The 72,089-nt window shown below is 28.7% G+C and overlaps 5 protein-coding genes across 6 annotated transcripts in view; 3 read left to right on the top strand and 2 right to left on the bottom strand.

The window, feature by feature from the left end:
• LOC100212938 (cilia- and flagella-associated protein 299) overlaps nt 1–13,940 on the top strand; it is a 22,864-nt gene extending 8,924 nt beyond the window's left edge. For both annotated transcript variants that reach the window (XM_065796147.1, XM_065796146.1), the window contains 5 exons: nt 6,811–6,849; nt 6,922–6,986; nt 7,103–7,157; nt 9,990–10,064; nt 10,176–13,940. In XM_065796147.1, coding sequence (XP_065652219.1) covers nt 6,811–6,849; nt 6,922–6,986; nt 7,103–7,157; nt 9,990–10,064; nt 10,176–10,274 — 333 coding nt within the window. In that variant the 3' untranslated portion in view covers nt 10,275–13,940. The remainder of the gene's footprint in view (nt 1–6,810; nt 6,850–6,921; nt 6,987–7,102; nt 7,158–9,989; nt 10,065–10,175) is intronic.
• An 8,941-nt stretch (nt 13,941–22,881) lies between these two features.
• LOC136079772 (uncharacterized) lies at nt 22,882–27,167 on the bottom strand. The gene is made up of 5 exons (XM_065796148.1): nt 26,933–27,167; nt 24,876–26,382; nt 24,623–24,754; nt 24,339–24,537; nt 22,882–24,234 (listed from the first exon to the last, which is right to left on the bottom strand). Exons 2-5 carry the CDS (start codon nt 25,466–25,468, stop codon nt 23,332–23,334), a joined length of 1,827 nt encoding a protein of 608 aa, XP_065652220.1. The 5' UTR covers nt 25,469–26,382; nt 26,933–27,167; the 3' UTR covers nt 22,882–23,331.
• A 2,278-nt stretch (nt 27,168–29,445) lies between these two features.
• On the top strand, nt 29,446–32,028 carry LOC136079367 (uncharacterized). The gene is made up of 6 exons (XM_065795103.1): nt 29,446–29,460; nt 29,551–29,724; nt 30,430–30,633; nt 30,768–31,128; nt 31,361–31,575; nt 31,639–32,028. The coding sequence occupies exons 1-6, from the start codon at nt 29,446–29,448 to the stop codon at nt 32,026–32,028; spliced, it is 1,359 nt and encodes a 452-aa protein (XP_065651175.1).
• Nucleotides 32,029–61,734: 29,706 nt separating this feature from the next.
• LOC100209474 (methionine aminopeptidase 1) overlaps nt 61,735–72,089 on the bottom strand; it is a 63,434-nt gene continuing 53,079 nt past the window's right edge. Inside the window, exons 12-14 of the mRNA XM_065796149.1 lie at nt 63,871–63,936; nt 61,941–61,990; nt 61,735–61,865 (exon numbers count right to left, since the gene is read on the bottom strand). Of these exons, the coding sequence (XP_065652221.1) occupies nt 61,740–61,865; nt 61,941–61,990; nt 63,871–63,936 (242 nt within the window). The 3' untranslated portion in view covers nt 61,735–61,739. The remainder of the gene's footprint in view (nt 61,866–61,940; nt 61,991–63,870; nt 63,937–72,089) is intronic.
• LOC105845112 (beta-2 adrenergic receptor) lies at nt 62,240–63,696 on the top strand. Its single transcript, XM_065796150.1, has one exon. The coding sequence runs from the start codon at nt 62,385–62,387 to the stop codon at nt 63,555–63,557; it is 1,173 nt and encodes a 390-aa protein (XP_065652222.1). The 5' UTR covers nt 62,240–62,384; the 3' UTR covers nt 63,558–63,696.

The raw sequence follows: 72,089 nt of genomic DNA on the forward strand, positions 1-72,089 counted from the left end.
TTTAAAAGCTTTCAAAACATTTTTATTTCAATTGATAGATTGTCTGCTTAGACCAAAACCTTCAGTCAATATAGCAGCATTCCTCGCATGTTCTACCTATTTGTCAGTTGATGTAGCAACACTGCTCGCATGTTCTATCTATTTGTCAGTTGATGTACTAACACTCCTTGAATGTTCAACTTATTTCGGTGTATTTAAATAATAAAACTACCTATTTGTCAGTCGATGTATGTATAAAATAAAAAAATATATTCAAAATGTTTTTATTTTAACTAAAAATATAAAAACATTCTCAATTTTTTTCAAAAACAATCCATTCTATTATTATTCGCTTTTGTGGTTTGTGAAAAAATGGTAAATTTAATTGAGAATTGTCTTCTTTAAACACCTTACCATATGCACCATACCAATGTGCACTTATAAAGTTGAACAGTGTATACAGGGTTTTGGTATTTTTTTGGTAATTTCATTTGGGTTCAAGGCAATAGAATTGATGCAATAGAAATGGTCTTTGGTCAACTTAATATTGTAACAAAACTTGTTGCTTTCTCATGTGAATGTGTAACCCAGTTAATACATTGCTGGGCTAAAAACCAGAAAATTGCAACTTCAAATCCACGAATAATCCACAAATAAGCAAGTTGCTCAAAAATTGTTAAATTTAAATAATTTCTTATGCAAGTATTACAAATAGATATTATTATAGAATAAAAATATCTATTTAAAAAACAAGTTCTTTTACTGAATATATTATTGAATATATTGTAGAGGATTTTTTTATGTGTCATTAATTATAATTCTTAATTTTGTACACATGCTATCAAATTTATATTGATTTTTTTTTTCAAAAAGACTTGTGAGAAGATGAGTCGAAATAGATAACAAGAACACAATATTCAATTGAGCTACATGCAAAAATTCAAATTTTGTCTGAAAAGTTTAATGTCACAATTTGAGGTGGTTTTTGTGGAGGAAAAGTTGACAATTTAGTTCAAGTCAAACTAACTATGTACAAAAAAGTCTACCATAGTATTTTGATTCATCGTGTTGTGCCATCTGGTATTGGTAATATTGGTAAAGTGTTTGTCTTTCAACAAAAAAATGACCCCAAGCACACTTCTAGATTATGTTCAAATTATTGGAAGACAAAAGATAAGCAGAAGGTGCTTAAAATCATGACTTGACCTCCAACAATTTTAAAAAATAATTTGGCCTCCACAATCACCTGATATAAACTCCATAGAGAAACTATGGGATGAGCTGGGCAGAAAGGTACTCATGTGCCCAACTAATACAAATAGTCTCTGGGAGAGTCTCCAAGATGCCTGGAAAAATTAAGTTGTGAATTATTTGAAATGTTACTCTCTTGAATACCAAATCTCTGTAAGGCTGTCAGTTGTTCTATAATGTTATAAGTTCATCACAAGTTTTTTATTTGCTTATTGTTTAAATCTATATATTTTTTCTTTGGTTTTTTATTTTTTTGTTTTGTATGTTTGCTTACATATAGTCGTGTGACATTTGGTTATGGCCACCTATGAATTTTGATCATTTTGAAACTTAATCTCATTTTTTTTATATGAAGAATGAAAAATCATTATTGTAAGTTATTCTTTTGTTTAAAATAAAGTTTTAACTCATTAAATCAGTGGGTTTTTTTTGCTACAGAGCGATTCCATGTGAAATGTCCAATTTTTTTATAAAATGCAAACATAAGTTTTAGATTTTGCTGATTTTTACACCACTCAAAGATTTTAAGTTATGAGTATTCCCAAAATTTTATCACTTAATTCCAAATGGTTTCAAAGATATAACTATTCAAATTTTGCCTTTAACCAACAGAAATTTGCCATTTTAAAAAATGGAATTGGACTTTGTTTCTGTTCTGTATGCAATGGAAAGCTGAATATGTGTACACATACATATTTTGAGGCAAGAAGTCCAATAAAACAACTTAAAATATTTAAAAATAAACATAACACCTGTAATTTTGACCTTTATCGTAATTTAACTAGAGGCAGTTTAATTAAGAAAACGCAGATGCAGCTCGATTTTTTTTTTTCAAGATGTCCTGAATAGTTTAGTTAGAGTTGTTACAAAGAATTGGAGAGTGGTCTTTTCTTGAACAAAAATAAAAAAACATGACTAAACTTACTTAAATTAAAAAATAGGAATTATGAAAAATCTAAGAAAAAAATAGGTGATACTTACCAAGGTGATACTAAACAAAAAATGGTGATACTTGGTGATACCAAAAACTTGGTGATACCAAAAAGTGGTGATACAGGTGATACTTACCAAAAAATAGGTGATAGTTACCAAGAAAACAGAAAAAGTAAGCCAACAACAACTAAAGAAAAAATTCGATATGGTCAAAGCTGCTTCAGTTTCATTACTGTCAAGTTACTCTTAGGTGCTTAACACAATGTGGGGTGGAAATATAAGAATGGAATTTTATCCAAATGTAATAAATGTGGGGGAGATTGAAAAAGAAGGAGGCGGGGGGGGGAGAGGAAGGTAGTTTTAACAAACAAGTGAGTGGGATTTTTTTTTCTTACTACAAGTGAGTTTGTATTTTCTAATTTTTAAGACCTAAACGGGTCTGTATTTTTTAATTTTTAAGACCTAAACCAGTCTCAAAAATTAGAAAATAATAACTAAAAATTTTTTTAAGATTTGAGATTTCTGTGACAGTTCTTTGTTCATAACAAGTAAAATTTAATAAATAGGGAGAGGGAGTCTTAATAAGCTCAAGGTGGGTGGGAAAATTTTCCAAAAATTATTAAACATCAACTCAAATAATATCAAATAATACAATCTGTGTATTAAGCACTCAAGAGTATCACCTGTTATTTTTTTTTTTTTTTTTTTTTGATTTTTGATAATACCTGTTTTTTAAGTAACAAAATTAAGTAAATTTGACCATGTTTTTTCGTTTTGTTTAAGAGAAAACCACTCTCTAATTCTTTATAACAACTCTAACTAAACTATTTAGGATAACATCTAAAAAAAGACAAGCTACATCGTCATTTTTGTAATTAAATTTGCCCCAGTAAAATTCTGATGAAGGTTCAAATTACAGGTGTTATGCTTATCTTTTAATATTTTAAGTTGTTTTAGTTATATTATTATTAGTATATATTATTATTATAGTATATTATTATATTGTTATTATTTTTTTATATTGAATATTTTTTGTTGTCATAGTTACTTATAATATTAGTTCGTGGTTTTTCAAAGTTTAATTTATTTTGAATGTTTAATTTTATAACTGTTAGCTTTTAATCACTTTTAGCTATTAATCATATAAACTGTTAGTTATTAATCACTTTTTTCTATCATTTTTCTTATTTCTTTATATTGTTATGAAATTTATGGACTTTGTGCCAATCACTCCACAACTCACGCACTCATTGAAATGACTGAATTGATTAGAAAAGCAATTGATGAAAAAAATTTTGCATGTGGTGCATTTGTTGATTTACAGAAAGCATCTGATACAGTAGATCATACAATTTTGTTGAAAAAATTAGAATACTATGGGATCAGAGGCATACCCCTTAAATAGTTTACTACATATATAAACGAAAGAACACAATTTGTTTCTATCAATGACTCAAAATCTACCCTTGTAAAATGCTCTAATGGTGTTCCTTAAGGTTCAGTATTGGGATCACTGCTTTTCTTTCTTTATATTAATGATCTTCATATATTCATTAAGTTTGCTATTGTTTACCACTTTGCTGATGATACTAACCTAATGCTATTTAATAAATCCCTTTAAAAAAATTAGCAAACACATTGAACATGATCAGTCTAGTTCAGTGGCTTCAATCCAACAAACTTTTTCTAAACTCCAGTAAAACTGAACTCGTTATCTTTAAATCAAATAAAACAAAAATCTATAAACATATGAACTTTAGATTAAGTGGCAAGAAAATTGAACCTGTTAACTCAATTAAATATCTTGGTATAAAAGTAGATTCAAATCTTTTCTTTTTATCCCACTGTAAAGACTTAGCAATGAAACTAAGTAGATCTAATGGCATGTTAGCCAAAATTTGCCATTATGTTATTATTTTGAAATCTACGCCATTATCTTGAAACACTATTGAACATATACCATGCTATTTTTGGCTAAACTTATTAAAATCTTTGAGTGGTGTAAAAATCAGCAAAATATAGGGTTGCATTTTATAAAAAAATTGGATGTTTTTACATGGAGTCTTTTACATCAGCAATACTCTCAATTTTGGAAATAATTTTCTATAATGACATCTTAGTTAACTTTTTTGCCCTGCACTTGTTGAGTTTAATTACCAGAGTTTTGAATTCATTATCTTCAAAATGTTTATTTAAATTAATAAAAATATTGTTTCTTAAATATTTTCTTTATTTTAAAGTAAAAATAATTGTATTTGATGTGATATTTTTAAAGTTATGTGTACTTAAGCAGATTCTTAACTGTGGTACTGAAATGTGATATTTTGTTTTAGTTTTGGGGGGAAAAAAAAGGACTTGTTACCACAAAAAATTTCCGAATTCAGGGCACTTTTAATACTAATCTTTTCTCAAAGAGATATTGCCAGAAAATGTGGTATTTTGCGTGTTTCTGTACAAAATATACACAAAAAATGGTTAATATGGAAAACTTGACACCAAAGTTGGTAAATGTGGTAAGAAGAGAATCCTAAGAATACCAAGATTGTTCTAGAAAATAGGCAGGCCACCAACAATGAAATAAATGAAAAGCTGGACTAATCTGGTGTTAAAATGTCAAAGAGAACAGTTTACTTCACCTGCACGATCTTGGTTACATTTCACGACGTCCACCTATGAAGCCTAATAAATAATAAATGAGTTGCAATATAAAACAGTTCTGAAACAAAAATTGTTGCCACAATTGGCAGAATGGTTTGGTTTGGGTGAAAAAAAAAACCTTCATGCAGGACAGGGTCACCATATCATACAGCTAAATCAATTTAAAAATATTTATCAGAACAGAATCTTCTATCACTTGATTGGCCAGGAAAATCTTCTGACCTAAATCCTATAGAAAATGTTTGGAGACTCCTAAAAAAAGGAAATATCTAAAGAAAATATTACAAATAAAGTGTATTTAATGAAAAAAAATGATTCACCACTGGGACCATAATCAAAGATGTGATGTTAAAGGCTGAAAAATGAATCAAAAGTATATCAAAAAGGGTTTTTACTATTATAAAGGCGAAAGTGGGAATCACCAAATATTGATCTTGAATATATTTGAAGTAATTTTTAAATAATAAAACTTGTTACCAAATTATTAAATGCATTTTATTTGTCAAAAAAATACCCATTTCTGCAATAAAAATTACTTTTAATTACATAAATCACAAATAAATATTAAAATAATAAACTTAAAAATTTGAGTATGTAAAAAATTGTGGGTGGCCATACTAAATTGTCACATGGCTGTAAGCTTTGCATATGTTTACATATGGGCATATTTTATGCACGCATTTATGTTAGTTTATAATATTGTTTATCTCTCAAATCACATTTTTCATAATTGATTTCTTTCACATCAAAATAGTAGTTTAAAAACTTATTTTGGTCGCCAGATTTACCTTATACATTACTTTCAAATAAGTCTTTTCCCTTCTAGCTTTTAAACATGCTAAGAACTTAAGCTCCCTATTTATCCCTGAGTACTTTTCTATATCTTAGTGTTTTTAAATAAACTTACTTATTATCAAAACCTACTTTTTAATGGCATATGCTTTACCTTTGTATGTAACATTGATTCTACTTTTAGACATTTTTAATACTTTTAAGTCAGGCACCTTATGTTTTTTCTAATGATTAACCAAGGTTCTATATTTTTTTGATTTAGATGAGTTTCTATTTACACATTTTCATTTCAATTTTTTTAATTTAAAAGTAAGAGTTGAAGCAACCATATAAGTAAAGTTAAAATATATTACATCCTGATTTCAGTTTTAATATTTTAGAATTTTTATATCAATTTCTAAATCTGATTATTTAGTAAAACTTATTTTGAAATGAATAATAAAAAAATTTGCTTCTTTGTCTTCATTCTTTGTCTTCTTTAATTTTTGTTTAGTATATCTTTTAAATTTCATTGTCAATTTCTTCTTTTTGTGAGAATATTGGAGTAAAGATAATGTAATCCTGATTTTAAGATAGTTCTGCACCATTTACATACTTTTATTGGTTTGGGCATATTCACTTTTACCACCTTAATTTATCTCATATTTTTAGATGATAATCCTGAAATTTCAAGCAATATCATGAATGCAGAATGATTGATTTCTGGTCATAATGTTAAGCTTGAATTATATAGTTTATTATTATGATTTGTTTGTATTATTTTGATTTGTTAAAAATTCTCTCAAAAAAAGAAAATTTTGAGCATTTTTTTTTTCTTCTCTGAGTTAGCAATTGGAAAGTTTTTACTTAACTAGTGCAATAGTGAGGACAAAAAAATTATAATAAACACATTTTCGATAAAACTAAAAAAAGAAACATTTTTACTAGCGTTATAAATCGTTTCAGATTTATAATGTCAGTCAAATTTTAAAGAGAATGGTTTACATTATCAAAAACTTCCTTTATAAAACTTAAAAAAGCCTTATATATCTTATAAGCCTATTTATATCATCAAAATTATGTAGCAACAAACCCCTGTCATAATTATCTAATTAATAAATAAAACATTTTCATTGAATGTAAAGTTAACATAACTGCGTAACAGTACAGGTAGAAAATATTGAACAGTATTTAATTATAGCTGTTGTAAATTTACAGGAGATCTCCGGCTACATAGATTACTCAGAAAGATTGAAGGTTTGTTATTATCTATTTCATGTTTTTTATTAATTAATTTCTTGTTTTTATCAAAGTTCGCTTTTTAAGCAGAATGAAGATTTTGAAATATATTTTTCTGAAAAAAAGCGGTTGCTACCACGTCCATCTGATTTAAGGTTAGGTGAAGAGTTATAAATTTATGAGACAGTAGATATTTTGAATATTTGAAAGTTTTTAGTACAAATTTATAGATTTAAGGAGGTGTTTGTTAGTTTAAATTTGCATTGTTTAGCTTTTATAATTGGGATACTCATGTATGTACTTCTCGATCATCAGCAAATTATCAGGTGTTTTACAGTTTATTAATTTATTTGTAATAATTTTTTTTGTTTGCAGTTTTTAATAAATAAATAAAAATGCTTATTTGTTTTATGGAAATGAAGTTATTTGTTTTTAGTATTTAAAATGATTTTATTTTTCCACATTTTTTGCATTTTTGTGAGCAACACTCGATGCATAGCGTTTTCTACTACTGGCCTATTCATTGTGCAACCAGATTTTTTGGTGGAGGCCTACTTTTTTACGACAAAAAAGAATCATTTCTGCACTTTCAGACCAGATAAAATGTCATTTATGATATATATTTAAATAATGGAATATAATACAATGTTAATATACCTATATAATTTAAACATGGAGTTTCAGATTTAATTTAAAGCGAATAATATATTTATAAAATTTAGATTAAATCATCATGTCAAATAAATGTTGTGTGTATGCTTGTCACACTAACTATCAAAGTGAAAAAAACATATTTCAGTTATGGGATCAAAAAAAACTGGAGATAAACTTTATACGCCTGAAATTGTTATATGCTCTTTTGTATATCTTTCAACACCAAGGGCATTATATAATCGCTTAAGAAATGATTATCAACTTCCGTCTATTTCAACACCCACTTGAATTACTTCAAAAATTTCCAATATTAATGAAAACAAATTTATTTATTTAATTTTTAACTCTCTTCCGGATAAGCAGAATTGATGTATCATACTACATGATGAAATATATGCTAAAAAAAGTTTGCTTTACCATGGTGGAACTATTTTTGGTAGATCAGAGGATAACCCAGTGGAATTGTCCAAAATATTGTTAGGGATTATGGCTGTTTGTTTAACCAGGGGTCTAAAAGTGTTAATTAAAATGATACCAATATCAAAATTACAATCTGATTTTTTGTTTGTACGGATTAATTTAACCAATTAAATAATTGATTCAGTCAGTGCAAATGTAAAATTTATTATATGTGATGGGAATTGTGTCAATCAGGCTTTTTTCTTAACGTACACATTCGTTCCGGGAATACCATGGTTAACAGTTGATGGAAAGTATTTACTTTACGATTTTATACACCTCATAAAAAATATTCGTAATCTTTGGTTAATTAAAAAAACTTAGGAATTAATATTTGATGATAACGGAGTAACCAGGATTACAAATTGGATTCTTTTTAAGCAGCTTTCTAAAGCCAGAATCCAGAAGCTTTCTAAAGTTATCTGACCTGAATGAAACTTGAAGACAGTGTGTCTCGACGGTTTTAAGAGTATTTTATTTGCTCTTATGCAACATCCGGCATGATTCATAGTAATTTTAATGACACTGCTATTTTATCAATAAAGATATTATTTGGTGAAAAATTTTAAATGTCAAAGCCATTGGTGCTGATACAAGGCATAATGATCCTTGGCTGTTATCAATAATCCTGATGACAACCGTTTAAATTTACTACAATTTGGTGATATGCCACTTAAAATGGCAGGTCCCAAAGGTAAACGTATTAAACAACTTTCTAAAGATACTGCAACTTGTATACATTAAACTTGTTATGGACTAGTAGATATTTACTTAACACTACGCAAAACTGTGTACTTCTTGGTCAATTTACATCAGATCAAAAAGAATATAGTATACTTCGTCAAGGTTCTGGTGGTACATATTTTCTTAGTGTTCAACAATTTATTGAAAAAATTACGTATCAAACATGCATCTCTACTTTTGAAATTGAATGTAGATATTGACGACTTAAATGTGAAGTCTGGTCATCAATGTGCATTATGCCAATACAAATTGTCTGAAGACTGCTGCGAAATTCTTGATAACTTGCAAGATCTGGAATCATCTATTGCTGATGATGTCAAAATGTCCCTTATTCACATTGCTGCTTATGTTACACGAAATGATAAAGAACGAACTGATTATGAACTTTTAGATCAAACAACATCTATTATCAGAAATATGGTCAGTTTTCTAAACTTTTAGATCGTGGTGGATTAAAATTCCAACAGATAATACCTGCCAATAGACATTTTTTTGTTTTGTAATTTTTCAAATAATTCAAAATCATGTTTGCAGAAAATCTTTAAGTAGTATTTTTATGATTATATCAGACTATTATCTATTGGATATGGAAGAACATCATCGTGTAATATTGAGCAACATTTAAAAAAAAAATTTATGTACAGTGGTACATCAATTCAAGATCTGGCAAAGATTCTGCACTAAAAGTATTTAAAATCTTTTAGAAGTCTGCTTAATTGTCTACTATTTATAATATATATAGTATACTATTTTATAAAAGTATCATATAATATTATTTTTCATATAGTATTATTTTTAAAAGTAATCATATAGTATTATTTTTATTTTTTTCCAGATTTTGTTAACAATTTTAAACAAAATTTATCTAATATTCTTTGTTTGGTTTAATAACATTTCTACTCATTATAAGAAAATATCAATTTTGTATGTTTAATGTTAAAGCCAAAACTAAATGTAAAATATATAATTATGTAAATGTGTGAAATTTTGAATTAGAAAAAATTTCTTTTCGTTTTATTTACATTGTTTATTACTTGAGATTTTTTTTTTTCTTTTTCTTTTTTTATCAAAAAAAAAATCTGGCTATACAAAGAATTAAAAATACTTTTTAGTTTTAAAATTACGTTTTAACGAATTTATTATCTTTTTTGTCGTAAGAAAGTAGACCTCCATAACAAAATCCGGTTGCGCGATGAATAAGCCTGTAGTAGAGAACGCTATGACTTGATGTCAAACGGTTGCAATTTTGGGTTTACAAAGATACAACATGGTTAATTAAGCTATATCTATATATTTTTTAGGTGATTGCAGAAAATACAAGTGGTTTGCTGTTTAAAAACAAAAAAGATAGGAAACTTATAAATGTTGATCCAAAAGCAAGTTTTCATCTCTTTTATAGCTTATAGTTCAATTCATTATAAAAAATTTTTACAAATTGTCCCGATTGAATTTTTTTTTTTTTTTAATTTTACTCTCATTTTCGGCAGGCTACTTCTCCTGGCGATAATTCTTCAAGAATTTCCATTTCGTCATCTAAGTACATCCAAGTTGTTTTGTACGACCACGTGACAAGAAGAAAAACTTGATTCTGTCAAATTTACTTCTAAAAATTAGTCTATATATATATATATATATATATATATATATATATATATATATATATATTATAGACATATATGTATGTATATATATATATATATATATATATATATATATATATATATATATATATATATATATATATATATATATATATATATATATTTTATAGACATGTATGTATGTATATATATATACATACATACATACATACATACATACATACATATATATATATATATATATATATATATATATATATATATATATATATATATATATATATATATATATAATAAGGACTCCGCAGAGCTTTTAAAAGGTTAAACTTGTGTTAAATACTTAACATTTATGTTTCATGGCATGGTTCGTTAAAGTTACACTATTCAACATTTTTTTTTTTTTTTTATTTTTTTTTTTTTTTGAAATTACACTATAAAAATCGGGTGATTTTAAGCGATTTTTTTATGTTAAAGAAAAATATAAAATTCGAATTTTTGCCGCCAGCCACCTTTTTTTTTTTGGTAAACTTAAAATAATTAATATACAGTATAATCTTAAATTTACCGTATATAATTTTTACAGTTTAAAAAAAATCTTTTATCTTGTTTGCACTTAAGCTGGGAAGCTTTTGGGTGATGTAATTAAAGTCTGAAAGAGTTTGATTCATTGCTTTTACAAATAGTTTGAGCTGAACCAACCTTAAATTCAGTGTAATATCTCTAAGTAGCCAATAACCTTCTTGACTGTCTCAGAAACATAAAATAATGTACACTATGTCGGTCGCGTTATCTGTTTCTAGGATGTATCCTTTCTTAATTTCAGTAAACAAAACAACAATTTATAGATCAGCACGATTTCAATTAGTGGATAGATGCCAATCGATATTTATTGATTCATCAAAGCGCAGTGTGAAAGCAGTTTTTCTATTTTATAAAAACACAGTATCACCACTTCCAATGACACACTCTGTAACACTGAAAGAGACGTATTAAAAAATGAAATTGTTGCTCAGTTTTTTGAATTATAACCACAAATGGTTGATATGTGGGGATTTACGGTTCATAGAAAGTAAAGCAAAGCTAAAGTCTTAGTGGCACAAAAAGTTAAGCAAAGCTACTGCCTTAGTTGCTCAGAAAAGAAAGCAGTTTAAGTAGAAAAAGCGTCCATACAGTAATGACTATGTAATAACAAGTGTACACAAAGTAGAAAACAATGTAAGAGGTTATAAAGCCTTAAGTAATAGTTTGTTTCTTTCGATTAAAAGTAAAGTTACTATGAACAGGTGCTTAGACAAATAAGTGATAATAAATAAAGAAAAGTTATATTGTAACATTCTGACAAATGAGGATGAAGAGCTATTTGTTAAGTTTGTAAAAAACAAAAGGAGATGCTTGCAAGGTGTCAACAAAGCTAATCTAATTGGATCAATTTTAGGTGTACTTTAAATTAGAGCTCTCGTAAATGAAATAAAAAAGGTACTATTTTCAAAAAGCTTTCTCATTTTACTGAAAACTCAGGTTTAATCAATCCCATTTTTTGCTAAAGTTTAATCAATCCTAGTCTTTGCTAAAGGAGCTAAATTAAGAGTCTAAACTGTGAAGAAATTCCAGGCTTGTTGGTTATTGAAAAGTAAAGCTAAAGATATTAAAAGAAAAGAAAAATTTCGTGTTTGACTTAATGTACGGCTGAGACTTAATTTAACTTTTCTAAGAGAAAAAATAAAAAGTAGAATTGAAAGCTGGCTTTAGAAAGAAAAAAAAGGCAAGTGTGCCTGTGATAAAAAAAAGTGCTTTAGATTAGAATTAAAGGAAATACCGCCATTCTGTCACTTAATTTTACACTCAATTTTGCGAATAAACTAAAATAAAGCTTAAAGTTGTACTTTCTGTGACAGCTTTTATAATGAGAAAATGTTTTTTGCAAAACCACATTTCTAATAGTGAGTATTTTATTTTTATCTCAAAATATAATTACTAAACACATGTAAACATAGTACATTGCGTTACTTTGTATAGGTATTTATTATATTAAAGAGCGGAGTTTGTTGATCATAGAGGCAATTTGGGCACTTAAAATACCTTTTAATCTACGCATAAAATTTTTATATTTTAAAAACACCTTTCTTGCTATTTAACTTTTTCTCTACTCTTACTTATGTCATTAAAGCGCATAAAATAAAAAGTTTGTAAATTATTGACACGGTACTGTTAACGATAGTTTTATTGATGATTCATCCAAGTTCCGAAATCATGCTTATTTATTTGTCTTATTGCTCAACTTGCCCAACACAGTTGCTTAGCTTACCCCATTGTAATAGGTTGAGCAGCTCGGTAAACGTTAAGCATTATCTTCTCAAAAAAATCCAAAAGTATATATTTTCCTTAAACAATTTTAAGCAGGTTAAAGAATCTTTTCAATAGTAAAATATTATGTAAATCTAACGCACCGCTTATGATATCTGTTAAATTTAGTAAAAATCTCTTAACTTGCCCTGCTCTGCCCTACTATGAATAAGAAATCAGTAAGAGATGAATTTGTTGGTATATTTAAGGTACTGGTTTTTTAATGTAAATCCATCTAATGTTTGTTATAGAAGATGTAAACCAACAAAACCCTTGGAGCTATTATATTAAAAAATGTTTTCTACAAAAATGTGCATGCAGACATATCGCGAGGTTAGAATTATCTTGTTCTAACTCCAATTTTTTAAAAATTTGAATTATTAATTGTTTTATTGTTGTTTTGTCTTCATTGTCTCGAATTCTTTATGTTTAACAAATATCGTATATTTAGCGGAGATTGTCAATATTTAACGGATGTTATCTCTATATTTTAGCGATAATGAATAAAAATAGGATTTTAATATTTATTATTCATTCTTTATACATTTTTATAAAGGCTATATGATAACAAAGTTTCACTTTATAGTTTCACCAATTTTATTTTGTTTTAAACTTATTAAAGTTAAAGCCTTAATGCTTTCTTAAGGAGGCTCTACCCCTTTTCTACTAAATTCTTCAAAAATTATAAAAAATGTTTCATTTGGATTTTGGGTAAGCCCATGTAAGCACTTTTGTATTATTAATTTGGGTTACTGAGATGAAAAATATTGATAGAAATCGCTATAGTATCTGTGTTGACATCAACCCAACATAAACAACATAACTTCCTCCTTTTTTAAATGTCATCTTTAAAATCAAAACTATAACTTGTAAATAACAGAATGCCGTAAAACAAAGTAGACAAAGTGAAGAATACATTTTGCAGTTCATATTAAAAGTTTTGTGTTAAAAAGTGAACAAACAAAACAAAGCTGACACGGTTGCTAAGGTGTTGCTATGGATAACATTACTCACCCTAAACCATAAAAACGTGAATTTCTTTATAATGGAACGTATAATTCATTTCAAATGATATATTTTTGGAATCTGCAATGTTTAAACCAGTGGCGTAGCTAGCATGAGTGACACCCGGAGAGGACTTCAATGGCGTCACCCCTCGAAAATGGTCAAATTTAACATTATGTAAAAGAAAAAAGCCCAGATAAGCTTGAAGTATGATTTTAATTCAGCAATTTAATTAAACACTACAAAAAGTATTCCTGTACCATTTATAACCGCATATAATAATGCTTGTAAAATAAGTCAAAAGTTAATAAGGAAAAGAAAATGAACACAATATCTTCAATACTTAAAGCAAAACATAAATGAAGAACTTCAACATACTCGGAAAAAATTAAATATTTGTTAATTAACATTAAATATCAGTTATTTAAAAGTTTTCCTTCCTGGTCTTCAAAGCTGCAAACCAGTCAATCACATCATCGAAATCAATATCTTTCACCATATCACTTTCAATTGATAATATAGCCAGATCAGAAAGTCTTGACTGTTCCATGGTTAATCGTAATATAGTTTTTTATAAGTTTCAGTTTTGAAAAGGTCCTCTCACATGAAACCAGACACACAGATCGTAAGAAATAACTGTAAGCCTAGTGAGTGTATTGGGAGAGATTCAAGGAAATCCCAGTCAACTATGAATTTTAAAATATCAAATATTGACTAGTCTTAAGCTTTGTGGATATCAACATCTGCTGCCGTCATGTGCCTTCTTAGCCTTGGTATTTCTTTTAAAAGCTCTACTTTGGATAGAAAGTGGTCAATTTTGGAACTGACACCCTCAACTCCTCTTCAATTGATGGTAGAAAACTCTTGGTTTGAACAGCCTCAAACATTCTGGTCTGCAGTTCAGTAATAAAACGATCAATACACTCGATCACCGCCCTATTGTTTTTTTTCTTGCATAGTAAGCCCAGCACCTCTAAGTTGTTCCCCTTTCATTCTTTTCTTGAACCTTAATCTTCTTTCTACTGTTATTTAAAATTGATCTGCTTTTAAAAGTGCCTCTTCAATTGCATGCTCCACTAAGTGACTGCGCTTATACTGTAGAAAAAGTCTTAATGCCTCTAACTTGGTCACTACTTTGTCAAGAGTTAAGCCTTTAGCCTCAGATACTGCTGTGTTAAATTAGTTTCCTTAAGTACAGTAGCCTAAAAGTAAAAGTAGCACAGAAACGTGAAATCACAGACAGCAGGTAAAAGACCGTATGCTGCACCTCTTATTTCCACATTTTCACGAAGATCGCATAGAGCTTCAATCGTCGCCACACATTTATCAAACTTATCTTTCACCGGTTTAACATCAGCATGATGTGCACTCCAGCGTGTTTTTATAGTTTTTTAACCGTCATTGCAGCGTGTTTAATTAAAACATTCCATCAATGGGTGGAAGCAGCAAAGAAGGAATACATTCTCTCAAGAACTCAAAAATATGTTACATATAGTGTTTTCAGAAAAAGAGTGTTGACTACACAAGTTAAGCAAATGTTCTACTCATCCGTTAAAAATAGCTTTCTTGTTCTTTCTTTTCAGAATGGCTTGAACACCTCCATGAATTCTAGACATTGTGGCAACATTATCATAACCTTGTGCTCTGCAGACCATTATGTCAAGTCCATCACTTTCTAAATTTTTAAAAATGTCAAAACAGAGGTCATCAGCTTTTTCACCCTCGAAAGAAAAAAATCCTATAAACACTTTTCTCACTTCAACTTTCCCGTTGTGGATTTTCACATATCTGATCACCTCAGGCATCTGGTCAGTGTGTGGTATGTCAGGTGTAGTGTCAAACATGATTCCAAAATACCTTGCAGCCTTTATATCATTTAAAAGAATTCCCTTCACATGATTAGCCAGAACAGTTATAAATTCATTCTGAGTTTCTGGTGAAAGATAAGATACAGTCACAGATGCTTTTACTGTTGTAGATGTACTTTGCTTTAATATCATCAAGAGTTCTTTTAACACAATCATCAAGAGTTCTTTTAACACAGAACCATATTTAGAAAGCATCTTAACCATCTCAAGAAAGTTTCCTTCATTCAAAGAAGATCTTCCTTGTGGCCACGAAATGCTAGATTTTGCTAAGCAAGAAACAATGTGATATCAACCAACCTGTGTAAGATATCCCTCCATTTTTTTTATCCCTATTTATTACAGCAACACAGTCGGCATCAATTGTTTTGCAAAGCTCAAGGCCTGCTTCCGATGTTTTCCATTTTTCAAGGCAGTCTAGATGGTCATCTGATATCTCATTATCTCATGATTATGCAATTTTGGGCTCAGCTTTCACCACTGCTGAAACCCAGTGACAAATTTTGAAATTTGTTCTGTTACATTAGCAGTAAAGAGTCTGCAGCAAAAACAGTATAATTTCTCACAGATTAGCAAGTAAACCATCTATGACCGAAGCATTTTCTCACCCTTTGGCATCTTCTTGTAGAACCATTCTTTAGACAGATAGCGCACATCACCTTTAGTCCTTGCACCTTATCTTGTCACAGTACTAAAAGGCCCATCCTTGTTCTGAAAAGAACCACTTCTTCTTTTGATAATTTAACTCTAAAATGATCTGGAACAGGTGCATTCTAGAAAAAAGCATCAGATAGAATATTCAATTTTTTCTCATTTACTTGACTCAACATATTTACAATATCATGACAAGAATCATTTTCAGCATGCATTTCTGTTTCAAAGTCATTTACAGCTACTTCATTGCGTATTTCTGCATCAATATTGTGATCGTGATTCTCTTCCATTTCTAACTTTAGTTGTTCTTTTAAAGATTGTGTGCTGACAGGATTTAAGGAATCTATATCAATTGTAGAATGTGGAAGAAGATCATTTGATGAACCTTGGCCATCAATTGGTCTCCTGACATTTTGAAGCATGAATCAAGTTAGTGATTTTAGCAATTCACATCTTTTCTTCTTAGCTTTTCGCTGCTCGCATCCACTAGGCCTCTTTGATTTGTGCACTCCATGTGGAAGGATGGAATATTCTAAACTAATATATATATAAGAAATCAGGGACTTAAAAAAATACAGCTAAACAAAAAGATATAATATAAATAAATATATATATATATATATATATATATAGATATATATAGATACATATATATATAATATGTTGGTAATGATGGCTATTTGGCAAACAGCCAATTCTCAGTTGAATATGATTAGTCAATGCTATGATTAAATTTAAGGAGATTTTTTGCAATGTTGGTTGTTCTTTTAATCTTAAAATAATAATTATGAATGAGCTTTATTAATAAAGTATATAAATTATTATTTATAAATATATAATATCAATATACCTTAAAATAAAAATGCTGCTGAGCTGCAATTGTACAAATTAATTAATATTTAAATTAATTTATTTGTACAAATTAATATTAAAATAAATTTAAAATAAATGTTTATTTCGTTAGATTTTTAGAATTCGTTATTTTTAGAATTATTTTAGGATTCGTTATTTTTAGAATTCGATTGCGGCTCTCTGTATTTTCGTAGAGCCCCTGGTTATTTTAACGATACTTCTCTTTTTATTTCGCAATTGTTAATACAAAGATTTGGAAGTTTTAATAGAATTTTGTCACGTTCATGATAACGATAGAAAAAAGTGTAGGTATAGTAGTTCTGTGTTTACAGTTTTAAATAAAATTTTTATATCACTGTGAGCATAAAACAGATTAGTATCATCTGCAAACAAGATTGTGTCTAATACATTACAAGATTTGCTTATATCATTGATATATACTAGAAATAAGAGCGGTCCTAATATAGATCGTTGTGCTACTCCACAAGATATATTCATGTTGTTAGTTTTTCCGTTATTATGAGAAATTTATTGCTGTCTATTTAACAGGTAGCTTTTAAACCATTTAAGGTTCGAGTGTTTAATACCGTAATTTTTTAATTTGGTTAATAAAATATAATGATTGACAGTGCCAAAAGCCTTGCTGAGATCAATAAAAACGCCTAAAGTATATTTGTTTTCATCAAAAAATTTAAGAATATCATGAACAAGATGAACAGTTGCCTGATCAGTAGAGTGACCTTTTTTGAATCCAAATTGTTTATTATAAAGAATGTTTTTAATATCTAAGAAATAGTACAGTCTTTTATACATTATATGTTCTAACATTTTTGAGAAGCATGGTAGTATTGAAATAGGTCTAAAATTTACGATACGATACGATATACGATATACGATACGATTACGATTACAATTACGATACGATTACGATATACGATACGATAAGTTGCATCTTCAGATTTTAGAACTGGTATCACCCTTGCAACTTATAATTTGTCAGGAAAGATTTCTTGTTCTAAAGAAAGACTGAAAATGTGCAAAAGCGGAGTTTTTAAATAAAACATTGAAATAATTAATATATTGCCACTTACATCATCAACTCCATTGCCTTTATTTGATTTTAATAAATTTACAGCATCAAGTAGTTTTTTTTCAGATAACTTATTATTTTCCATAAGATTATTATTAGAGGTTAAGTATGATTCAAAGCTAGTTTTACTATTTTTTATTTTGGAGGCCAAACTTGGGCCCGTATTAACAAACGCATGATTGAAAGAGTTAGCGATTAAAGAATAATTAGTAATTTCACGATTATTTATAATGAGTTTTTTGGGAAATCCATTAGTGCTTATGATTTTTTTTACCTATCACCTCTTTTATTATGCACCACATTTTTTGTACATCATTTTTGCAATTAAGTAACTGATTAGTATAATATTGCCTTTTTGAATATTTATAACTGTTTCGAATAGCCGTTTGTAGTTTTTATATTTTGTTTCGTTTTCATAAGTTCTTTTTTTAATAAACTTTTCGTATAAGCGTTGTTATTTTTTTGATGACTTTATTATTCCCGTTGTTATCCAAGGATTTTGCTGGGATTTGATTTTGATATACTTACTAATAATCGGGATAGCTTCATTACAGTGGCTTTGAAATATGCTATGAAAACAATCATAACCTTCCTCTGCATTTTTAATTTTTAAAATAGTTTCCCAATTTGTTGTGGATAACAGATTGATAAAAGTATTAATGGATGAATTAATTAATTATTCGCTTTTTAATTTTATTTTTTCCTGATATTTTATTGATATTTTTTTGTGAAATTATAAACACTGAAAAATGGTCTGAAATGTCAGTGACAAATGTTCCAGTCTTAACTTTTATGTTTTTGAATTTATTAATTATGGTTTGATCAATTAATGTAGCGCTATTTTTTTTTAGGCGTGTTGGTTTGTTAATTGTTGGAATGAAACCATTTTGAAATATAATATTGGTAAAATTTCTAACGCTTTTAATTTTTTCATAATCAAGCAAGTATAAATTGAGATCGCCCACAAAATAAATTAGTTTGCCACAAATATCTTTTTTTGTAATTAAACATTTAAAGTGTTTGTTAAATGCTTTTATATTACCTGAAGGCGGTCCATATATGACGTGTAAAATTATGTTTTTGCTGGTGTTGTGTAATACCTCAATAGGTAACAACTCATAATCTTTTGTTATTGAGCACAATTCATTACGAAGGTGGCCGGTTCTAGACAAGAATTCAGGAAAGCCTTTCTAGGAAAGAAACATGAAAATTCTTGCTATGATAGAAAAAAACATGATTACTTTTTAGGATAGAATAATTGAAGGATAGAAAAGAAGAAAGAAATACATATATCCTTTCTGGCAAAGAAAAATGAAAAACTTGCTAGCAAAGACTTTTTTAGGATAGAAATCGCACAAGTAAAAGTCATTTTTTTTCTAGCTCAGAAAATTGGAAAAACGTACTAGCAAAGAAATTTTAGAAAAGAAATTTTAAAAACGTGCTAGCAAAGAAATTTTAAGAAAGAATTTGCGCGCAATTTGGTAATTACAGTTATGATTTTTAATTGAATAAATGTTAAATAATTATATCGCATTAATTTTGCAAGCTTTTTTGGATTAATGAAATAAAATTCTGTCGTAGCAAGTTTTTTAGATTTATTAAATAAAATTCTTTCCTAGCAAGTTTTTCGCATTTATTAAATAAAATTCTTTCCAAGCAAGTTGTTTACGTTTATTAAAAAATATTCTTTCTTAGAAAGTATTTCAAGTTTCTTTTCAAAATTTCTGCCAAAAAATATTCTTTTGTAAAAATTCTTTTCTAGTAAGGTTTCTTTATTTCTATCATAAAACATTCTATTATGAAATTATTCTTTCCTAGTTTTCTATCCTCATTTTATTCTTGTCTAGCACGGCACACCATTACGAAGTTTAAAATCTAAAGAATTGTGTATGAAAATGCACACTCCTCCTCCTGCTTTTTCAGATCCTCCTATTTGATGAATAACTTTATAACTATTAGTTTGAAAGTTAGAGTTATTTTCAATTTCTTTATTCCGGCACAATGTTTCTGTTAGGCATATAATTTGAAAATTTATTTTGACGCTTAATAAATTCCTTAAGTTTATCAAAAAAATTTTGTATACTCCTTATATTTAGATGCAGGATGGATAGTGCATTATCATCTATATTAGCAGTTAGTGTGGAAACGTTTGAACTGTAATAATAACTGTAATCCCTTCCCCATCCTTATAAAAGCTAATATTTGATTCAGGGTTGTTTTCTAAAAGTATATTTTTGTTTATTAGAAAAGCTTTAATTTTATTTATGTCATTATCATTGGATGTGTTATTTTTAGCATTAAAATTAGATAACAAGTTTGTTTCCATTTTAAAATAAGAATTTAAGCAATAAAAATAAAGTAAAAACATAAACTTTTTACTTTTCTTTGGGTGTCCAGTCGCGAATGATTAGTTTATCGATATATATATATATATATATATATATATATATATATATATATATATATATATATATATATATATATATATATATATATATATATATATATATATATAGATATATATATATATATATATATATATATATATATATATATATATATATATATATATATATATATATATATATATATTTAGTGTGCATAGTTACGCCTATTGTTCGTTTTATTAATTACGGTTCTGTATTCTGTAAAATACTCTATTTCTTATTTTTTAAGTAGTTTCTAGACATTTTTAGCGCGACTATACGTTCCATGCGGTCTTCCGAGTAAGGTCAGCGAGCAAATTAGAGCTGACATATTTTTATTTTCAAGAAGAATTGATGTTGTTCATTGTTTAAAATAAAAGTTTAAATAATCGTTTGTTTGTTGTTGGTTGTTTTTATTTTTCTTATTTTTATAGCTTGTTTTCATTTTTTAGAAGAAGTTAGAACTAAAATGACTGGTAAAATAGTTTTTTTAGTACTATGTTTCTTTTTTAGTAAACTGTTTCAGTTTTGTCGCTAGTTTTTTTGAGGAGGCTGAATAAGTGCGAATTTCATAACTGCGAATCTGCATAAGTGTGAAGCAGTTGCAAAGACTGGCATAAGTGCGAACTGGCACAAGCGCGAACTGGCATAAGTGCGCCGAAAGAATTTGCAAACATTGGCATAAGTGCGAACTGGCAAATATGCGAATCAATTGCAAAAACTGGCATAAGTGCAAACTGGCACAAGCGCGAACTGGCATAAGTGCGCCGAAAGAATTTGCAAACATTGGCATAAGTGCGAACTGGCATATGTGCGAATCAATTGCAAAAACTGGCATAAGTGCGAACTGGCACAAGCACGAACTGGCATAAGTGCGCCGAAAGAACTTGCAAACATTGGCATAAGTGCGAACTGGCATAAATGCAAACTGGCATAAGTGCGAATCAATTGCAAAAACTGGCATAAGTGCAAACTGGCACAAGCGCGAGCTCACATAGGTGCGCTGAAAGATTTTATAAACATTGGCATAAGTACGAATCGGCATAAGTGCGAACTAGCATAAGTGCAAATCAATTGCAAAAACTGGCATAAGTGCAAAAAAGTCAGAATTATTATTGTGAAAATAAAAGTCACTGATAACTGATAGAGAGCCAAGATGGGTCCCGGGGCAAATTTCTTTATGGGCCCTATCTTGACTGAAAATAAGCACCATGTAATGCCAAATTAGCTACTTGTTTTTTTTCTCCCATTTTATGGGAGAAAAAAAAAATAGCCCGGCTTTCTTTAAGAGTCCTGCTCCGGACTCTTAAAGAAAGCCGGGCCCCAGGACAACGCACCAGCCTAATCCTCCCTCTCTACGGCCATGCCGATAACCACTGATATAACCTCTGAGTGGATACTTAATTAAATTTTTACAACTTTTATATCAAATACATCAACATTACTCTTCACATTTTGATTTTGCTATTGTTAAAGCAAACGGTATCCAACGACAACCAACCAAATGCTAAAAATTCAAAAATTAGTTTGAAGATGATATTCAACTCGTGCAAAAAACCAAATAACGATTAATAATTTTTACACTGACCACAAATATTATTTTTAATTACATTATTGATAACCCGACGATTACCATTATTTGTAATGATCATTCTCTTTTATACTTTTTATTTTATTTCGGTACGCTTAGTTAAAAACAGCAGGAAGATATGTCGAGCAGAACAGTATTATACCCTTATTGAAGGTTTTTTTAATTTTTAAGTTTCATTTTATAAAAGGTTTTATAAAAGCTTTTAAATGCTCATAAAAATATTAGAATAATTTATTTATGCTATAATAAACATATTTAAAAAAAGCACTATTTTAATATTTGAAAAAACTTTTAAAAAACTTTTCTTTTTGGGTTGCCATAAAGTACGTACAAAGTTATGGGTTTCCATAAAGTACGTTTGAAGTTATTTTTTATAAACTTTCTGGTTTTTGAAAGTTCATTCAAAAATTTAATAAAGCAAAAGAGAGCACAACCACAACTGATGTAAATAACACTATAGTCATTAAATATTGATATTCATTAGAATCATTAGAATAAACTCACCTATAGTAGGTACTTTGATAAAAAATTCAATATAATAATACAATAACAAAACTTATGCTGTTACATAGAGCTTAATGAGAGCTATCCAATGACGCCTAATTTGCCTGTCTATGTTAACTATGACGGAAGTTATGATTTTTTTTCCGCGTGTAAAAGTGGTAATTTCTGCTAAAGAAAATTAAGCAAAACCGTGACCAATATTTTGCGTTACTGGCACTAAAAACTGCATAAGTAAAAAACCGACTGAGATAATGTAATAAAATTTAAAACAGTGATTCATCATTATTAGATCTTTAATTTATTAAATTTTTTATGGATCAAATAGCTTATTTTCATCTTATCAGATACAAAAAACAAAGTGGAGTGGGGGTGAATTTTGACGAGGATGCAATTTAAAAATTAATAGTTCACAAACTAAGTGCAAAGAAGACTTATTTTTCTAAGGTATATGACTCATTACATTAACTTTATGTTTAAGGTACAAATTACTAGTCTGCTGAAAGGAGGCTCATATAAATATTAATTATCAATATAATATTGAAAATCTTTTAAAATGGAGTAAAATTGACAACAACATAAAGTTAAACACAATTAATCATAAAAAATGATACGTTCAAAAGAACAAAAAAATTAAAATGCATAACTAAAATAAAATACTATTGTAAACATTTGTCTAATATTTAAATACCGGTAACTAAATGTAGAACCTGAATCAATAGAAAACTAAATCACCAAGAGCAACGTCAGCCAAGAGGCTATCTACTGGTATTTTAAAGTCTTCTGCATCATCTTCTTCTTCATCCTCTTTCCAATATGCAATTATAAAACTAACAACTTTTCCAATAACAGGTGGTAACTTCATAACTATTCTTCCCTTATAAGCTACTTCATTCCCCTCCTCATTCCATAAATGTTCAACTCTAGCTAACATTTCTAATACTTTGACTCTTTGGTATTCTGAGAGTGAAGAGAAAATGGAATTATGTACAATATCTAAACTATTTTCTAAAATAAGTTTTTTTATATCTCTAGCTAATCTATTTCTCTGTTCCATTTCTCTTTTCTGACCTTTTTCTTTTAATCGTAACTTTGCTAACTCTTCTCCTCTCAACCTTCTCTCTTTACTTTGTTTTCTTGAAACTGCCCCCCTAGATATACAAAATTTAACTATTTTTTCTTGCTCTTTTTTTGTATTATTACACAGCCAGTCCAGAGATTTGTTCATCTTCACCTTTGTCTTGCCATCTAAAAATGAAATTTCAGCATTAGGCACCCTGCGAGTAAAAAAGTCTATCATGCCAAGGGTTTTCTCAGCCCAAATATTATTAATAGGGGCACTAACTGCCTTATCTTGCATGAACTGGCTTGGTGTAGAGAGTTCACCAGTCAAGTACCTTGACAGCTGCCTTTTTAAAACTGTCACTGTAGCATTAGCTAATATTTTTAAAACAGAAAGCAATTGCTCCAAATACTTCCCTTCAATAATGCGTAATGTAACCAATGTCTCATCAGAAATCAGTGGGCGACCAAATGCATCTAACTGTGACAACAATAGAAATTCCGGCTCATTACAAAGTATTTCCACAACCTTAATTGCAGATTTGAGATACTCAGCCTAAAAAGAAGTTATTTTTTATTAGAAGTTATTTTTTTAGATCATAAATTAATACATGCATTAAAAGTTTAAGTTACATTGTAAGAATAAAAAAAATTGCATACCAATTCAAAATGGTTTCTTTGTTTTTCCTCTGCATAAAAAAGGGCCATCCAAGGTCCAGTTAAGAATTTGCCCCAGAGTCCAAGGGCTTGTAGATGGATCATTATCTCCTCATTCTTGAAATCTCTTAGTAGAGATGTCCTCAGTAAAGTCGTGTTGTTGCAGTACTTCTCCAGATAGTTGACTAGTATTTGTCTGTGCCTAAAAACAGAATAAATCAAATTATGCATTTGCTATTGGAAAATCAAATGCATGAACTAGATAGTTGAATACCAATTGTCAGTACCTGTATACAATGCCAGCTGAACAAAACAGTATGTGCAATCGGTTGCCAACATACCTTGGAAAAGTACTGCAAGATAACCCACTTTGCTTGAGAAAGGATTTAAAACCATGCGGATCTCCTTTGGCCTTGTATCTGAAATACAATAATGCAGATTTAAAATATAGCAAGCAATTAAACTCTGATTTTATAAAAAAAGTAACAATATGCAGTTTGTTTACATTATTTGGGTCAAATACATAATTCAAACATTGACCTTAACTTTGAAATGCTGTACAAAAGATTTGCAGCTCTGCAATCTGACCCATAAGTGGTGCTGGGTATTGTATCATTCAGCTTTTGAAGTGCTTTCCTGGTCTCACTGGCTATTCCATCAAGTGGATGCAGATGACAGTTTAACTCTAACAGCTCTTTTTCAAGTATGCTGTTTAGCTTCACAACTGCTGCATGGTTAACCGAGGCCCTGTCTGTCAACGTTGACATTATTTTGCCCATTAGTTTTTTCCTTACATCAGCAATCTTTAATTTATAATATGCTGCATATGTGTTGGCTAAATCCTCAATGGTATCAGTAATGTGTTTTACATAGTCCTCTGCCTTGCCTCCTGGTAATTCAGTGATGCTGGCTGTAAGGATTTGTTGCTTAGTAGCAAAATGAATTTGATTTATGTGAATGCCCTTAATTGTTGTTGCATCAAATACTAATGTCACAACATCAGCATTTATTATTGTTTCTGCCACTTGTAGCAGAGCAATTACTCCCATTTCTCTGGACATCTGCGCAATCGTTGACAGATTGGGGAGATCTTGAGGCTTCAAATTCACGTTACCAAGACTTGCACATAACATGATCACTTTAGGTATGGCATCTACAGGCACGTTGCTTTCAAGACAATGGTAAACAACCAGACGCAATGAGGCATTGAAACTTTTCTTTTCTTTTGTAAAAATTGAACCCTTTTCAATTTGATTGATGTCGCAGTTTAGCTGGTCTATGGTAATATCACTTTCTTTCAATGCTAAGCCTTGAACTCTAAGTTTTTTTTCTAAATCTAAAATAGTAAATTCTAATGTCAGGATCTTCTTCTTACAACTTTTATTTTCTTTAACCAAACTTTTGCATTTGAGGTTCAACTTTTTCAAGGATTTTGTTAAAGATATAACATCAGCTTCATATTTTGGGCCTTCAACTGATATTTTGAGATCCGGCGTGACGTTCTTTTAATTAGTTGGTTTACTCTCTTAACTTGAAAAGTCTTACTGATTGTTGTTTTCTCTTTTTTTACTGTTTTGATCACTGTCCTAAGATTTTTGTTTTGAGTAAGTAAGGCTTTATTATAAAGTTTCCTTTTTTCACAGGAATGACATTCTCTGTTAATCCTTGTCTTTAATAGAGACACAGAAGGAGGTGTCTTTGGCTGAACAGGGAGAAGTGATGCCCTGGCTAGCGGAAACTTGAAGTCTTCACTTAAAAAAACAACTATCCTATCCCAGCTATAATGTATGCGTCTTTTAAAAAACTGGATTTTTTCGTTAACTCTCAGAATTGATAGAGTTAATGATGAAACTTTACATTCACTTATACTAAATGGCTGAATTAAATATTTAGCTGTTTCTGTAGCATTTCTGTTCTGTTTTAAAAAAACATTGTACACAAAACCATTTGAAAGTATTTTATACTTGTGGGAACCAAGAAGATCTTCAAAGTCTTTTGCCTTTTTAATTATTTTCTCCATGTCACAAAAACAAGTTATTGTAAAAAACTGAAATAAAAAAAAAGGGATTTATATATTTAATAATTAACAAGGCAACATAATAAAAACAAAGAAAAACTACTAAATATTAATTTTTAAATAAATCTTATTTATCGTAGATTAGCAACTAATCTACGATAAATAAGACATAGCTATTTCAATTATATTATTATTGATTTATTAATTATTATGCCATTTAAGCTAAGCACAATTTACTACACTCTATAATCATTATAACTAAGTAAAAAAAATGTCAAATTTTATGAAATTAGAACTCAACCATATTTAAAAAAAATAACAATAGTAGTTTAAGAAACTTGTGTTGAAACTTGTATTTATTCTAAATTGGATTGTGCAACACCACAAATGCCCATTATCGGTATTAATAACCGGTTACTTGTGGGTAAGTACGTTGGGAAGCATTTATTTTTAAAATTGGGTAATTTATTTACATAAAAAATACACAAAAGTAAATTAGATACATACATCCTTATGCAAATTTAATAAAAAAATGACTATCTAGCACAAAAAGCAAAAAATTTCGAAAATAAAAACTTACCTTGTTTTGAAAATCAAATTTTTCACTAACAGCACACTGGATGAAGGATTTCCAAGTTATTTATAAAAAGATTAAGTATTCAATGTTGAAATACAAACAAGCCTATTTTAAAATCTAGAGAATTTAAAGAGCAGTCTGGTTTTAAAAAAACACACTATCCAGAGATGACTAAAAATCGGGTTTATCTAAGTATATGAAAAACCAAGTGCAATTTCCGACTAAAGTTACGGCCGATATTAAAGTACCTACCTATAGGTTATTTTAACCTATAATAATCGAACAACTATTTTATAATTGTCTTTAATAACATGTTATTGGCGGTAGCCAGTCGGTTTTCAAAATCTGTAGTATTAGTATTTTTTTTATTTAAGAATGAAGGCAACGACATCAAAAGAATTGATTAGTTAAGGCAAAAAACTGAGGAATATGTTATTAAAAATAAAAATGACTTTATGTCGGCAGATGATGCTGTCGGCAGATGATGCTGTCGAAATGTTTAGATCGAAAACAACGATGTAAAACTTATTCCGTTTGCACCCATTCTATCTATTGCTGGTAGAATATTTGTTTTTAAAATGAAGTCTGAAAATGAAGACGATTATAAATGCAATCAATATAGATGGAAAAATAATAAGAATAATAAGTTCTAAGAATAGCAAAAAAGGTTTTAAAAAAACTTATTATACTACAGGCCAAAAACATTGTAAATCCGCGAATTTTAGTAAACAAGTGTTCATAAAAAAACTACCAAAGGTCTTATTGCTATTATCTATTATTTAGGCAATGAAAAATGTGGTGTAACAGATTTGAAACACGGAAAAAGTAAAATTGACCATTCATACATTCGCACTGAATCGTCTGTAGTGTCATGTATAAAAAAAGTTTTAAAACCAAATGATAAGCCACAAAATATTTATGAAAAACTAATGTTTGAATCAAATGTGATTCAAACATTAACAAACGTTAAAAAAAATAGGTCGCGCAGGGTCGTCAAATTTTTTATGAGTTTTTTCATAAAAAAAATAATTATTTTTTTTCATAAAAAAAATAAGTTATTTTTTAACCGTTTTCTTACCTCATGCAGGTAAGAAAACGGTTAAAAAATAACTTTTTTCGTTGTAATGAGGGTTTTAGGCCACTTTTGAAGATTTAAAAAAACGTGTAAACTTAAAATTACCTTAAAATTATCAGCTTACTAGTGAGTTTTTAAAGCACATTTTTTATTTAAAATGACGTATACATTTAAACTAGGAGATTTTAATTAAAAATCTTAAACTTCAATAAAAATGAACTAAAACGGGTTCTAAAATATGGAAAATGGTTCATCACAAAGAAAATAAACTATATAATTAGGTTCAATTTCTTTTAAGACCAAAATATGCTTATTTTTTTTAAATTGATATCATAGTTGGGTGGGGTTATCTGGGCCTATATGTCAGTATTTATTGCATTCTTAAAAATCTAATACTTTTACAGCAATAAATACTTTTAAAATGAAAACTAATGTAAATAAGATCTCTGGCAATGCTTTTGTATTCATTTTCTGATTTTATTTTTAAACGGATTCATATGGACAATCATTAAAGATGTAACTTTCCATTGAAACTAGTAGATCAATAGTAGATCGTTATTAAATCTATTCTAATATGAAATGATATGAATGAAATTTTTCTTATTCGGTTGTTTTTTAAACTGGTTTTTATCGGTTTCATAATTGTTTTTTTCAGAAAAGAATTGTTTTATTTGCACAAAGATTTGCGTATTTCATTCTCCCCGAATGTCATGGTATAATAAAATATTTTTTTTTTATATTTGTATATACCGATTTTTATATATTTAAATACAGCTCAATATTCTCTTTCAAAAAAAAATTTTTAAATCATTTTTCCGTAAAAAAAAATAATTAAAATTCTTAACTATTCCATTTGACCCCATTTTACTCTATTTGGGGAGAATTTTATAGCCAAATAAAAATTTAACCGTTATTTGCTAAGGAGGTTGTCAGAGGCGCGTAAACAAGTAAGGTTTAGTAAAGTTTGCTTTCCTAAAGTTAATTTTAAAGCTAAATTTAAAAAAAAAAAGATTTTCAGAATATGATTCTCTAATAGATTTTAAATAACATTAAACAAAAAAAAATTGAAAAATTTGATTTTTCTGAGGGAAATACCAGCTTAATCTTAATTGCACCCCTTTAGCGCCGGCCCTGTATATTGTTCTCTATATTCGCTACAATATTCAACAAAAATTAAAACATTGTATTACTTCTATACTAAGAATTATTATTCCGTAGTAAAAAAATTTAGTTTTTAGTTTGCAACTCAACTTTGAAAAAACATATTTCTTTACAGAAGTAAAGAAAACAGTTAAATTCGAATGGAGAAAGTAATTTAAATAAGTGCTTTGGGTTAAAAATGGAATTTCGTTAATTCGTTTTCAGATAAAACATTCCGGTACAAAGAAGAAGAACTGGTTGGTAACACACAAAATCGAATTTTTTTAAGTTTAGTTTATAAATGTTAGAACGATTAGTACGTTCTTATTAAATTTAATGTTAACGCTTCAATTTATTATATCAAAGTACAAAAAGTCATAGTAAAAGAAAACTTTTCTTTTTTTAGTTAAACATTAAATTGGAAATACTCGAAGGCGAAAGAAAAAACTCAAAAATTTATTACCAAAATGGTTACTATTATAGTAAAGACAAAAAAGCAACAGAATCGTATGGCGGCGGTTTCAAATGTAAGGATGAATTTTGTAGAAGTCGTGCAACAAGTGAACCAAGCCTAGAGTTGGTACAAATAACGCCGCATAACCATTTGCCAGATTTTGAAAAAAAGAAATTTTAAAATTAAAACAATCAATAAAACGAGCTGCTGAAACTACAAGTGGAAGTTTGCGAGCTATTTTTGACCAAGAAACTGCTAGTAACCAATCAGCACATCACGTTTCTTTTGGAATGATGGAAAGCACTATGTATCGCAGACGTAGATCAGTGCAGCCGCAATTACCAGCCAATTGCGGGGAATTAAACAACTCTTTGAGAGTAAACAACATAAGTAAGTTTTTAGACGGGACCGATTTTTACAAAGGGTACGTTCGTATAAATAACGATTATGCTCACATATTTAATGGGAAAACAGTCGTTGCTTCACCGACTGATTTGCACGTTGACGGAACGTTTAAGGTAGTTCCGAGAATGTTTTATCAAATGATAACATTTGGATACATTTTGTTTGATCATGTAAGATAATCAATAAAAGATAATATAAGAAGGGTGTAAACAAGGAATTCTATTTTTTTCGCAGTGTTTTTTAATACCGTTAGATTTTTTTAGAGCACCTTAATGAATTAAAAAATATATATATATATTCCCTGTTTTTTCTTGTTCACCCTCCATATATTATTATTTTTGTTATTATTGTTATTACCAATGTTTTTTATAAATTATAGTTTTTTTTTTTAATGTTTTAATGTTTTAATGTTTTTTTAATTTAAAGAATCAAAAAGAATCAACTATTTTCATACTTATGACTAGAAAAACGCAAGAGCTGTATTCTCTTGCATTTTCCAAAGTTACTGAACTCGTTCCACATTTGTCACCGTTACGGATAATGACGGACTATGAACAAGCATTGATGAATATCTTGGAAATTCAATATCCTTTAGCTGAAATTTCAGGCTGTTGGTTTCATTACGTAAATGTAAGCAAAAAATTTTTTAACTAAACATACCTTTGTTATAAAATGGCAATTTTAAAACTAAATTGAAATACAATTTAAAAAATATATATAGTTATTTGTACTGAAAGTTTATGTTTGTAATTATTTATATTTAGGCTGTGGTTAACAAGTGTAAACATCTTGGATTGTTTGGACTTTTAAAATTGCAAGTTCACAGTGATTTGAAGAAATGGATAAGGCTATTATTGTGTCTTTCTTTGCTACCGCCTCACCATATTCAGCCAACATTAGGCAATTTGAATCCAAATTTGTTTGTGATGTCATTAAGTATAAATGACTTCGCAAAATGTCAAAGTTTAATGACCTATATGGAAACATTTTGGATTGGGCGTATTGGCAGTAACAAAATTACTGTTTTTGGTTGTCCCAGAAGAACGAACTCTGATCAAGAAAGCTTCCATGCCTCGCTTTTAAAACGAATAAAGATTGCTCATCCAAACATTTGGGTTTTTATAAGTATATATATATATATATATTTTATATATATATATATATATATATATATATATATATATATATATATATATATATATATATATATATACATATATATATATATATATATATATATATATATATATATATATATATATATATATATATATATATATTTATATTTATATAATCTAAAATAAAAATATAATTTGAACTTATCTTTTATTTGCATTTAATTACTTTAATATTTTAGCAGAACTAAGAAAGTTTGCAGAAGTCCAGCAACTTGATAAATTACGTTTAGAATGTGGACTTCAGATTCGTCGGAGACGAAAGCAGAAATATGTTTTAAATGATCGTAAAATCAGAGTTGCTACTGAAAATTTGGCCAACAGACGTCTAACTTCATTGGAATTTCTACAAAGTGTTTCACATTGCACAGATGCGTTATTTAACAATCAACTTGGGGTTAGTCGTATAAATCAACCCCCGGTTGATTTATACGAATAACCCCAAGTTGATTGTTAACAGTTGGAAACAGTTTCATCATTTACGCAAGTTCAAATAGAGCCCTCACAGCCTAATTTAATTCCACCACAAGATGAAGCCCAGCAACTTAATGTATCAATACCACGTGATGTAGCTATAGTGGAAAATACAGATGATGTAGCTATTGTGCAAAATACCTTCCAACTCGGAGAAAACTTACATAGTTCTACAGAAATTGTTGTAGTCACGGAGACTTCAAGAGTAGTGGATGAAACTAATGGAACAATATGTCCTGTTTGTTTAGAAAATACTCCAAACTTCGCTGCTGTTCCCTGTGGACACATGGTTTGCACAATGTGTATACCACATTTACAGTTAAAATGTCCTCGTTGCCGAGCAACAGTTGTTATGTTTATACAAACATTTGCGTGATCTGCTTGATAAATGTTCATATACAAACTTTTTTGTTGAAATTTAACAGTATAGTTGTGTTCAAAACTAAATTTATTTGAACTTACAAAAAAATATTTTTATTTGAACTTACAAAGAATCATAATATCATCTTTATAAACCAACTTGGCAACTTTAAAATTAACTATGGCAATAACTACACAAGAAATAAGGAAATTGTTTAAAGAAATGTTTAATGAATTTAAAAAAGAAATGTTTAGCAAGTTCAAAAGAGAAACAGAAGCAATGTTCAAAAAACACGAACAAACAGTTTTAGACATTATTAGTGGAAATCTTAAAATCATAAATGAAAGATTAGATGGAATCGAAAAAAACACTAATGAAAATATAGTTAAAATAAAAAAAATTTGAAAAAGAAATTGTAGATATGGCTGAAAGTTTGAACTTCAACAAAAAATTTATTGAAGAACAATTTGAACACCAAAGAAATCAACTAGAGAATGGAAGAGTTGAAAACGAAATTTTAAAAAATAAACGTCGTAAGCTTGAAGATCGATCGCGCAGAAATAATTTGCGAATAGATGGCTTAAACGAAGATAAAAAAGAAACGTGGGGACAAACGGAAGAAAAAGTTCATTTGTTTTTCAAGCAACAACTTGGAATTAAAAACATTGAAATCGAGTGTGCACATCGTACCGGACAGAAGACAGACGGAAGATCTCGGACAATAATTATCAAGCTCCAAAGATACAAAGACAAAGTGAAGATTTTACAAGAATCGAGTCGACTTAAAGGCACTAATATTTTCATCAACGAAGACTTTTTGCTAGAAACCGTTTCGATTAGAAAAAAATTGTTTGCCGATGTTAAACGAAGACGCTTAAACGGTTAGAATGTTTCCGTTCGATACGATAAAAATATTTTCTTTAAAAATACTATTTTTGAGAATGATAGAATAAAATTAAACTAAAATACGCATTCTTAAAAGGAAATCTTTTGAGCTTATTTTAAACAATCATGGCTGCATTAAATAATTTTGAATCTCTTGCTTTTAATTTCTTTGAAAAAGAATTTTTTTCCTTGGATGAAAACTTAGACCCCGACAGTAATTTTTATTCTGAGAATTTTTCAGATTGTTCGTATCTTTTTCCAAGTGAATTAGAAGAGTTTCTTTTTAAGAATGTTATTGACAAAAATTCTAATCAAATTAGAATTCTCCACCTCAACATAAGAAGTTTAAATCGTAACTTTGAAAAACTTTTAAATCTATTAAAAGAAACAAAAAATCTTTTTAATATAATATGCCTAACAGAAACTTGGATAACTTTAAAAGATCTAAATAGCGCTTTTCAAATCCCGCACTTTAACATAATTTTATTAGAGAGGCAAACAAACAGAGGTGGTGGAATTTTAATTTACGCACATGAAACACTAAGGCTTATACTTAAAAGCGAGTTGAGCGTTTCTGACTGCGATAAAGAAGTTTTAACAATTGAAATTGAAAACAAAAAAACAAAAACCATCGAAAATCAAATCATATAACTTTTCTTAAAACAAAAACAACTGCAAACGAAAAAATTTACAAAAATTATAAATATTTGTTTGAGGAAATTTGTAAAAACTTAAAAAAAAAAATTATTATTCAGAACTAATTAACAAATTTAAAAATAACACAAAGCGCATTTGGGAAATAATGAAGCAAATTACTGAAAAAAAAAAATCATGCTTAGGTGTTCTACCACAAATGATTAAAATTGATAACACTGTTATATTTGAACCAAATGCAATATCACATGAATTTAATAAATTTTTTACTGAAATAGGTCCTAAACTATCAATTAAGATCCCTAATACCAAAGCCTTATTTAGTGACTTCTTATTACCATTGGATATGTGTTGTCCTCTGATTTATCAACTGAAGAACTTGAAAGGGCATTCAAATCTATTAAAAAGAATAAATCATGTGGATCAGATGAAATAAACGGAAACGTGATTATAGATTGTTTCGAGCAATTAAAAGATGTTCTCTTTAAAGTTTTAAGCGCATCCATTAAACAAAGAATTTTTCCAGAGCAATTAAAAATGTTAAAGTGACTCCTATTTATAAAGAGGGCGATCAATCTAAAATAACAAACTATCGCCCCATCTCTGTGCTTTCTATATTTTCGAAAGTTTTAGAAAGAATTATGTGTAACAGAGTATACAAACATCTTGACAAAAACATCTTACTATACGCTAATTAGTTTGGTTTTAAAAAGGATAACTCAACGGAGCATGCCATCATCCAATTTGTAAATGAAATCTCAAAATCTTTTGAACAATCAAAATATACTTTAGGTATTTTTATTGACCTATCGAAAGCCTTCGATACGGTCAACCGTCACATTTTACTTGAAAAGCTGAAATACTATGGAATAAATAAACAAGTGTTAAGGTGGTTCAAAAGTTACTTATCGAATAGAAGACAATTTGCTATTGGTAATGGCAGCTATCAAAACAATTGTCTAAATATAACATGCGGGGTTCCACCCCGGTTTAACCCCGGTTTTCCGGGGTTTTTAATCTATATAAACGATCTAAATAAAGCAACTAATCTAATGAGCATCATGTTTGCATATGATACTAATTTATTTGTCTCTAAGAGTGATATTAACGAACTTTTTGCTACAGCAAATAAAGAACTTGAAAATTTATCCCACTGGTTCAAATCTAATAAACTAACACTAAACACCGAAAAAATTAAATGGACACTTTTTCATTCGCTTAAGAAAAAAAATTCCTTACCCTCAAACTTGCCTCAAATCTTTATTGACAATATTGAAATTAAAAAAGATTCCGTCACCAAATTTCTAGGTGTTTATCTCGATGAGAACATTACTTGGAATCAACACATTAATTATATATGCTCTAAAGTCTCTAAAAACATTGGAGTTTTATACAAAGCTCGAAATTATCTCAATAAGATAAATTTAAGACAACTCTATTTCTCATTTATTCATTGTTACTTAAACTATGCAAATATTGCCTGGGGAAGTACTGAAAAAAGTAAACTACAACGTCTTTATCGCTGTCAGAAACGAGCAACTCGCATAATTAACTTTGCTGATCGTTTTTCTCATTGTAAACCTTACTTTATTGAAATGAGAATTTTAAATATATATGAACTCAACGTCTTGAAAATTTTATGTTTTGTTTATATGTGGAAAAACAATCTATCGCCTCCAGTCTTTAAAGATCTCTTCAATTTAAAACCAACCAACAAATACGAACTTAGAAACATAAATTTTTTAGAAAAACCTTTTTGTTACACAAATTTTAATCAATTCTGTCTTGCCTATCGTGCGCCACACCTGTGGAATAAACTTGTTTTGCCAAATTTTGATTTTGATCTAACTAACTCTCTTCATGTTTTTAAAAACAAAGCAAAAAATTTTATTCTTTCTCAAGATAACATTTTTCAATATTACTAATCACTTGAAAAAATTTAATTTCTTGTTATTTTAACTTAACTTGTGAACTTTTTTTTTCTTATTTCTTTCTCACGTTTTGTATTTTATATTGTTTACAATATTTTGCTAGTTTATATTATTTACAGTTTAACTCGTGTAAAAGATTAATATATATGTATTCTTCATAATACATTGTACTTCACAATTATTGTAAATAAAAAACTATTAAAAAAGATGTAAAAAACTATATATATATTTTATGATATTTTATAAGGTCCCGATGACAAGATCCTTGTGATCTTCTTTCGGAAACCTAGTTTATATTGTTAGTTTGCTATATTTATATATTTGTAAAAGTATTTTAACAGTTTATTTTGTTGTATAACGACTGACTTTGTAAACTGAAATGATAAAAAAAAAAAAATAAATAAATAAATAATATTTACAAATAAAATAAATAAATAATTAAACATTAAATTTGAGATTTCGAAATGCAATTTTGTTTGTCAAATAATTAAAAATTATGTTTATTATTTAAAAAAATTGTAGCCACTTAATACTATCATCAATATGAAAGTATCATTTTTACAGACCTATATGGGGCTGTTAATACGTGACAGTTTTAAGGTGGGAGGGGTATCAGAAAGTGTTATCAAATGTCAGATGGAGGAAGGGGGTTAGCTTCAGTGTAACGTGACAGGTTTTTAAAAATTTAAATTCTAATCACAGCAATGAAAATGTTAGCGAAAAGTTGCAAAATTGGGTAAAAATAACGCCGCGTCTCATATTGGAAAAAGGGAGGAGGTTGACAGAAAATGTCATAAAATGTCACAAATTTAGATATCATTACTGAAAATAGGTTTGAGAAATTGTGGCTAAGGTATTTCGAGCCATCCGGTGGGCAATATAGGACACCAAACAATATACTCTTCGTCTTTGGAAGTATTTTTTCGAAACAAACGCTCACTATTTCGTTGGATTTGAAATCGTTACGTCTTACCCAGTTTAACTTATAAGATATGTAAACGGCAACACATCCACCCTCGATATGATATAGTTCACTAGGGTCGTCCTTGCTTATATGGGTTTATATGGGCGAATATGTCAATGTTTTTGTTGCAGTTAAACAAATAAATGATGCTAAATGTTCCATAGGCCACGGATATTTAAAATATGAAAACATTGTAAGCCTTTCATATACAGAATATTTTCAAGTTTCTTCATCACTGAAATAATATGGTTCAAATACATTGGTCCAGGTCATAGTTCTATGTCACCTGATAATAATAACATAACTCTTAGGAAAGCATGTTCTTTTAGTATAATTTTATTTTCTGGTTGGTATTGCCATAAAAATATTTGTATAAATTTAAACTCAAATTCTATAGTTTCAAGAGATGTTTCAGAATAACATATCAAATTTGAATTTTGCAATGACGTCACTTTAACAGTTATTGTAGCGTAGATTAGAAGTGTAATATAGATATAGTTGAACATTTTAAGAAAGTATACTTAGATACATTGCTTCCGCATTTACTTTTGAACAGACGTGTTTTTATTGATCGAAGAAATTTTTTTTTTTTTTTTTTTTTTTTATAATACAAACTTCTTAAACTTAGTCGAAGCATTTTGTGTACATATTTTATCGAAAATGAGTTCAAAACAAATCACTGACGTCTCGATAAAATTAGTTAGGGAAATTTTTCAAGAAATGTTCCAAAAACAACAAAATGATATACTATCGTTAATAAGTGCAAATTTAAAACTGACTAATGATCGAATCGATGGATTGCTGAAAGAAATTAGTACATTAAAGGAAACTTGTGAAATGTTAAAAAAAGATAACGTAAACTGAAATGCTGATCAAAATAAAACTAACAAGCAGTTGATAAAGTTTGAAAAAACACAAAAAGACATTGAGGAAAGTCTAACGTTTTATCAAGATTGCAATGACAAAAAAATGAGCGAGTTGGAAAAAAAAAAGTCATCGAATGCAAATATAGGTGAGAATGAAAAAAATAAATTTAGACAGCTGGAAGATCGACAAAGGCGAAATAATCTTCGAATTGAAGGAGTTAAAGAAAATGACAACGAAAGTTGGGATGATACGGAAAAAATAATAATAAACATTTTTGAAAATAATCTCAATGTAAATGGGGTAATCATAGAAAGAGCGCATAGAACTGGCATTATTGAAAAAAAAAAATCCAAGAACAATTGTAATTAAGTTACTTAACCATAAAGACAAAGTAAAAATCCTAAAAAATGCCAATAAACTGAAAGGATCCGGAATTTATATCAACGAGGATTTTTCGCTGGAAACTTCCACAATAAGAAAGAAACTTCTTGAAGAAAGCAAATTGCACAGGATAAATGGTAAGTATTCCGTTGTTATATACGATAAGCTTATTGTTAGAGAATTTATAAAAAAAAAAAATAATGATACATGATTTTCTTACGTTTTTATATTACTTTTTGAATTTTAATATTGCTTTAAGTTATTTCTGATTTAAAATGGCTGATGAAACTGTTTTAACAAACATAAATTTTAATTCATTTGTATCAAAAAAGTCAATACTATTAAACAACTATTCGGATCCTGATATTAATTTTTATAATAATGATGAAATAATTAAAAATATTAACCCTTTATATTATGACCCAAATTCTAAAAAAATTGCTAATGGAATGGAGGATAACTATTTTTCAATGCTTCATATTAATATTAGAAGTATTCAAAAAAATTTTGAGTCATTAAAACAACTTTTATATAAAATTGGCATTAAATTTCAAATAATTTGTCTAAGTGAGACATGGTGTAAAGATAAAAACATTGAAAACAATTCTAATTTTCAATTACCTAATTATAAAGTAATTCATCAAGTTAGAGCATCTAATAAGGAAGGTGGGGGTTTGTGTATATACATAAAAAACTCAACATTATTCAAAGTTAAACCAAATTTAAGTTCAACTACTAACGATTACGAATCGTTATGTATTGAAATTATTAACAAAACCTCAAAAAATATCGTCATTCATGGTTTATACAGACCGCCTTCAGGAAGCATTAAGGTATTTGAAAACCACATTAAAAAAATAATTAAAAATAAATCGTCTATGAATAAAGCTGTATATTTTATTGGTGATATCAATCTCAATATATTAGATTATGAAAATAATATATATATATTAAAAACTTTTTTAACACCATTTTTCAAAATAGCTATATTCCACTAATCAATAAACCAACGCGAATAACTAAGGAAAGTTCAACATCCCTAGATCAAATTATAACAAATGAATTTATAAATGAAAATATAAGAACAGGAATATTTACAACTGACGTGTCTGATCACTTTCCGATTTTTATCCTATCGCAAAAATGCATATATAATGCCCAAAATGAACGGGAAAAAATAATTAAAACACGTTTAATAACCGACACTTCTATTAGTCATTTTTATAAGCTTCTATCCTGTGTTAACTGGGACACCCTAAAACTAAATCTAAACGCCAATAAAGCGTATGATATTTTTCTAACAGAGTTTCTTAATCTTTATAACAAGGCATTCCCAGAAGTTACTAAAGTAATCAAAACAAAAACACTTTTAAACCCTTGGATCACGAAGGGCATTCTTAAATCTTCAAAAAAAAAACAACGCTTATATAACAAGTTTCTTAAAAAAAGAACTCTTAAAAATGAAACTACCTATAAAAACTATAAACGGCTATTTGAGTCAATCTTAAAACGCTCAAAGAAACATTACTATTCTGAACAATTAATAAAGCACAAAAATGATTCTAAAAAAACTTGGCATATTATTAAGGAGGTAATTGGAAAAAAAAGCTTATACAGAAATTTACTTCCTCTAAATCTTAAATTTAATAACAAACAAATTGTAAATAAATCCTTAGTCGCTGAAACACTTAACCAGTTTTTTGTAAATATAGGTCCTACTTTATCATCTAATATAGCAACTACTCAATCACACTTTAGTTCGTACTTAACCTCAACCAACCTTAATGTTATGTCTAATTATAAACTTACAGAAAAAGAATTACTAGACGCAGTCTCTTTATTAAAACCCAATAAAAGTTTAGGATTTGATGATATAAGTAGTAATGTCATTATCAAATCAATAAAACAAATTACAATTCCATTACTACATATTTTTAATTTATCTCTAAAACAAGGCGTTTTTCCAGATAACCTAAAAATTGCAAAAGTCATTCCAGTGTTAAAATCAGGTGATCCTTCCGATGTTACGAATTATAGACCAATCTCAATTCTTTCTTGTTTTTCTAAAATATTAGAGCGGGTTATGTATAATAGACTATATTCCTTTTTAAATGTTAATAATATTCTTTTTCATAAACAGTTTGGATTTAAATCTGGTCATTCAACTGATCATGCAATCACTCACCTTGTTCATGATATATTTAAAGGGTTTGATGAAGACAAGTATACCCTAGGTGTATTTATCGATTTAAGTAAAGCTTTTGACACTGTCAATCATCAAATCCTTCTATCCAAACTGAAAAGTTATGGTATAATAAATACTAATTTGTCCTGGTTTGATAGCTACTTGTTTAATAGAAAGCAGTTTATTTCATATGATAGCGGAAAAACGGAATATAAGTCAATCACCTGTGGTGTTCCTCAAGGATCAATTTTAGGACCACTTTTATTTCTCGTTTATATTAACGACTTATATAAATTTTCTAACATTTTAAACTTAATTTTGTTTGCAGATGATACAAACTTGTTTTATTCTAGTAAAGATATCAGTAAATTATTTCAAACAGTAAACAAAGAACTTGAAAAATTAACCCAATGGTTCAAATCAAACAAACTATCTTTGAACATCAATAAATCCAAATACACTTTGTTCCATCGTCTTCATAAAAAACAAGATATTCCATTAAAACTTCCTGATCTTTTTATTGATAACGCATTATTAAAAAGAGAGCAATCAATAAAATTTTTAGGTGTGGTTCTGGATGAAAATTTAACCTGGAGGGACCACATAGGTCTAATTGAAAATAAAATATCAAAAAATATAGGTGTTTTGTATAAAGCCAAGCAGTTTTTAAATCTATCTTGTTTAAAAAACTTATATTTTTCTTTAATTCATTGCTACTTAAATTATGCAAACGTTGCTTGGTGCAGCACAAACGCAACAAAAGTAAAAAAACTGTTTAGTAAACAAAAACAGGCTATAAGGATAATTACAAACGTAGACCGTTTCTCTCACACTCAAACATTATTTAATAAACTTAATATTCTAAATGTATATAAGCTAAACCTTTACCATATTCTTATCTTCATGTTTAAACTTGATAAAAAAATATCACCAATGTTATTTAATTCACTTTTTGAAAAAATAAACCACATATACCCTACCAGATTTTCAAAAAACAATTACATTCAATCCAAAACACATTATTCAGCAACCAAATTCTCAATTGCTAACCGAGGTCCTAAGCTGTGGAATACAATATTAAATAATGAGCTGAAATCTAATTATTCTTTAAACCAGTTTAAAACAAAACTTAAGCAATTACTGATGATACACGAAAATGAATTAAAGTTCTTCTAAAAAGCTTTTTAAACTAGCAAACAAAAACAAAAATTAACCTACTAATTACTCTTTAATATTATATTTAATATTCTAAACAATAGTCTGCTATTGTAAATGCATTTCTTATCTTATAAGTTTTGAATTTACAAACGATTTTTTTAAGTTTTATTATTTGAAATACTAATTACTAAAAATATTGTAAAATTTTATAATTTCAATTTTTATTAAAAAAAGTTATTGTAAATTCTTTTTGTAATATTAATGCTTATATATCATCTTATTTTACTAATCAGTTCTTAAATATAAATACTCTTTGAATTACTAAATATTTTAAACGTTATATATTTTATTTTTTGCATTTTGTTAAAACATTTTATTTGATGAATATGCATTTTTTTTTTTGGGGGGGGGGGGGGCTTAATGATAAGATGAATTTTTTATTATTCAAGCCCCAGTCATGTAAATATTTTTTTTTATAAATTACTAGTGTAAATTATTTTCAATCGGCAAATACAATACTAAAAAAAAAAAAAAAAAAAAAAATACATGCAATATTTATAAAGAAAACAGCTTTAAATTGAAATATTTCATACGAACCTGGCTGATGGCGTAGAATAAAGTAATAATATGATGTAACTTCCAAATCTATATTAATGTTTTTTCTTCTTTTAAAACTTTATATTAAAATGAAAAGTACCCCCCCCCCCCCACACACACACACTACTGTGTGACATCTAGAAAGACGTCTTTAGTTTGTCCGGATACGACGTTCTCAAAACTATTATATGTGACCAATTTAGGATGTCTAACGGAGAAGAAATCTAATATAAATAAGTGCAGCATAGAGCCACCGAACTAGTTGCATCAATTAGCCGTTTGTGCGATGAAGATCGATCCTCCTAGCACAAACAACTAATTGATGAAGCTAGGTCGGTTGCTCAACGCTACACTCATTTAACTATCATGACTCTTCAAACCAAGAGGGAGGGGGGGGTCAAACTTTACATGGTCATAATTTTTTTGGCATATATGTATACATAAAAACAGTGATCGGTTAACAAAATGATAGATTATTAGAAATAATTTTCTAATATTTGTGTTCTAAAAAGTTTGATTCATTTCCCCCCCCCCCCCCCCCCACCTTCGGTTTGAAGAGATATTAAACTTTGATGGATCATAAAAACCGAACACAGCAGATTATTTCTGGAAATTTTAAATTTGTAGATAAATTAAAAATAATTTAATTATGGTAAAGTACCTACTTTTTTTTTAGTTTTTTTTGGTTCCCAGGCTGCAATCATTACAGTACTTGGCAAAGCATCTTTATTTGACATTAACATAAACATATACATGTTTGGAATAATTAAACACTAAAAAATGAGGTCAACGCCCCCTTATGAATCGATATCATTTATAACAAAAGACTTGAGCTCAGCTAAAATCCATATTTATCCATAAGTTTATTTATGCTTGGGTTAAGTAAAGTGTTACAAAAACGTTAGGGCATACTAAGAAAAGTACTTTGAAAAAATGCTAGTATAAAAAATAAATTTTCATATCTTTTTTTCTTATTTCAATATATGGTGTCTTTGACCTAATATGTAGAGTTAAGACAATAGAATAGAAAAAAATTGTTTCTCTGGCTTCATTTTATTTTTCATTTTGACTAATATTTGAAAAATAAAATATTACCAGTTCCCTGGTAAAATTGATATGCTGAACCTAAAAATTAAGTATGGTTAATATTAAATCAGTTTTTGAATGACTAACACAATATTCGTTTTGCATGGTTTTGCTTACCTCAGGCCCAACTATGCAATGACTAAATTAACACTCAGTAATAAAATTACAATTAAAATTTTATTTTTTTGGAAATACGAGTTGATTAAAAATGTTACATTTAAAAAAGTTGACGAACTTGATTTCCTTACAAATTAAAAGTTCATAAACTTTATGTTCAGGCCCGTGTACAGGCCTGACATATGAACATATATTGCCCGTATATGATCAACAATTGTAAATTGTTAACTATAAATATAGTTTGAAATAAATAAATAAGACATGGAAATTCATGAACTTTGCTTTAAAAGAAAAAATTTAAAATGTTTTGTGTGATGCTCGGATTAATTGTAGGAACTACAACTTGATTAAATTGGCTGTCACAGCTTTACTCTATGTTCACTATCATGCTCACTGGACAAGTTACAGCAATAAAGAAGAGAATAAGTCAAACTATTGAATAGTATTTTGATAAACAAAAGCTTGTTTATCAAAACGGCAAACTACTTGTAAATATTTTATATAAAGAATATTTTAAACATTGTGTGGAGTAACCTCGTAATTCATTGGAAAGTTCAACAATCTCTTTTAATACTTTTATTAACAAAGACTGTAACACGAGCCCACTACCGGGCCTAACCAACTTTGGAAAAAACGTTTATTAAGGCCCAATTTATTTGGAGCCTTTGATAAAAAAAGATCTAAACGGCTTTCGTGGCATTGAGGCCACTAAGCCTTATAGAAGCCTCACTAAGGTGTCCCGTTCCCGCATAGTTTTTGAACGACAACACCAACTTTTAAATTGAGTTTTAGACAAAGAAAATAATAATATTTACTGAGTATTTTTTAAAAATAAAAAAATTCAAGAGTCCCCCACTAAGAAAAAGTTGAAAATTCTATTCGGTGCACAGTTCGCACTTATGCCAGTTCGCACTTATGCCAGTCTCACTTATGCAGATTCGCAGTTATGAAATTCGCACTTATTCAGTCGCCCCGTTTTTTTAGAACATTTTGAGCGAGTACTGTTTTATTTTCAAGAGCAGTTAAGAGGAGCTGATGACTTTTTTAGTAAGTTCAATTCATTTTCTTATTTATAGAGTAAGATTACTTTTTGTAGGAAAAATGATGAGAATATAATTTTATTTATGTATTTTATATGAAAAGTTAAATAAAATAAGACTGTTGTTTGTGGTCATGTAAGTTTATATACATAAGTTAAAAAGTTCTTGATAAATATGTGTATGTGGTGATATATGTTGTATAGTTGTTTTATAAATGTGTTTATATAAATGTGTTTTTATAATAGTATGAAATGTATTTTATCTAATGTGTACATGATTGTTAAATGAGGTGTTTTTATATGTTATATAACATTAAAAAAAGTATTGTGTTTTATCGTTAGTATAACTATAAAACACAATTATTCGAGATCTCGATTTCGAGCAATATTCGTCAATCTTACCAGTCAAGCAGTGTTATTGCTTTAGGTCTAAGTGTTGTCTAGCCTTCAATATTACTATTCTGAAAATACATAACATTATCTTTGATAATTTTTTGCGTAATGTTGTTATCTTATCTTTATGTTAGTGTCTGTTGTTAAAAATGATCAGTATGTAGCTTCATTACTAGAACTCACTGCTTTTGTTTCTTAATATAAATAACACAATGAATTATATTATTATTTGATATTAGTTACGGTTCTGTATTCTGTAAAATACACTATTTCTTAGTTTTTAAGTAGTTTCCAGACTTTTCTTAACCAAGTGTTTTCTTAAAGAAGTCACCACCTTTCATGGTACGAGTCCAAAATGTTTAAGTAGATATTAGGAGATAATGTTTAGTAGCTTGAAATGATAGGTAATATAAAATCTTTTTAAAATTTTATTAAGTAATTAATTTATTGTAATCTTTTTTTAAATTGTACTTTTAAATTTAAAGCTTCGTGTTAATATTGTTATATTATATAATATGTTAATATTGAAAATATAGACTACTATAATTCTTATATGGGGTCTAGCGTTGAAAGATATTTACGGGTAGGTTAATGCTTTCACATGCTTTTAATAATTGGGATAAAAGTCATGAAAACATTTTGTTATAAATAAAATTTACCTATAGTATTGTTAAAACCTTTGCTCTTTGAAAAAAATGTTTCTGGCTTTTCAATAAATGTATAATAATTTCACTTGCATGAATGAATTATGGTTTAGGATATAATTGTGTTATTATATGTTTGTTTTTCTATATTTAATATAGCATTAATTCATTTCTAACATTTTTATTTAAGTTTAAATGTTTATAATTTCTTAAGATTTAGATTATTAGAAAATTCATGTTTACATAGTTGTTATTAATCATAATCGAGTGTTGTACCAAGGAAATTGTAGAGGGTTATTTATAAAGTATACTATATATATTATAAAGAAAATTTTGGTTTTCATATGTTTCCGCTAATAAATAGTTCAATATATATATATCCTTGGAGTCGCGGCAGCGTCATGGTTTGTGTGTTGGAGGGGGGAATTTCCCAATCCGCATTAATAACCTGTTTTGTATTGTACATAACACATTTATAAGTTTTATTATCAGGGTGTTAGCTAGCCCAATGGCGCCGCGTATAACGCTGAATTCCCAATATGTTTAAAATTCCCAAAATTCAATGAACTTTTTTTTTAAAGGTAAAAGGATAATCTCAGTAAAATTTCTGAATATTTTGAGGAACAATAACGATAAAAATTCCCAATATCGCAAAAACGCGGTATAAAATATTTTCCTGGCTAACGCCCTGATTATGCGTTTTGTTCAATGTTTTCTCCAAACACATGAAGTATGACGCCGTTTGCGATTCTAAGGATATATATGTGTGTGTGTGTGTGTATATATATATATATATATATATATATATATATATATATATATATATATATATATATATATATATATATATATATATATATATATATATATATATATATATATATATATACATATATATATATATATATATATATATATATATATATATATATATATATATATCATATACATATATATATATATATATATATATATATATATATATATATATATATATATATATATATATATATATATATATATATATATATATATATATATATATATATATATATAATATAATTGCTACAGAAATGTTTAATGTTTAACATCATTTCATTAGTTACTAGGCTTTGAAAGAGCGTGTTCTCTAAATGCACGCGGTCATTGGAGAAGATCTCTTAAGCTAGTTAAAACTTTTTACCTTTTTGGAATTTAATTATTATTTATTAGTTTAGAAATATTACATAAAGAATCATATTAAGATAAATAATTATCATTAAGATCATATTATAATTGAAGTAAGTATAGAAAATAGCAATTTATATATAACATTTATTTAGATATAAAGTAGAAAGGGTCACTCCTTTTAATTTTAAAAATCGTTTACAATTAGTTTGCTTTAGTTTTTCTTTTAGCTTTGTTTTTTTGTTTTTTTTTAGCAGTTTTGTTTTTATTGAGCTTTTTTTTTTTTTTTTAGAAGGAAAATAGGGGCATGGATGAAGCCTAATTATTTTTTATGCAACAAAAAAGTTATACTAATGCTATTTCCATAAAATTGGTTATTACTACTTTAAAATTTCTGTGATGCTATTAACTAGTTTTGTTCTTTTTTAGAAAATTTAGAAAAATAAATTAAAATTTTGTGCCAACACTGACATGGCATGTCACATGTTATTGTATGTAAAGGTTAAATTTTGTTAGGAGGATTACAGTTCTCATGAAAAAAAAATGAAGGTAAAGAGTTTTGTTTGTTAATATTTATTTTGTTTACTTTGAATCTTTTTAAATTTTCGCGCGTTATTTTAAAATTTTTTGTTTGCACATGTTTATTGTTTGCTTTTTTCATAAGTGTGTGTATATGGTAATATGTACTTTAAAGTTGTTTTATCGATTCTTTTTTATAATAATGTAAAGTGTTTTTTTATTGTTTGTGTATGTGTTAATATGTGTTATATAATTGTTTTATAAATGTGTTTTAATATGTATATAAGGTATATATTTAACCTTAAACATATTTAAACACATTTATTGTGTTTATAGTTGGTACATATGTTTATATTATGTTGTTTCCATGTTTTCAAAGTGCTGTGACTTGGTAAACGTGTAGAGCAAGATTTGTCAACCTTGCCAGCCAAGTGATGTACTTATAACAGAGGGTTACACAACAGTGTTTAGTGTCAAACTGTTACTGCTTTAGGTCTGGGTGTTTTCAAGCCTTTATTATTAATTATTCTAAAAATACATAGTAATGTATTTTAATAACACTTTGTGTAATGTTGTTTCTTATGTTCTGTTAAATATGAATGTTATGTTACTTAAGTTATGTTATATGCATATTATATTAACTTATGGTGTGTGCTATTGTTGTGTGTTGTTGCTGTGATGTTGTTTTTTTGTTATCTTTTGAGTTGATAGACATTTGGCTTACCTTCATTTGGTGTCTATTGTTAAATAGGTAATTTTATTATTATTGATAAATAGGTAATTTTATTATTAAAAATCACTGCCTTAAATCATTCATTAAAAGCCTAAACAAATTATTTTGCCATGTATGCAATTTATTTTGCCATGTATGCAATTTATTTTATCTCAATTTGATTTTTTGTCCTTAGCACTGTTTATTATATGATTTTTGCTATAAATATTTTGGAATCATGATGCACCAGCATTAATTATTTTCTAAAAGCTAACATGAAATAATAATATTTAACAACTACTACTCTGGTAAATCACAACAGTTTTTCTCTATATTTTTTGTATGTAATGTTTTTCTTATTTATTTACTTATTCATTAAATTGTTCATTTTAGATTTATCAGATGATGTATTTATGTTGTACATAATACATCATCTGATAAATGTAAAGCTAAGTTAATTTTTTTTCAAACATCTTCTTGCTGATATATATATTTTTTAAAGTCATAAGAGTATTGTATTGTATATGTAATCTTAGGCCAAATCAAGATGTTTCGCTGACATATTGTCAACTATGCCTATATGATCCACTTTCAGCAGTAAATTTTAGAATGCGACAATGTGGTAATGATCTTTGCTTAAATGGTTTAATGTTTCGATTGCAAAATTTTATTAGTGAAGAGAACACAACTTCTCCTGCATTTAAAAACATAGCTGAAGTGGAAATGAGGAAATTCGCCAAACAGCTATAGGAGGTTGCTCGGTCTTAGTTATAAAAATGACTTTACTTGGGCAAGATAGACATAGCTATTATCTCCTTTCACATGATATTGCAGTTGTATTTGTTGGCAAAGATGGTGCTCCACCTGCTTCCAGGGAAGTTGTTATTTACCCAAGAGGTCATCCTCTCAAAACTATATCAAGTATGTCTGCCAACTTAGATCCTATGGTTCTCCATTTTTTCCAAGGGGTGATGCTAATTGGCATAATCAAATAGTTCACAACCCTGAATGTGCTACATTGGTTAGAAATCATGTTACATTATCTCAGTATTACAATTATAGACTTTCAGTTAGACAATTAACCTAAACAGAGAAGCGAGCAGTATGATGCCTTACACAAACATGTAAACAACCTTGAAAATGATCATAATAATAGACCAGGATGTGTTTTAGTTTTGCCATCACTAATGTAGGAAGTCCTAGAGATTTATTTAATTTAATTTGTTTAAATATAGTAGTTTTAATTAAAAAAATATTTGTTCCAAGTTTTTTGCTTTTCTGTTTATATTATTGCTTTTCTGTTTATATACTTAAAAAAAGACATGGATTTCAATTAATCTTAAGTTAAAATAAAGTCTTTAATTAGAAAAGATCACAATTTGTAAGATTCTTTTACATTTATCTATTAAATTAAATAAATCTGTTTGTTTATTTGATTTATTTAATGTTTGTTTTTTTGATTACTTTAGAACAATACTAAAAATGAATTTTACTATTTATAGTAACAGTTGATAACAGTTTTAAATTAAAATGATTTTAAATTTTTTTATAAATTCAAACATAATTATGTTCTTTTTTTTAGTTGCCTTTGTCATCACTTGATTAGTTTGCTTACTGTTGAAACATGGTTTTAATTTTGTAAATTTAATGATATGAAATTTACTCTATTAGTCATTAGTCAACAGTTAGAGAGAAGCTGGAACTTCAAATAATAAAGGTAAAAATATAATTATTCAAATTGTTTAACCATAGTTGTTCAATATTGAAACAAAATCTTTTTAGTTCAAGTATTTTAGTTGATAAAATATCTTATTAATTTGTGGTGTTATTTAACCGTGTTTTTACGTTAAGTTTTCTAGCCTTTGTAAAATCTTTTCTTCTTTAATTATTTTGGAGAGACATAGTAATGTCTGTAATGTGTGCTTACAAATATCTTATGCTATGCGCTATTGTTTCTTTGTTTTGTGTTGATAGAGTTGGGCTGTTATAGCTATTTTTTTAATTCTTCATATTTTCTGTAATATTATTATCTGTTATATACTACTAACAATAAAATGCAAATGATACTTTTGTAATTAAAAATTGTAATTATTCTTCATTTCTTTTTTTAGGTGATGGCAGGCTTTACTTGACTTTCTTTTTATGGTACCTGCTGTGTGTAACAGATTTTAAAAAGAACTTAACGATGTTAATTTAGTCTTTTTGTCGTTAACTATAAGCAATGATTTAATTACTAATTACGTGTATATATATATATATATATATATATATATATATATATATATATATATATATATATATATATATTTAAACAACTTTAAAAAGTATTCTACACAATAGAGCGCTCAATGTTCTTAAAAGAACAGAGCAATTATATATTAGTAGAAAATCACTTAACAAAATTTTTTTCCATTTAACACTGTGTTATATATATATACATATATATATATATATATATATATATATATATATATATATATATATATATATATATATATATATATATATATATATATATGTGTGTGTGTGTGTGTGTATGTATATAATTTTTATAATGCTAAGAAGTAATTATCAATTTAGTTGCTCGCTCTTTCCTTAAATACTTCTTTACAAAAGCAGTTATCAATAACTGTTTCTAAAACTTTATTCCGAAAAAGCATTTTCATAGCTTCAAGTACAGAGGTTGAAGATATTTGTTTTCCGTTGTCAATAGCTTTTATAATTTTATTACTTGAATGAGTGCTTTACTTGTACTCCAACAATCAAATGATTCCTAAACCCATAGGCTGCAAATAGGAAGTTATATTTGAAGAAAGAAAGTAGAGTGAGATTTTTTTTAATTTTTTTTGTAGTTATTGAGCTGCTTCAAGATCTAACGGTCTTATCACAGAGTACCGTGGAAGAGCATTTCACGCGTTTACATGCAAGCAGGGGAGAATTTGTACCCTTGATCCGTATGTACCTTTAATCATTTAGCGTTATGTCCATACTTTCTTAACTTATTAAAGAGGGCTGATTACCAGCGTGCTATAGATAATGAATCTAAAAAATTAATTGTGTTTCGACATAAGAATAGACCATTATTAACTTATTTCTATTAAGTTTGATTTTGACGGCAAAAAAATTTTTTTTTTTTAAAAGGATCTCACATTTAATATCTATTTGAGTTGAGTAACTTTGTTTACACCATTTTGCTGCTGAACTATATACCTCTAGTATGGTTGCTTTTGTAAATGTATATATATATACATATATATATATACATATATATATATATATATATATATATATATATATATATATATATATATATATATATATATATATATATATATATATATATATATATATATATATATATATATAACGGGTGGTTACTAAAAATCCGGACTATCTTTAACTGAATTTTAAATGCCACAAACTAAATTCTTTTTTTTCATGCTTATATCCATTTTAAAGCTTATTTAATTCTCTATAAGTTAATTTACTTGTTTTTAGATAATTAATAATAGTTAAGAAAATAATGATGGCCAAGCAAGAAGAGGTAAGAAAACGAGGTAATAAAATTGTGCTTGACAAACCTTCTGGAAACAATTGATTTTTTAACAGAAGTTATATTTCAGGGATACGCTACATACGTAATCTTCACGGATCAGGCAAAAGCCTTTCACAGAGCTCCACACAATAGACATCTCTACGAAATTCAAAACTACGGAATCAAAGAGGAGTTTCACGTATAGATTAAAGCATTGCTCTCACGAAGGTAGCAGAGAGTCGTTTTCGGAGAGCGTACATCAAATTGGAAAAACGTTATTAGCGGCGTACCGCAAAGTTCGGTCTTGGGTCCGTTACTATTTGTTCAGTACATAAATGATCTTCCAGACAAGTTAGAACATCAAATCAAGCTCTACGTTGATGAAAGCAAAATTATTGACATCATAAAATCTGACCGGGACGTGGAGAGTCTGCAAGCAGACTTAGACAAAGCCATTAAATGTTCACACAGCTAGCTCATTACCTTTAATAGTGTAAAGTGATGAATACTGGCCGAGGAAAAAAAGTATCAAAACGAAACTACTTCATGCCAGGAATAGACGACCTGCCGCTTGCAATCGAAGTTACTGAATTAGAGAGCGAGATCTTGGAATTATTATCTCAGATGTTCTTAAACTTAATGCTCAAGTTTCAGCAGCTGCTGCGAATGCTAAACGCTCCTTTGGGAGGCTGGAAAAAAATTTTCGCAGCCGTAGTTTTTCACTGTGGAAAAAACTGCATACCAGTATGTTCATTCTCACCTAGAGTACGTTATACAAGTGTTGTCACCGTACCAACGGGCAGACATGGAAGCGCTAGAAATCAAAACCGTGCTACAAAAAATGCTCATTTCTGAGATTAAGCATTGCACCGCCGAGCAGAAAAGAGTCATGTTATGTCTTTCGACACTTCAAGAGAGCAGAATAAGAGGTGATTTAATTCTGATTTTCAAGTTCATGCGTGGTTTGATGAAATAAATTCACGTTATATTCAATCGTCCATCAAAGTATATTATGCTCAGTCATAATCATAGACTTACACAGCAAAGAGTACTCTATAGCATGCCAAGAGAGAAATTCTTCACAAACCGTGTTGTGTTGCAGTTTAATATCCTGCCGCAAATAGTAATTGACGCGACTTCATTTTCAAAAATCGACTAGATGAATATTTAAATTAGTTAAAAGAGAACTTCTAAACGATAACTGGAAATAAGTTCTGTTCACAAATGTTTCCAGTATTCTATTATGTTCTAAAAGTATGGTACTTGTGTTGCAGATGTGCACGAGTATCTTAAGGCTGTTAGTATAGAGGTACCTGATGCAGCACATCATCGTTGGTAATTTAAACATAGCAAACATTTATGATTTTTCAAAAGTCTAAAACTTTATTACGGATGGTTGTAAAAATTTAAATTATTGATCAATAAAATAAACTAAACTAAAATTAACACAGAGCAACTATCTCTTGTACCAAGATTTGTTGATAAGAAACATGAAACGCGATGCAAATACAGATACGCGAGTAGTTTGTGACATTTGTAAAGTTGGTGCGAGTGAGTTCCAAAGATATATTTATTAAAATTTAAAAGCTTAATATTCGAAAAATAAGGTTGTATAAAGCAAACTTAATATGACCTTAATTTAGATATTAAAAATATGAGAGGCTAAGGATACGATGGTTCAGCATTAATGGCAGGCTCGTTATTAGATTACAAGCCCAATTTCCGAGCATTCAAAAGCAATACACACCCAGTACACAATATACGCGAGCGAATCTGCCCTTCGAAACGTTTGAAAAATATTTCAAAAGATCTCTCGTCATTCCATTTAAAGATCATGTATTAGTTGAATTGAAAGATAAATTTAAATCATTAGATACAATTGAGTTATTGTTAGGTTGTGCCCCTTCTATTGTCTGCGTGAAAACTTCAGTGGAGTTATCTGAAATGATACAAAAGTTACGATACATTATGAAAGTGATCTCGCTAACTTTAATTTCCTTGATGAAGAAATTATTTTGGCAAAAAATGTGGCTTAGATGTCAACCAGATAAACAACCCTCAAGTGCTGCTAGTGTTCTTGAAAAATGTTAATCAGATAATTTTCTTTCTCTTGATTGTGTTCTTCTAGTCACAACCGCAGAATGTGAAAAAACGGGAAGTGTAATTCGACGTTATCATTTGTACACTAGAGCAACACAAGGACAGTTCTGAGTTGGCTTTAATGCACATCTACTATGATTTTAACTTTGATATAAATGTGTCCGTTAAAGTGTTTACAAAATTACATCCGAGTAGGTTAGAATTTATCTCCTTTCTCCAAAAACGATTAATATTTGTTGTTATTAGTTGAATACTTATCATTGAGACCAAATGTTTGTTGTTTATTTATTTTTCATCAGTTACATTTTATTAAAAAATGCGGGAAATTTTTTGTCAAGTTAAAATATTTTTAAAAATTGTTTTTTAAATTTTATTTACAAAAATAGTGGTTAGCAGTAAAAAATTTGCCACCCTCTTAAACATTATAGATTGAATAGTGTAACTATAAAATAGATTAAAAGTTATTTTACTTTTTAATCATTAATAATTACAAAAATAATTCGTTTCTTGTAATGATCCTTATCATAAAAATGTTTTAGATCCAGGCAATGTTCCACACGGATCAATGTTGGGGTCACTTCTTTTTTTAATCTACATTTATGATTTGCATAAAGCTTCTAATCTTTTAAGTATTATGCATTTATTTATAGCTATATGAATTATACAAATATTGCTTGGGCAGGCAGTGAAATAAATTACAACCTTTCTACTGCCGTCAAAAACATAATTAATTTTGCTATTTATTTTTCTCACTCTAAACAACTTTTTTTTATATTCGTTGTTAATTTACCTCCTCAAGTCCAAGAAGACCACTACAGGCTACTTAATTGTGGTTATAACCCTCTCTCAACTCTTTAACTCCGAAACACGAACCTTGACGAACAAGACCGCTGTGCGAATTAACAAGTTGAGTGCAACACTACCAGATGTTGAGGGTTTAACTCCAAACCTGTCACTTATGAAGCAAGTGCTCTACCACTACACCAATATCGCATTTACGAACTTAATATTTTAAATAATTTTATGCCGTTATTTGCCGTTTTTAATGATCTATTTACCATAAAACCTACCAATAAACATTCTATGAGAATTATTACCAATTACCAACCAACTATATAAGTCTTTTTGTCGATCAAATTTTAACCAATTTTGCAATGATTTTCGCGTACGTAAAATGTTTTGCCTAAATTTAATTTTGATTTACCTACTTTTATAAATTAAGCTGAAAAATCTTTTAATTTCTCATATTATCAAAATTAGATAATATTTATTTTATACAAATATTAAAATTTATCATCTATACTTATTCATGATATTCTTATAGCGTATATTGTAAAACGAACAAACAAATGTAATCAAAACTAAAATGTTTGCAGTAAAAAAGTATATAAAAGAATTGCTTTATAAGAGCATAGCTTTAAACAATAATGTTTAAAAGAATGTAGCAATTAAACCTTATACCAAGAATTTAGCAATTTTATGGATTAATGATTTTTAGTTTCGACATTGTTTAATAACAAAAACAAATATTACAGTTTAATTATCACATTTTCATTTGCCTTTTAGATTGATCACAGAAAAAAAGTCGAACAAAAATGCAAATTTAGTCTGTCAGCAGTAGGTGAAGATTTTCTTAAGGGCAAGTTATTTTTAAAAATTAGTAGATACAGTTAACTCACAGTTATTCTAACCTTCACGGGTAATGAAAGTTTATTTTGTATAAACAAAGGAGAAATCGAGAGCACTTTTTTTTGTTGGAATTGATAGGATCAGGAGTTTTTTTATAAGCTTCACTTAATTTTAAAACAGCTCTCACATTCGTCTGAGAGCGTAAGATATGGTCTGATAAGTTATTATTCTTGACTGGTGTTCCGCCGTAAACAAGTAAACGAATACTATATACAAAATAAATTAATATAAGATTTGAAAACTTAATAACATAAAAAACGCGCAAAAATATCAAGTAAAAAAGCGCGTGTACAACAGACGTTTGAAAAGTTTTATTAACTTTTGAATGAATAATTGCTTTGCTTGTTATGATTTAATTTGAAAAAAAAAATAAATAATAACTTTTTTTAAAATAAAACTTGTCTAGCTTGAAAAAAAAAATAATTCCAACAAATAAGGGGTCGTACATAAAGCTTTTTGAACGACCCCTTATTACGTACTTTAAAGTTTCAATTTAAAAGTACGTATGCATAAATTAAAAAAAAAATCCTTAGTAATGCTTTTTTTCTTAGTTTATCACAATTAACTTGTTAATAAATAAATATTTTTGAATAACTAACTACTTTAAAAAAAAAAAACAACCATACCGTATCATCGTTGTCTATAATTCGCCAGCTAAACAACAGAATAGTTAATTTTCTGACTAAAGGCCCCAGTTTGCCAATGTAAAAAGATGTATGGTATTGGGGAGTCGAGGGTGCAGTGTCCCTCTATACACACACATACCACTCCTTATACACTGGTCCTGAGTATGACGAAAATGTATTTTAGGCAACTCCTTTTTTGAATCCGCAAAAAACAGATTTCAGTAGTGCAGTGGCTAATGGGTTGAAGGCCCTCCAAATTTCTTCTCTGTCATTAGGGCCCCAAAATCTTAAAAAAATTTTCCACAAAATATTGCTAAAAAATGAAAGCTCCTTAATTTTGCTCCTAAATTTTCCGCAATTTTTAAAAATAAAAAGTAAATTATGACTTTTAAAAATAAAAAGTAAATTATGATTCATATGAGATTCGATCTCGGGTTTCCGACATGATATCGCTCGCATACTCGACCATACGTAATAAATACTTTAGTGCCATAAATGTGTTATTAAAGCTGGAATCTGGTACCGAAACTACGGGCTTCCGGGTTGTATAAAGTGCCTAAGGGAGATTAAGGGGGAGGAGGGATCTGAAAAAAAGCGTCCAATAAAGTAATGGATGGCGGCATATGATTAACTTTACAAACAAACGCTTTATTTAAAAAAATGTTTCTTAATTTATACAATATTTTCTAAATTAAAACTTTTTAAATTAAAAAAAAAGGGGGTATTTCAAAAGCCTACGTACATTTTAGGGAGGAGGGATTAAAAGTACTCATGTCAACAGTGGGAGGGGGTCAAACTTTTTAACTTTTGGCGTACGTACTTTATGGACGACCCCTAAATTATGATTTAATATCGAACGAATATTATATATCTTTTACATATGCTTATTTTTGCATGCCAAATTGGGCCGCAATTACATTTTAGTTTGATTGGTGTAGCGTTGAAATTTTTTAGGCCTATCTGCATACAAAATGGCCTTAAACAAATTTTGTAACACATAACTCTCTTCAAATTATGTCAGCAATAGCACAGACTTTAAAAAATTATCTATCGCCATGTCTTAATTTAAAAGTACTACATGAAGAATACAAAAGAGTTTGTATACAAACTGTAATTATGTAGAATTTACTGACTATTTTCATTCTTATAAGAATAAAAATCGCTAGTAAATCCTTGTTTGTAGAAAAATCTTTAATACATGATTTAATCGACTTTTTATTTGCCTCAAAAAGATACGTGAAAAACATGTGATTCTATAAATATGAAAATTAAACCATCAACTAATGAAATTGGAGATATATCTTTGAAGAGCAAGTTGGAATTAACATCAACGGAAAGCTGAAAAAGTTAAAAAAATAATAAAAAAGATATAAATCAAGCTCGTCTGAATATTGGCTCTCAAGGAGCTATTGTTTTTGACATGCAAAAACATTTGCCTAATTGAATATGTTTTTTTTTTTCCGAAATCAATTGAGACTATGTAGAGCAATTTTTTAACTATGTAGAGCAATAGCTGTGGAGGGCAAAACAGAAATATTAAAGCTGTTCTTGCGTTGCTGAACTTCTTTTATAAAGATCATGATTCATTAACTGAGATAAATATGAAATTTTTTGTAGATGGTTATAGCTTTTTAACATGTAATACAGATTTTGCTATAATTGAAAAGCAGAAAAAATATCATCAACAAATATTTTGGTGGATTTTTTTTTTACATCAACATCAAGTTAGAACACTATACCTTGATATTGAGACATTTGTTTTTATATGATTTTTGTTGAGCATGAAATTCTCAATCATAATATGTTTACCTGAAAAAATTTGGAATAATCTGCAGTTGGGGTTAACCCTACATGTTAGTTGGAACCTTGTAAAACTAAATATTAGCTAACTAAACCTGCATATAGAACTTTGGCACTTTGGTATTCGTTTTATGCTAGATCGCAGTAAATTTTAGTTTAATTTGTTTGTCATGATACAAATAGTCCAATAAAGCCATATTCTCAATTTTTGAAAAAATGTCAGTTAGAACCTTGTCAAACCAATGCGACGAGATGTTGTTGGACAAAACTATTAAACATAGCAAAAAATGATGTTGTTACCCTGCACGCTGAGTTTAACAAAAAAGTAAGAGGCAGACCACCAAGAATTATTATTTGCAGTTGGAAAAACAATCACTGTTATAAAGAGAACAGATTTCATATCATTACTTAAATTCATTCCTCCAAGTTCACACAAATTCTATACAGGTTTAAAAACAAGTTCTGATGTTACCGATGACGGTCTTTAAAGTTTCGATGATGACATTTTATTAGATTTGTTAATTGACTTGATGTTTTTTTGTAGTTAGTTATTAACTTAAGTTTATTAAGCTTATCAAATTCTTCAAAGCCACGTGTGTGTGTGTGTGTATATATATACATATCGATGGCTAAACTCCAATTCTAACAACACTTATGTTAAATAATACCGGGAAAAGTGTTTAAATTAGGTAAATTTGTTTCCTGTATCTTATTAGCTGGCAGAACTTAATTCTAACATCACGTATCATAAATTGTTTACATTGAAAACATGTGACAATATTAACCAGCTTGTTCATTTCAGGTAATTATTGTTTAATTTGTTAACTGTAATTCAGTTAAGTTTATTGATTACTAGCTTAGAAGTATAATGAATAGTTTTGAAGTGTTCACTTAACCTAGATTTGTTATTTAATATAGAAAAATTCCTTGTTAAATAAACGTTCAAGATACGTGTTGTTACAGTTAAGTTTGTATTCTTGCAGGTCCAAGATATGTGTTGTAATATTAATATCTAGCTAACTAGCAGTTGAATCATGGATGAACCAAATAGTGAAGATAGTAATTTCATTGATGACGTGATCGGTTTGCTACAAAAAGAAGAAACAGTACGTAAGTAGCTTTTAAAATAAAACTTAAATTCAAATTTCTATAGGCCTACTCTATAAAGTCTTAGGCCTATGCCTACTCCTGTATAAAGTATGACTATTTGACAATACTAGCTCAAGCTTAGTTGTTTAATTACAAGAAATAGTATAATAATAAATAGTATAGTAATAATAACAAAGAAATAATAGAAATAACGATGCTCAAAATATTGAAAACAATTCCAATGCAGACCATTTAATTAACGACCTTGCAAGAAAATCTCAAGATGACTTACAAAACTATGCTCAAAATATTGAAAATAACCCCAATGCAGATAATTTAATTTGCCAAGAGCTTGCAAGAAATCCTCAAGATGATTTGTGTTCTGTTGAGGCACTTAATGATAAAGGCAATAATGGCAAGAGAAAAAGAAACAAGCGGCCTGATAAATCTTCTTGGAATGTTAACGTTCACAAGAAACTAAGATGACAGAAAAAAAGTACTTAGGCTATAAAAAAGTCAAGTTTGATGGTAAAAATACAGTTAAACGAAGTGAAGTTTAGCATAAAGAAAGAAAAATGGGACCTGCGTGTAATTCCAAAATTTGTAAAGCAAATAAAAAACAAAAATGTACTGAAATATCAGAAGAGATGAGACACAATTTATTCAAATTTTTTTGGCAACTATCTTGGAAAGAAAAACAAGTTTACATCCGCAACCACGTAAAGAAAATTGATGTACAACAGAAAACTGTTATAGACAAAATAAGCAGGAGGTCTGGTTCATTCAAATACTACTTAAGTTCTACTACAGGTGATTTAAAACCTGTTTGTAAACAGATGTTCTTAAATAACCTTGGTATGAAATGGATGGTTCAAAATTGGGCATCAAGTACAGTAGTGTCTCCAGACGACGAGGAAGCACAGCATTCAGAACAAGAAGATGGTGCTATTCTACCAAAAGATGTCATTGAAAAATATGGATGTAGAGAGAAAAAAATACCACAAAAAAAACGTTCATTTCTAAATGTCTTAAAAGTTTACAAAAAATCCCATCTCATTATTGCAGAGCATCCACGTCGAAAATGTATTTAGAACCATTGTGGGATACAAAAATTGAATTGTACAGATCATACAAAGACTTTTGCATTTCTCACAATAAACCGTATGGATCCCTTACTATATTTATGCAAGTTTTTGAAGAAAAGAATTTATCCCTCTTCGTTCCCAAAAAAGATCAGTGTGATACTTGTTATGCATTCGAAGCAGGCAATGGTTCAAAGGAAGACTACGATCAGCATATTACTGAGAAAAATAGGGCTCGAGCTGAAAAAGAACGGGAAAAACAGAAGGCAGTTGATGGTGAAATATATTGCTTGACGGCAGACATGGAATCTGTTAAGTTAACCCCCATGACAAAAGCAAGTGCCATGTATTATAAGACGAAGTTATTTTCACATAATTATACGGTTTATAACTTAGCTAATAGACATTGCAAATGCTACTGGTTTTCAGAAGTAGAGGGGGATTTATTGGCCAATTATTTGAAGGAACATTATCTATCTCCTTGCCGCCCCATTATAGTATACACAGATGGTTACACAAATCAAAATCGTAACCAATTTATATCAAATGCCCTTCTTCACTTTGCCGTCCAAAATAATATCCATGTAACTTAGAAATATCTAGTGAAAGGGCATACGCAAATGGAGGGAGATTCAGTACATGCGAGGATTGAAAAACAAATCAAGGGAAAGGATGTGTACCTGCCATTTGAGTATGTAAAATATACCAAGGCCCGGCAAACTCTCTTCCCTTATGAGGCTGCATACTTGAAATGACTATTTCAAGGATTTCTCTAATATATGCTATTACGACTCAGTTCGTCCAGGAAGAAAGAAGGGTGATCCATGTTTGTTGGTGTTCGCTGTTTCCAGTACCTACACACAGGAACGATTCAATACAAATTATCTTTTGATGGAAGTTTCGTGGATTTGCCTAAAAGACCAATCAAAGTTAAAAAAGATGAGTCACCTATACAACTATTTAAGGAAAGGATTCCGCTTCCATACACCAAATGGAAACATTTACAAGACTTGAAGTATGTCATCCTAGAGGATTACCATCACTTTTATGACTCCCTTCCTTACAAAAAATAATTTTGTGAAGACAACTGCAGGTGTTGGAGGACATTTAGAAGTTACCCATTAGAACACCATAGAAGATATATGGGGTAATGCAACTGTTTAGCGTTACTTTTTTTTAAGACTGCCTTTTTACAGTTTTATATGCCTTTTAGCTAATAAATTGTGTCCTTTTTCATTTTAGACAATTTGTCTAAAATTTTCCATTTTTGACAAATTTCATTTTAGACAATGCAATTTTATTATTGACTTACCCTCTTAAACAACACTTATCTCAGACAAAACTTTAGGTCAACTATAGAAAATTGCCCATATTTCAAAGTTAAAACTTATTTTAATCAACATTTTAACAAACAAAAGAATTTAATAATTTGACGTTTTTTTATTTCTGCGTTTTTTTTGTGAAAAATATCACGTTTTTCGGCTCTCCTGAAAAGTTGTGATTTTTTAGATACGTGGTGTTGGAGTTTAGCAATCGATATATGTAAATTAGAGTTTATATACATAACATATATGTTTATAAAAAGATTTGTCCGTTTGATACTGGAGTTTTTTGAATCTGAAACTGTTTTTTATTTAGTGTAAAGTTTGTGTTTTGCATTTTTTCTTACTTTTGTTATTTTGAAAAAGAACCTTTTTTTTTCTTCTTGTTTCTATTTCCAAATTGACTATTTCTCAAACATTTATTTAAAACAACTTTATCTTAGCCTAAAATTTAAATACTTTTACTATTAAAACGAGCTACATATTATTAGGAGAGAAAATTTAATTGCTTTAAATATTTGTAAATATTTATTAAGTACTTTAAAAATAATTTTGAAAGCTTTTGAAAAGACATCTTTAAAAAAAAGGCCGAATTTTACTTCATGCCGCAAATGGTATAACAATTTGTATATTTTTTAAAAGCTAGAAACGCTAGAAATAGTTTATTATCATCTATTATCTTCTCAATAAATATCGAAATATTTTTCAATTTAATTGTATGAACATTAGAACATATTTAGTAAAAAAGTTACAACGATTGAAAGATTATTCGAAAAACCACATGTGATTTTTCTTTAATATAAAACTTAGGGTTCAGTTATCTCATTTCAACATATTCGTTGAATTAGCGCCAGTTTGGCGCTAAGTCATCTAATTTATCATGCAATTTTATCAATTGTGAAAAACCTCAGCATTTAAAGATTTAACTTCCATTTAAAAAAATCAATTCTATTAAAAACAAAAACGCAAACTAAAAGTAGACCGTTTAAATCAAATTAAATAGTCAGGTGACTTTGGCCACATTCGGTAGATTCGGACATAATCGGAACTTGTTGATTTTTCCCTAGCATTGATGTCTAGATGGTTGTAATAATAATCATTTATATATTTAATAAAAAAATGGAGAAAAGCCTAACGAAAAACCTCGATAATTATTTGTAAAATAAAACCTATTAAAAGTTTATTCAAATCGGTATTTCATCAAGTTGATCTAAAAAGTATGGTCTATTATTTTTACGAGCAGTGAGAATTTCAAACCCAGTCTCAGTGACAAGATACGTTTGTTCGAATTGAGCTGACCTTCGGCCATCCTAAATAAATAAAAGTTTTGCTTTATTTCTATTGGTAAACTTGTTCCGAAAGAAAAAAAAGAAAATGATCAATACCTGGGTAACTGCGGTCCAGTTGTCAGGCCACAACAAATCTCGCCAAGTACCTAAAAATATTTTGTATGCAAAAACTAACTTCAAAATAAAAAAAACGCGAAAAGTAACAAACAGTTATTTTGAATTAATAACAATAAAAAGACTTATTGTATATGTTTTTAACATATTTAATATATTTGTTCAACTCTTTTTAATATAAATAAAAGATTAACTAAATATTTATATATTTTAGAACAAAACAAACAAGCCTGGAAAATGCATTTCAGAAAAAATAGAATTAATTTACAAGCTGTATAAACATTCCGATCACTTAACAGCATACGATGTACACATACAACATGACTATAATCGAATGAAAGTATTAAAGAGCAAAGAAAAGTTCAACACTAAAAATATTTTTTTTAAAGCGAATTTTAATTATATATTGATTTAACTTAAAAAACTATGAAGGCAATTTCAACCATGTCAACTTTAAAACTCATTAATATAGCTGTGTTGACAATATTTAGTCCGATAGGAATGATACTTAATATTTTAGTTATCGTTGTAATAGTAAAAAACCAAGACTTACGAACTTGTACGTATTTTTTATATGCACATCTAGCTGTCAGCGACATAGTCGTTTCAATGATTGCCACTTTTACAAGCATCGTGCTTCTCGTAACCGAAAAGTTTATATACTGTCAGGTAACATTGGCGATTGTGGCTCTAGGTTATAGTCTGTCTATAGGAACTGTGTGCTTGTTATCACTGGATAGATATCTATACATACGAGAGCCCTTGGGTTATGTGAATCAAATGAGTAAACACAGAGTTACATTTTACATCCTACTCGTATGGGGAAGTGCGTTTGCTACACTTTTACCCATTGCTACGGGAATGGTATTTGTAAATAGTAAATTAACCAGTAAGGAATTTGAAAAATGCATGATGACTCGAATAGTAAAAAAAGAGTTCTTGTTATGGATATCTATTGGCATTATGATTATGCCGATAATCGTCACATGTTATTTCAATATACAAATATTGCAGATGGCATCCCAACATTACAGTCGATTAAGAGCTTTGACACATTTAAGCGAAATTAAAGTTACTTCGTCTATAAGTAACTTAGAAGTTAAAAACAACGTTAAAGATGATAAATTATCAAACAAAGGCAAATCAAAAAGTAAAAAGTTCACGGGGAACATTTGGAGTCCGAAGGCTGTTCGCACAACATTTCTAATTGTTGTTACATGTATTATTTGCAATCTACCTTACGCAATTTTATTATTGGTAGAAGCTGTAAGCAATGAAGATTTTAACTATAACAACATTAAATATGCATATTCTTTATACTTGCTAACTTTTGTACAGTCTATTTTAAATCCAATAATATATACAACAACAAACACAGAACTTCGAGGCTTAATGAAAAAACTTTTACCATGTTTTGGTAAAGAAAAAGTAACAACCAAAAGACGATCGAACACGACAGCCACTCTGTATACAGATACTAGTAGTTTAGGATCAATAGAGCCAAAAAAAGAACTTTTCGATATGAACAAAAACCTTTCGCGTATCGACATTTTTTCAAGTCATTCAGAAAAAATGCCAAATATACAGAAAAATACATAATAAATTATTTCCTGGAGTTGTCTTAACTATTAAGAACGGCATTGCAAACCTGCAATTAAAGAACTAAATTGTCATTTTCTATTTGCATGCTGATATTTTATTATTAGATTTGTATATAATGTCAACATGTTGCAAAATCCCTAAAAATGACGTCTCAATCCAAATATGGATTAATATATTAAAATCTCTCTAACATGATATTAAATTTTAGACGATAAAACAATTTTTATAACAAAGTAAAACTTTTATAACAGAAAAATTAGGAATTATGACACTCAAAAATATTTTTTAAACATTATAATAGTATTTTTACCTTGATTTATCATAGGTTCAATTGTAAACACGTGACCCGGTTTCATAATACCAACAGCTTTATTTTCTATAACAATTTAAAACAAAGTTTATGTAACAGTAAAATAGTAAAAATGAGTGAAAACAAAAGTAGAAATCCTTTTCGACTATCATTATTCGTTTCATTCATTGTTTTAAATGTTTTTAAGTCACAATAACTTTTTAAAAAAAAAAGCAAAAATATGCATCAAAGGACTAGACCGAGCTGTGAAGCCCAAGTGAAATAAAACAAAGTAAATTACAAAGAAAATAAGACAAAATATGAAAATAAAATAAAGACAAAGTACTTGAATATGAACATATGTGTGTGTGTCTATATATATATATATATATATATATATATATATATATATATATATATATATATATATATATATATATATATATATATATATATATATATATATATATTTATATATATATATATATATATATATATATATATATATATACAGTATCGGACAAAACGAGTTCAACCAAATAATGCTAATTTAGTTTCCTTATATAAAAGTGCTGCATTTTTTCAATTTAGAGAAATAACTATGTAACTGTTCAGAGACAAAGTTCTTCAAGTTTTATTCATCACAAAGTTCATTATATGTACACGAAAATTAAATTAATCAAAAGTATTAAAAAAAATTGATTTCATTCTGGACAAAACAAGTGCAACTTGACAAAATGTTGATCAAGCTGTATTTCGCTATCAATATTTTGTGGCGAATCCTTTGTTGTCGATCACAGCCTTGCATCTTTGAGGCATAGATTCGATCAGGTGATCAATGAAACTTTGTGGAATCGCTGCCCAGGCCTTTTGGATTTGTTCAAACAGTTGATCCTTGTTATGAACACCTTCACGATTAATTCTGCGGTTGACAATCTTCCACAGGTTCTTGATAGGGTTGAGATCCGGAGATTGAGGCGGCCAATCGATCACCGATAGGTGGTTGTCATGAAACCACTGCTTGACTACTTTTGGAGTGTGTTTCGGATCGTTGTCTTGCTTTCAGGATATTTTTATACATAAATGGTCCATTATACCATCGTTTCGATGTATTGGACCTAAACCGTTAGCAGAAAAACAACCCCAGACCATTACATTGGCTCCACCATGCTTCACAGTCTTATGGCAATAACGTAAATCGAGGCGTTTTCCGGCCAGTCGACGTACAGGGAAAATGCCATCGCTCCCAATGATGTTGAACTTCGATTCATCACTGAACAGGACAGTTCGCCATTTCTGCACATTCCAGTCAATATGAGATGTAGCAAACAGGAGTCTTTTCTTCTGGTTTTTTAGTGAAATCAGCGAATTCTTTGCAGGGCGTCGAGAAAACAATCCGGCTTCAACAGCATGTCGTCTGATTGTTCGGTCCGATACAGGCAGCTCTAATTGCATTTGTATCTCGACTGATGATATCCAGGGATCCTTCTTGACGGATCTGACGATCATAGAATCCTCTCTAGCAGTGGTGGAACGCGGTCTTCCACCTTTGTTATCTGCTGCCAACTTCCCCGTAGAACGATATTTGGAACATAGTCTTGATACGGTCCATTTTTTCAAGCGATATTTATCACAAATACTTTTTATATATAAAGAGTATTTGTGATAATATGGATAAATTCTGGATGCTTCCAGATGCTTCTTCTGGAAACTTCAGGAAGCTTCTGCATGCTTCTGGATACTTCCTTTAATTATTAAAAAACTTCCGTGACGTTGACACAGACCAGACTTAAGAAAATGAAACAAACCAAAAAAGTTGCACTTGTTTTGTCCGCTGCAAAATGGCACTTGTCAACGAAATTCTGCCTGTGTGCTGTCACCTGTCAGCTGATTGCTCATGTCATGGCATGCTATGACTCCAGACTCCTGAACTGTTTGCTGTGGTAGTATAGTTCGTTTCGTTTTTAAGACATGTAAATTAGGAACACTTTTTAGCATTGTTCGATGTTGGTTGCAAATGTTTTGTCCAATACTGTATATATATATATATATATATATATATATATATATATATATATATATATATATATATATATATATATATATATATATATATATATATATATATATATATATATGTTCTGACTATTTTTGAATTTATATATATATATATATATATATAAATTCAAAAATAGTCAGAACAGTGAAACAAATAGAAAATCCAGTAAATCTTTTTTCTCAAAATGTTTTTATTAAAAACAGTATAATTACCAAAAAAAATACTTACACAAAATATTTTTTTATGTATTAAAGCTATTAGCACTAGAGGCCTTTCAATTAATAATCAGTTGTGCTGTTTTTGGTATTGTTGCAAGATATTTGTATTAAAAACAAAAATAATTTAATTTTCATATTGTTGCTATCGGTAACTATTGATTGTGGGTAACTATTGATTGTGAAGGATTGAATTGTAATTATAGACAGGAAATATCAACTAAATGTATCATGTTTTTGTTTGTGCAAATGCTTTTTATATGATAACAAAAAACTTTCATTGTTAAGCTCAAGAAAAACGAAAAGTTGGAAAAAAGGTTCAATTACACTTTTGTGGGCACGTTGCCAAGTATGTGAAATGGATGATGACTGTTATAGTTTAAATAGTTATGGGTGTTTCTTTATAGTAAATGTCTGTTTGAATTTTATTATAATTTTTAAGAATGATTGCAATGTCTAAAAAGTTAATTACACTGTAGGTGCTATCATTTTTTATAAATTCCTTGCCAAAATCTTTAGTAAACCCAATAAAGTCATTTAATTCCGTTGAATAAATTTCAAACTTTCTGATGTCAAGATGTTTTGGCCAAATTATAAAACCATCATTAATATATTTAAAATAAAATTTTTTTAATATTATCTACTTTATGGTTAAAAAAATACTGAGGTAGGATTATTGGAAAAAGCTTAGTCTCTTCTAGGAACGCGATAGTAAGACACGCATAATCTGGTGCAAAATCTGTACCCATGGCTGTATCAGTTATTTGGTGAAATAATTGTTTGTCGAATATGAAATTATTGTTATTTAGAAAAAAAGTCACAATGTCACATGTCATTATACAACCTTCTGATTCAAGTTCTCTTGGAATTTTTCGGAGGAAATCCAAGTCATCTTTAATAAAAGATATTTGTTTCTTTACAGGAGACAAAATTATATGGAGAAACTGGCTCAAATAAGATGTAGGTGAATTTATTCCGGCAATAATTGGTCTACCTTTGAAATTTTTTAGTGGTTTCATTTTAATAAATAAAGAGTCTTTTGCCTTGTCAATGATTTCTTGACATTTGTGAATTTTGGGAATTATATAGAAATAACTTGATTTCCATTTAAAGTTTGTGATATATTTTATCTAATTTGTTGTAAGGCATTTATGTTTATTTATCAAATTAAATAGATTTCTAAAAACTATTTTATCAGATTCCGAACTTATTTTTTCATATGTAGTAAGAGATAAAAGATGGTCTTGATGAACAAGTTTGTTAATATAATATGTTGAATCCATTATAACTAAAGTATTACCTTTGTCAACTTTTTTAATAACTATGTCTTTCATTAGTTGCAGTTTATTGCTTTTCTTTCTTGTTTTGTAATGTTATCAACATATTGAACTTTAATAGGTTTGATTGATTCAATTTGTGAAACAATTTCGTTTAATTCTGGCAGAGTTGTTTTGGTACTATAATTGGATTTATTTTTAATTATACTAATGTCATTACTTGTGGTACCAAAAATTTTTTCTTTTAGTTTAAGTTTCTGTATAAAATTTTTAATATCTGAATCATTATGTAAAAAATTACCATTTGTGGCTGGACAAAACTTTGGACCTTTTGTGAGAAGAGATATTTGAAAAGATGTAAAGTGTTTGGTAGATAGGTTGATGACTTTAGGTTGTATCTTTTTGTATTTGGGCTTATCTAGTGTTTTGATGGGGTTGATTGTGTTTTTTGGTCATGGTCTGCAACATCATTATTTGAAATAATGGAACTTGCATAAATATTATTACTATTTATGTAATGTGATGGTTGTTTTCTAAAATTTAAATACTTTTTATCTTTTTCTAAAGCAAGTTTAGTAGAGATTATTTTTTTGGACCATTTTTTATTGATGCGTTCAATATCTTTGCATTCTTGATATCGATGACTTAACTTTTCGTGAAGCTCATCACTAGAGGCGTGATTTATAATAAAATTGGACACTTCATTATCTAGGTTTTTCAATGATGTAAGAAAATTGTCTTTTCTTATAGTAAGATATTCACAATCAGACTTGAGATGTTGCAAATCAAACTTTTTAATTGCATTTTCTTCCTTGTTAGACATGAAATGGTAGTTACCACTTCTAAACTTTCTTGGGATAAATAATGGTTCTTGGTGTAAACAATTGTTGTAGATACTAAGAAGGTTGGTAGATCTACTATGTTTGTAATATAGATACTCATGTTTGTCAAGTGATTTTACAAAATATCTTGATGCTAATCTTTAAATCTTAAATATTCCTTTTCCATATTGTGTTTTGAACTGTTGTTTTGGTTAAAGTTTTTTGGTAAGCATTCTTTCAGAGTTGACTCAATTATTTCTTTTATTAAAGGTTTTAAGTCAGTTATAAGCAAAGTTAAATAATTATTATATTAACCTTTTGCTCCAAGTATCTTATAATAAAAGAATTAAAAATACTTTTTCTAATATTCACCCGGTATTAGCATTTAAACAACCTCCTAACTAGGGTTAAGCTTTTATCGGTAAAATGATGTCGGTAAATTTCGGTAAATATTGTTTTTTTAATAACGTTGAAGGATGCTTGAAAATGTTTTAGAATGCTTGAAATGGCTCAACCAATAAATCAAAAATTTAATTAAAAATTTAATTTTCATTTTCCTGTCAACAAAGCTGTTGTTTATTATGCTTGAAAAGTGATTTTGTTGGTTTAGATTTGTCTAAACACTTTAAGAAAAACGTTTTTACTTTCTTGTGACTTATTTATCAATCAATGTAATTTGGAAAACGATATTACATCCACGGTCTTTTACAAATAGTTATAAAACTAGAATTAAGTAAATACCTATAAGTTGATATAAAAAAATATTTTTTAACACAAATAATAATAAAAATGATGAACAATGAATTAATAATAATGATAACACTATAATCATAAAAAATAATATATTGAGTATAATATTTATACATTTACACTAAATAAAACCAATTAACTAAAATAAACAGAAAGAATTAAATAGTTTTAAATACATAACATATATAAAAAGTAAAATAAAGAATAAGTACATCCGAGGAGATTTTTTAGATACAAAAAATTATAATAAACAACAACAAAAAAAAACAAACAAAAAAAAATAAAGAAAAACTAGACTGAATATAAAAAAATCAAAATAATAATACTAACAACTGTAATCAATACCACTAGAATACAACAGTTACAATAATAATCAAAAAAACTTAAAATAAACACGTCACACTCTAATATAAAATAATTAAAATCTCCAGCTAACAGACAAAAATAGATTAGGTGGGTAAAAATGTATAGGAAAAGTCAACAAACGAGAAAATCAGGAACATTAAAACACAATACAAACACACACACACACAAAACAAAACATATATCATAATATTAAAAAACATAAAAATAGGGACAAAATCACAGAAAAAATAAAATTAAACAACATTTAAACATAGAAATAAATTTTAAAAAGTATATATTTTTGTTACATCGTCAACTTTTCGAATTTATAAAAACGTTCCATATTTTTCTTAACTTTGTTTAGCGTTTAACTTCTTTTTTTTTTTCATACATTTTAATTTAAAGATATCTTTTTGTTGTATTTGATTGACATTTTTTTTCTTTTGGCTTAATTTTGTTAATGCTTTCATTTATTCTTTAATATATATATATATTTTTCTTATTTACTTTTAATAGTTTTTGTTTTTTTCTAGATGATTCTTTTTTCTTTCTTTTTAACCTTTACAAAAAACCGACCGCCATTTGCGATGTCATTGCAAAGTCTTCATCATTCATATTTATTGTGGTCTTCATCATTAAATTTGATTTGCGTTTTGGCAAAATGTCGGACGCTTGGAAACACTACACCTTAAACAAAGGGAAAACAGTTACTTGCAAAATTTGAGGAAATACAAGTCAATACACAAGTTCCACAACTGGAATGTGGTATCACTTAGACAAGAAGCATGGAATCAAAAAAGAAACACAGGAAAAAGTGACACCAAAAGCTGCATCACAATCAAAAAGGCCAAAGATTTCAACTTTTTTTCAAAAGCAATCAATTGAAGAAGTGATTTCAAGACTTACAGCACTGGATGGATTTAGTTTCAATGCCATTGTTAACAGCTCTTTCATTCGATCTGCAATGTCTTAAAAAGATTATGATTTCCCAAAAAATCACAAACAAGCAATCCAGTCAGTTAAAAAGTTTGCAACTGGCGTAAGGAATGACCTTAAAAACACTTTCAATTGTTTAGTGACAATGGGAAAAAACTTTTCAATAACACTGGATGAGTACACTTCTTTGAAAAATCGAAGGTACACGAATATTAATATTCATCAAAAAAACAATCACTGGAATCTGGGCTTGACTCGAATTTCCGGATCTCTGCCGGCTGAAAAAGCTGCAGCTGTTGTCACTGAAAAAGTGGCAGAATTGGGGTTGAAACTAGGCGACAGCATTGTCTGCTCAGTTACTGACGGAGCTTCCATGATGGTTAAGTTCGGAGAACTGGTTCCAACCGAGCATCAAACTTGTTATACCCACGGAATGCACTTGGCCGTTCAAGAAGTGCTGTACGAGAAGCCTTCTCAACAAATCCAACAAACCTCATTTGAAGAAACAAGCGACGACGACGTCAGCAGTCAGCAGTGACGAATCTGAATCTGACACCGAAGTCAGTTTGCTTGGTGCCGCCATGGATGAAAACATTCCCATTCCGAAAGTGAAAGTTCACTTGCAATCTGTCATCACAAAAGTCAGAAAAATTGTCAAGTTATTTCGAAAATCGCCCGTCAAAAATGATGTCCTTCAAGAAGAAATTAAGAAAGAGCACAGAAAAGAGGTTTCACTTATCCTTGACTGCAGAACAAGATGGAACAGTCTGCTGCCAATGATTCAACAGTTCCTCAAAGTCAAACATTCAATCAGAAAAGTATTGAAGGACATTTCTCCACATTTGATTTGCAGTGATGATGAAGAACACATTATATCCGACATTGTTGCTGCTCTTGAACCAGTCAAATTAGAGAGAAGGCAGAGCAATCTTGTAAGCTTGTACAGATATCTTTCCAATCCAGAATGCAGTTTTCAATATGCCTCTGAAGTCTGTACTTCAAAAGACCGCCAAAAACTTGCTGTCTAGGCTTTTTCCAACAAATCCAGATGACCTGGAGTTTATTTAAGAAGTGCATGGCTCAGAAACTCTTGACATAATCCACTTTCTCTTGAAGAGGAACTCGAGGAAGCAATTCAGCGTTCGACCAAAAAACAGGGACACAATTCAAACGACGAATTCAAGGCCATTTCAAAAGAAATGTTGGTCTATGATGCGACCGGAAAGAGAACTGCAAACCTTGAACTTTTGTTCAATGCACTAGAAACCATCCCACCAACAAGTGTCGAATCTGAGTGAGCCTTTTCTGCCGCTGGATTATTTGTGACAAAAATTCGATGCAGAATGAGTGACGACTTACTTGATACTTTGTTTTCTCAAAGCTCATTTTTTATCCAAAAATAAATCTCAAAACTAACATTAATGTGTTTTATTTACTTATTACTGCACTTTATGGTCTTCTGTTTATGCCTTTTTATTTTTTACCAATTTTATGGGTAAATTTTGATTTTTTTACCGTTTTACCGGTAAATTTAAAAGTCGGTAAAACCTCAACCCTACTCCTAACTTACTAAGAAGACATACTTCTTCAAATATTGAAGTAACTAGTAAGAAAATTGGCATATTCAGATGCAAAAATATTTGGTGCAAAACTTGCAAACTATACCTTCAAGAAGTAGATGAGTTTAAAACATCTAACGGTACTATTTGGAAAGTGAAAAGTCACATCACATGTAAAATGTAATTTCTTACCTAAAATGTTTAACATGCAAAAAACAAGCATAAACTGGTAAAACGAATAATTTAAGATTACGTAAAAACAGACATATTTCTAGTTG

Source organism: Hydra vulgaris, chromosome 04 (genome assembly GCF_038396675.1).
Source record: "Hydra vulgaris chromosome 04, alternate assembly HydraT2T_AEP".
NCBI classification, from domain to species: domain Eukaryota; kingdom Metazoa; phylum Cnidaria; class Hydrozoa; order Anthoathecata; family Hydridae; genus Hydra; species Hydra vulgaris.

Excerpts from the sequence above, each read along its gene's own strand:
- LOC136079772 (XM_065796148.1), bottom strand. The coding sequence starts at position 25,468 with ATGTTATGTGCAAGTCTTGGTAACGTGAATTTGAAGCCTCAAGATCTC. Across the intron at positions 24,755-24,875 it reads TACAGCATTTCAAAGTTAAG|ATACAAGGCCAAAGGAGATC; the intron begins GTCAATGTTTGA and ends ATTGTATTTCAG. Across the intron at positions 24,235-24,338 it reads AAAGAAACCATTTTGAATTG|GCTGAGTATCTCAAATCTGC; the intron begins GTATGCAATTTT and ends ACTTCTTTTTAG.
- LOC136079367 (XM_065795103.1), top strand. Across the intron at positions 29,725-30,429 it reads GTGAACCAAGCCTAGAGTTG|AATCAAAAAGAATCAACTAT; the intron begins GTACAAATAACG and ends TTTAATTTAAAG. Across the intron at positions 31,129-31,360 it reads AAACATTTGGGTTTTTATAA|CAGAACTAAGAAAGTTTGCA; the intron begins GTATATATATAT and ends TTAATATTTTAG.
- LOC105845112 (XM_065796150.1), top strand. The coding sequence starts at position 62,385 with ATGAAGGCAATTTCAACCATGTCAACTTTAAAACTCATTAATATAGCT.